Here is a 72,089-nt window from a genome sequence, read left to right as displayed (position 1 = left end):
ACCTTGCGCCTTGCTGTGTGTACACTCTTCTTTTCAAGATTGTTCTTTTTATTCATTGTCCCTTTATTTATTGTTTTACTTATATTAGCCTGCTGCCTTTCTTTTTTCTTCTTTTTTTACTGTATGCGTGCTGTATACATTTACATGTGTGGCAACGCTGTTTTTACGTCTATGTATTAAACGCCGTATTTCCATTTGTGAATACATACGTTTGTGGAAACGCCAGAAGCGCTGACTGATAAGTTGACGGCTTGGTTAGCGTGATGTTTTTTTTTTTTTTTTTTAAACGGGAGTGATAGGGTGTCGCTCAAGGTCAGGTACGTGAGCAGAAGAAAACAAAGAAGAAAGAATTTGTCGCAGTTTCACCCGAAAGGCGAAGCACCAATTGCGATGGCAAATTAGCAGAGAGCTATACGGAGTAAGGATAGTAGTTTTATCAGCTGTACAAACTTGGACATGCAGCAGCACCGGCAACGCGCAAGACTGTTCGCAAAACACGGCTCAGCGCCGACTTTTCTTTCCATCTCAATTGCTCTAGGCCTCAGCTATGTGGGAGAGAGAAACAGAAAGTTAGCAACATTTATCAAAAAATAAAAATAAATTAAATGCAATCGCTGGGGTGCCCGGAGGGTCATTTCACCTCGTTTACCCTCATTACCATCGAGTGGCTAATTGCAATCGGCTTTGGTTGCTGGCGTGGTGCGCACGTCAGTTTTGCACACCGTGACGAAGTGCTGTTGCGGAGAAAGGAGCACAAAAGCACAGTCTAAACGAAATTGCTTTGGCTGGCTTCTTCGCTCCGGCAACTTGGCTTATACCGTGTTTCGCGGCAGTGCAACTGGTGTCGTTGCTTTATGCAGGATGAGCTACGGTGCAAAACAACCAACATACCTAATCCCTACAATGCACATCCAAACACGATAACTATTGCGCAGAACTTGAGGTCATTGAATTGCTTTAAAGGGGTTATGAAAACGTATTCGCTTTCTTTTTCCGATTAAAATTATTACGCCGAGAAGTTCTGCCTTAGTATAATTATTTCTTGTCAAATCAGATTCATTTATTGCTTGCCGATATTTGTACATATTTCTTACATAACTCACTATGCTGGACTTCTACTGTCTTGTTGTCGCTCAGGAAATGTACAATGATGTACATATTTAAGCACGTGTATTTCGAAAAATTGAAGGACACTTTGTAAATTCCAAAGTGTGTTCGGCGAAAGCCTGTGCCCATTCAACTGACTACCGCCGCATGCACATTCTCTCATTCTTCTTCTGGCGTTTGGTATCGGGGGAATCCACATTCTTGGGGCGCTTCTCTGAACCGCTTGCCGTGGAATCATCACCGGGCCGCTTGGGAGCCATCCGACTAACTCGACTGCTGCAACGATCGAGACGTCTGACGAAGGAGCGTTGCCGCGCGCGCCGCTGTGCCATCACGTGATTGCTGAGAGAGCGTAAGGGGAAAGGCCCCAGCTGTGGCGGCGCAACTGTTGCTATGCGCCGCTGTGCGATTACGTGATTGCTGAGAGAATGTGAGGGAGAGAGGCCCCAGTTGGCACCGTTCCAGGGCACGGACGGACGGACGGTTGGACGCCTCGAGTATGAGCCATAAAAGGGTTTCGCCTTAATATATGCGAGGATGTGTGTAGCGAGTACCTCTCGCTCGGGGGAAACGGCAGAAGCAGCATGCAGGTGGAAGTTCCCCAACGGTCCCTCGGGCGAACGTTTTCTTCGTTTTGTTATGTAACGGTGATATTACATCTTAGCTGAGAACCTAGGTTGTTGATGTTAACTACGATGCGTCCGCCTCCAAACCGCAAAAGCTGCGATGCTAAGCGATGCAATAATGCTTACATGTACGAAGCTTTTTGGGGCATTGAACTGGCAGAAGCAACGGCTCAATCGATAATCATGCTGATTTTGGTATTTGGTATTTTGGTTGAATTGGCTCGGATGAAAAACGGACGTATTGTAGTGTTACCTTTAATACATTTCCACTAGAATACGCTTGTTTGGTTCCGAAGAGCAGGCATAATACGGACGCAGTTTATTAAAGTAAATTCGAATGCTAACTGCTGCATTCGGCCGTTAAAACCACAATACTTCGCTACATTGCCAGTAGTGTCATTGACGGGCGGTAACTGTTTTAAACCATATCATAACAAGCAAACACACGCATGCAGTGTTGTGCTGACAGCGCTACGGCGACGTCTTACAGGCTGCCACCCCGTTGTGCACATTCCTCAGCATTCCCATTGCAAAGGTGGTTTTGCCAGGCAGTTACTTGGACACAATGCGAACTACTGCGTTTTGCAAAGCATATTGCGCATATGCGTCAGTATACTTCACCTTAATACACACTTTTAGTAAGGTGAAGCATATTGCTACACGCGTGTGGTATCTGGTTGTTTGAACGAGGCGCGCGGGCGCCTAGACGAAGAAGACGAACTGCTCTGGGCTCTCGAGCTATAGGCTGATCTGGTCAGCGCTGCAGCTATCATTTGTAAATATACTTGTAAATAGTCTCCTGTACTTAATCCTTCGTTCGCGTAACATTTTGGTGGAGGTGCTGGGTACCTTCAACCAATTGACATTCCCGCGGAACCATTCTTTCGGGTTGGTTTGGATTTACTTGGTCCTTTTCCTCTTTCTACCTCTGGGAACAGGTGGATCGCTGTGGCCACAGATTACGCCACGCGCTACGCCATCACCCGAGCGCTCCCTACAAGCTGCGGCACAGATGTTGCCGATTTTCTTCTACGCGACGTGATTTTATTACATGGAGCTCCGCGACAACTTCTCACAGACCGTGGCCGGACATTCCTGTCGAAAGTTATCGCGGACATCCTGCAGTCCTGTGCCACGAGGCACAAGCTATCCACGTCATACCATCCGCAAACGAATGGCCTCACGGAGCGTCTTAATCGCACTCTCACAGACATGCTCGCGAAGTATGTGTCTTCCGACCACACTGACTGGGACCTCGCTCTACCGTTTGTCACCTTTGCGTATAATTCCTCGCGCCACGACACAGCCGGTTATTCGCCATTTTTCCTTCTGTTCGGCCGAGAACCAGCACTGCCCCTCGACACAAGCCTCCCTGTTCACGCAGCACCCACCAGTGAATATGCACTTGACGCCGTCGCCCGCGCTGCCCACGCAAGGGAAATTGCCCGTGGCCGCCTTCTGCACTCCCAAGAGAGTCAACGGCGTTTGTACAACCAGCGACACCGCGACCTGCACTTCCCACCCGGTTCTTTGGTGCTCCTATGGTCTCCGTCGCGTCAGGTCGGCCTGTCAGAAAAACTGCTGTCTCGTTACACAGGCCCCTACCGAGTGATTCGTGCCGTGACTCCCGTCACCTACGAGATCGCCCCTGACGCCCCATCTGCTTCCCAGTCCAGTGATATCGTGCACGTTACACGACTGAAGCAGTATCACCCTCCCAGTGATGACATTTAGACGCTCCGGGACGTCGCTTCTGCCGCCGGGGGATTATGCTACACGCGTGTGGTATCTGGTTGTTTGAACGAGGCGCGCGGGCGCCTAGACGAAGAAGACGAACTGCTCTGGGCTCTCGAGCTATAGGCTGATCTGGTCAGCGCTGCAGCTATCATTTGTAAATATACTTGTAAATAGTCTCCTGTACTTAATCCTTCGTTCGCGTAACAATATTCATGCGACAAAGACGAACTTCGCACGTAGAAATCCAGCCAACATGGCTGTCAAAACATCAACCCAGCCAGAGAATCAATCCAACCAGAAAAAGTGCTTCGCTGCGGACAAGTATCTTCGGATCGTTGTCAGTCCTGCTTCTTGGACAATAATATAGTGGAATTGCGTTTTGTCTTTTTCCCATTCGAAAAGCAGGCCTGTCTCATAGTTAGCAGGAGCAGGTGATGTGAGTTGGTTTGAAAGGTCGATATTTTCGACAAGAGCCATATCGATTGACGGGCACCCCCCCCCCCCCCTCTCTCTCTCTCCTAAATTTAGCATATTAGAGTCATGGGTGCTTTCAATGTGCACGGTCAAGCCTAAAAAGATTTAAAAAATGCACCAGAAAATTGCGGGGTGTATTTATGTATACACAGATAAAGAGAGAGAATTAACGTTTCCTTTATTCCCACAAACCTAATGTATCTGACACCGCAGTGAACGCAGTTTCCTTACAAAGCGTGGCTAGACACCAAAAAGTTCTAGCTGTGCTTATTTCAGTTTTCGGCTCATGAATATTCGAAAGCAGGGGATATGCTTTCGACGAAGAAGGAACCCCTTGCGCACGACTCCGACTTTACACTTTTCTGCTGTTGCCAACCTGGAAACAAGAACCCGATGTGCATACCCGGACACATAAGTTATTTAGTGCTTGCACTCTATGTGCTCTCTCTCTCTCTCTCCTCCTCATCTTTCATTCCCCCTCATCCCGCTCCCATGTGTAGGGTAGCAAACCGGTTGTGCTGAACTGGTTAACCTCCCTGCCTTCGTGGAAGAAACGAGGGAAGGATTGTAAAGGAAGAGTATGAAGCACGGCGTGTATGCATGAGGACCAAGCGTAGCCCGATTCAAGCTTCCAACCCAGACCTCACTGTCACTGTTCGAGAAAAAAAAAAAAAAAAAAAACACCCAGCTCCTATGGTTTCTGGAACTTACTTCCCCGGTGATCCTGAAACCGGCTGCAACCGGGAATTTCTTGGCTTCCTAGACTTGGCCTGCAGCAGCTTTTCCTTTTTTGGGGGTGAGCGCCACGAGAAACACGAAGGAAAAAAAACCGTGCCGAAGTCTGGAAGTTCGAGGAATTCTGTCTTAAATATCACACGCGCGCTCTTTGTGGCCATAACAATCCAACCGGGCGCAGTGGTATTTAAGTTTCATTCATAGTTGACCTCTCCAACGAAGGTCAAAATGACTACGTGGTGGCATTTTCTGATAGCCGACGGCAAGGTGCCTCGATACAATGCTTGGGAGGCGACGCTAGAGTTTCTAAAAAGGTAGAATTTTTTTTTTTTGGTAGCATGTATTCTAGGGACGCTGACATCTAGGCAACTTAGCCGATGCTGTTGTCATGATGTCATGTAAAACCGCAGAGTTTAATTTCACTTTTTTTGCATTCTTTATTGCGTAGTACACAACCCAGTACACTTAAACAGAGTAAATTCGACGCAATGCCATGTAGAAGTGAGCTGCAAGCTCTACAAGCACGAACACGCAGACATGGCACACGTCTTATGGAAATGCACAGAGATCAGACCAATATACAGATAGGACAACATAGAACCGGATTTACTCGAGGAGCGATGGCTAAGCGCTCTTACTAGCTCGGATGTACACGACCAACTACGGGCAATCCAGCGGGCCCGGGCAGCGGCAGAAAAGCTGTGCCTCACCGCACAGAATGCCCGGGTGACCCGAGTCCGGGCCGACAACCTCGCAGGTGTTTTTATCAATTAAGTTTTTTTTTTTCCGTCCGTCCGTCCCACTATGTGCAGCGCCACATTCAAATTAGGTACCTCGACGGTACCCACGATGACGTGAGCATTATTTTCCCCAATCACAGCCCATCACATAGTCTACGGCCTCCCCGCGACCGCTGACTCGTGGTGTTTTATGGCCTGTTAGACAGCGATTTTCGTATTCAAGAAGTCAATAATATAATAGCTTGCTGAGGGGAGGCGGGGGGGTGGGGGGGGGGGGGGGGGCAAGTTCCCATTTCGGGAAAGAACTTCAGCGCTAAAGCCCCTAGTTAAGCGCTGGTTCGCAGCGACATCTTTTTTTTTTTTTTTTTTTTTTTTTTGCTACTGCTGCTGCTGATGCTGCTGCTGCTTGCTGCTTGCTACTGCGGCCGCTGAGGTCGCTGCCGCCGCTGCCGCCACCGCCGCCGTCGTCGCCATGGTCGTCAACGTTGTTGTCCTCTCGTTGAAGGAAAATAAGACCACTCATGATGATGTCGTTGCCGGCGTGTTTACAACCAGCAATCGAATGGCACACCACCACTCGCCATTGCAGTAATATATTTCTACATTCAACGCAACGTTACCTGATTGCGTCATCAGCGTTGATGCTAGCGTCTAATCGTCCAGTAATCAAACATTATATAAACGGCAATTCGTACACCGACAATCCAAAACTCTTTATTGACAGGCGTGCGTCGCCTTACCTTTTACTCGAGATCGCTGTGATTTTTGTTGCATTCTTGTTGTTACCACGTTGATGACACGCTTGCTGCATCGGAAGCATCTCGAATGTGGTCAAATTTACCAGTTAACACCATTGTCTCCCTGGACCCCTCTCTTAATTGTTTCAAGTTTATATCAATTTGGAATGTATATGATGTTCTAATGAACACTATCCGAGACCCAACAGTATTGTTTAAGGGTAATTGTTATTTAAACAATAATATTGTTTAAGGGGTTTAAGTGTTGTTAAAGTCTTAGTCTTTCTGTATTTCATCATGCGCTAACCTAAACCTAACCGACTACCTTTCTCAATTTTACTTTACATTTGCTGATATTTTCGGTGTGTGCATGCATTATTGGTAACGATGTTGCTTCGCTCTTCCCTACTGCCCAACTCGGGATCCAGGTAAGCTCTAGCTGCAAAGCTTTTTTTCCTGATGCCCTCCCCTCTCATGAGAAGCAATAAACTTAAGTTCGAGTACTAAGCTCCATTGGGTCTGCCACATTTGGTAATCTCGTGCAGAGAGTGGTGGAAGCCCTAAAGAGTAGTTTTTCGCTAACGGTTTTGTTAAGGCTCGAGTCATTGGCAATTTGGAACTCAGTAATATACATAGTTATTTCCTACTTGAATTTTGGTATAAAACGCTATGCTATCAACCTTTGGCTTCGCCGTATGGATGAAAGCAGGATGCTGCGTGTTAGGAGTTAAACTTCGTCAGCAAGGTTTCTCAAGCACGTACACCTTGCGCAAGCGTCGAGTGATCGAGAGTGCGCACGTTCGTGCAAAACGCAAATTAAATTAAATTGAATTAAATTATGGGGTTTTACGTGCCAAAACCAGTTCTGATTATGAGGCACGCCGTAGTGGGGGACTCCGGAAATTTATATCACCTGGGGTTCTTTAACACGCACCTAAATCTAAGTACACGGGTGTTTTGTACACAGGAGAGAAAAGAACTATTTGCACATATACAACAGAGCGAATAGATAAATGTTATCCACAGTTCTCTTGCGGGGTAGCTTCCTCGAGAGAGCTTGTCAACCGGCCCCGCACACCGGCATTGTTAAGGTCGTAGGGCAGCCGGGTGGCGAGGACCGACTGCTCGCCACAGTGTTTTGCGAGTTGCCTCCTGCGCGCGGGGAGGACTGCGTGCTCAATGGCGCCTCTGCACCGTCTGCTGGCAGTCCGTGCGCGTGATAACAGCTCACGAGTTCCTCCCGCGATCCATCGAAAGCACCGACCCGCGAACATTTTGCTCCTGCGGTGTAAGATAAGGTGAATTAGTACACAACGGACATACACTTGTGGTACATACACAGACAAATGTCAGACAAGAATGGGAGAAACAGACGCACCAACTTTCAACTAACCCGCGGCGTTGGAAGTTTGTGCTTCCACTCACCATAACTGGGGTTATGCCTCTCGGGGAACGCCGTAAATGGGCGGGTCACCTCGGCTGTTGGTGAAGACGAACTTCAGAGTACAGTGAAGCAGGAAAGTTATGATTTAAAATGATCTTTAGAAAGAATGTGTTGCTTTGCGGGTAGCGCGACTGAAACGCTGAGAGCCAATTTCGTTCCCACCGAAGGGCCGTCGGACACGTCAGGCGCGCCGAAATTGGGTTTCGTGGATTCGTCGTCCGCGTACCGAACCTGTGAGAATTGAGTATACATGCATGCGTGCATTAATTATCCTAATTTCATAGTTTTACGTAATAAAATCACGATCTGATTATGAGGCATGCCGTCGTGAGGGACCCCGGATTAATTCTGACTACCTGCATTCTAAGAAAAAGAAAAAAAAAAGAATGAAAGAAAAGTGTAAGGAAGAGATAAGAGGCCGCTTTAGGCTTCGGGATAGCATCACGGCATAACATTACACCCGCGAAACTCCGGTTAAGAGAGAATTGTTCGTCGGCAAATAGTCATACCTTTCCTTGTTCGCGCCGAAAGAATAGGAAAGGATGTGTCAGGGAAATGCTCAGAACGTTTTCAAAGAAGCGGGCACCCGGGTGCGGCCTTCTCTGGGTTCCCGATGAGACGGGTTGTGCGAGCGGAGAAGCTTTTGCAGAAGCACTCGTATAGTGTAACAGTGTAACAGCCATTTACTAACTTAAAAACCAATATCGGAAACTAGTAGCAACAGTTACTAAATGTTGGGAGCTACATCCCCACGACTGCAGAAGGAACACATCCATACATCCAAACACTAGCCATACAAACTTGCTTGCTTGGGCACAAAAGACATGACAAGAGGAACAAGAAACGCTTTATAACTGTATAGACGGGACCAAATGCCACGTTACGTCCATCACTTGCGCAGGCTCATGATTACGAAAACTTTGTGAGCAGCTCGCTCGCTTGTCGTTGTTTGACTGTTGTCAAACACAGCGGACCACATCTGCAAAAATTAAACAGAGAAATGCGCTACAGGTAACGATTTATATAGCGTGCACTCATCCTTTATTTAGTTTTTAAGCAACGTTGATATAATTTTCAAGATTATGAAGGGCTACTGATGACTTGAATTTTATCGAAGAAATTACCTTTCAAAGTGAGCGTCTTTATGTCAGCATGAAAGAGAAACAACGGAAACATCTAAGTAACTTAAAAGCATAAAAAATATGACAACTCCCAAAATGCTCGATGACAGTATGTGGTTCGCGAAAAAAGTAAATGAAAAAGAAAACACAGTACAAGAGAGTCCTTTGTGACAATGGCCGAAAAATAAATAAATGCAAACGCTGACAGTTTTCTTGCAGAATTACTTTCTCGACCTGATTGCGAGTTTGTGTCTGTTAATTTGTCCAGGGATCGGACAAAAAAGAATTGATTTAACAAGTCTGTTTGTCAGTTTTCTGCACGTTGAATCTGATTCATACTCCTCTGAAGCATCTGCTAGTTTAAAGTTAGCTTCCTTCTTTCATGTAGTTTTGGGGAATACTGGGCGCGGGGTTGTTCGGTTGCGTCGATTTTCCATATTGGCCAGGCATATTGCATATTGGCCAATTTGCCGCATTTTGCTTGTTTCTTCTGAGCAGTAAGAGTACGTCCCCTTGTTTACGTATGCACATCCGATAGTTTAGCGCACTCACACTGATGTGCCGAAGATTGCTGTGGACTTAATGTGTGCGCGCTTCGATGTTTCTATTAGAAAATTCTGTGAAATGCATCTATACCACGAACCTGTTGTATGAGAAGCTCGTAAGTGCAACAGTTTACCCGATTTCATCGTCTCCTAGAGATTAAACTGTGGGTAAGCAGCATCTTACAGAGGGCTATGCGTAATTTTTATCAAAGTTTTCCTTTCTTATCTTTCGAGTTTTATGCTTGACAGCTAGCAATATTTCTCACCTTAATCAATTACCTCATTGAAGCGAAAGATATGCAACGCTGTATTGTTTGCCCAGATTAACAAAGTAACTTACGGCAGCCATTTCACCTCATCCAAAAGGGCAGAGACACGGAGTGCACTTCGTAGAAGGCATTTCGAAAACTTGCATATTTAAAACACACGTTACTATATTTCACGAAGAAGTGTAAATTACCGGCGCACAAAGCGCTAATCGGGTCAATACAATAAGTCTCTGTTGTCTAATTTCTGCGCACTTCCTGCGATGCCGGAAAGCTTGAGTTATTTCAAAACAAAGCAATTAGATTTCAAAGTCACGGCTGACCCATTTTTACAGCGAAGCTGTATGTGGCTAGCCGATTCGTCCGTCTGTCGCCTGTACGCCGAAAACTATCATCATCAGCAATGGCTCGAGCGTCGTCGTATTCTTCAACAGCGGTCTCTCTGGCGCCACCGCGCGAACGCGCTCGTGCCACTGCTCCCGCGTTAGTCGTCGTCTTTTTCCACAGCTGACTCCGTTGTCGCTCATCATTCCAGCGTAGAATTTCACTTCTGTCGTCGTAATTGGGAGGCCGCGTTTACGAGTGTATGAGCCATTGCTTAAGGGAGTATTACGTGACGGACAGATTTAATTTGAATAATCGCAAGCGACAAATAGCGGGCGAATGCTGCTAACCACGCCGCCGAGCAAACTCTAGACGTCGAACGTAAGCGACAACGGTGGTCTGCAGGCATACCGTCAGTTACGTAGTTCTCTCCGTCACAGCAGAACGTGTGTGTAACCTCATTAAGAAAGGCAAAGACGAAACCAATAATTTACAATACTTTAATGAACCGTCGCGATTAACACAGTGATCAACACTGGGGCCGCACGTGTCAGCTTCGCTGGTTAACCATCTTTACGGAGTGCTTGGGGAGTGATTTGTTTTCTTAAGTACATGCCTATGACATCTCCGCCGACACTGCCACACAATATCATGTGCAAGCGCCTAGCACAGCAGATTCCATTGGTTGATAGCCATGTTGGCAGAATCAGTCACGCTCACTACCTTAACTTTGCTCCACTCAGACTATGCTTGGACTGTTCTAAATTTTCAATGATTTCATCGGCCGTTGTACTCCAGAATAATCTGGGCACAATACAGATTTGAAGAAACCCCATATTACGCAGCCCAATAGCTCTTACTTCGTACATGCTGTGCTATTACGTGTAATTTTTATTCGTTGTGTTGTGATTTCTTGTCCATCAAGTAGCCACCTTATATGTACGCCAATGCAAAGTCTCGCAAGAAGCGAGGGAGAAAAGTTAAATGAGAGCAATATCGTAAACGCAGCCATTCGACAAAATAAAATAAATGAAATACAGAAAGCAACTAACAGTGAATTTTCTACGCGTGATAAGCTGAATGGCAGCGTATGCTTCTGAACACGTTGTAACTTTCTGCTGTCTTGGAAAATCTCAAGCAACATCCGCCATATTTGTCGTCAGGCCTCCTGTCCGCTCGCCGTTGGGAGTGGGAACGCGAGTGCATTATGAAATACCAGAAAACAGACGCGAGAGCAGCGGGTGGCGCGTTTGGGGTCTCGAGGTTAGAGTAGCAGACTGGCTCTCCTTCAAAACCGAACCACGGCGCCCGCTGGTAAGTCTCACACCATTATTCCTAACGCGGACTTTCTTGGCCCTTCTTTTCCCGTGATATTAGACTCCATATTTGCGCAGAATTTTTAAAGCGAAGCTTTCTTTTCCACTTCTGGCTGCTGCTATCTCGCACGCCGCGTGGTTCAGAGCGGGCATATACATTACAGGCGCGTGGCAGACAAGAAAAGTGACTCGAAAAACTCGTTTGGACCTTGCCATCGCGTCGCGTGTGCAACTTGACAGTTGTAAGTATCCGGGACCGCGCAAAAGCACTGCAGAAAGTGCAGCGCGTACGTTTCTACGAATATGCAGCATTCCAGAGGGGAGGTAGATAGAATGGTAGAGAGGAGGTAGGCAGAGGACGCAGAGAATAGGGTGGAACCGACACGGTCACTTTGGCTTGCTTCGCTTACTACTAAGTGGTTTGTTTGAGAAAGGAAAGGTCGGCGCTATCTTCTGCAGCCCCTGAGGGAGCAGGGCTCAGCGCCAACTGTTTCCCTTGCATATCCCATACGTGGGGGGAGGGCGGGAGAGGGAAAAGGTGACGTGAGAAGGCGAGGAAACGCTACTACTAAACACGGCGGTGGTTGCGGGCAAACTGGATAAATTTAGGTTCGAAGTATGGTACGCGGGTTCGATCCCAACCGTGGCAGCCGCATTTCGATAGACGCGAATTACAAAAACTCTCGTGTACGTAGTTTTAGGTGCACGTTAAAGGGCAACTCCGGCGATTTTTTGACCATGTCGAGCTAATAAAATATTTAGGTTCCCGAGACCCTCCTGTGACGCACCTGATAAGAGAATTGTTCCGCAAAGTCGAAAATAATTTTAAATAAGCAAAAAAGCGCAAAAACGAAACCGAAACCCGAGCAAGCAGCCGAGCGAACCTCTGCGTGTGACGTCACGAATGTATCCCCGGCGAGGAAGGCGCGCAACGCATGCCGGTCTCGCCCGCGGGGTGAACGAAACCGGCGAAGAGCAGCCGCTCAGCTTATTCGTGACCGCGCCGGACCTTCGGGTGACATTGTATGTAAGCTGCACCACCTATTCGGATCTGTCAAACAGTGACAGTTATGATTTAGAAGAATTCAATAGCCACGAATCGCCGTCCTCCACCACTAGAGCCAGCACCCATGCGCAACATATCGCGCTGCGACATGAAGACCAAGGGTAGCCCTAACCTGCTTGCTATTTCAGGTGTTTTACCCCTCTCAGGGAACCGCTTCGCATGCTCACTATAAGATGTGGAGCACGACTTTCCGCATTTGTATCCCAGAAGAACGCCGCTGACAGTCCAAAGCACCGACCGGTGCATTTGTTTACATCGGCAGGTACAGCGACCACTCGTACGTCGTTCGCTTGAGATAGCCGCTCATCGGTGACATCAATAATTGTCAGAACATATCAAAACACGTAGATTTTGACCATGTAAGCACCGTTACATCACTCTGTGTCGCGCTGATACGTGCTACCACACACCTTCGGAAACAGCGATCGGGAGACCGTAGTAGGGAAGCGTTGTGCAGCCTGCTTATCATTCTTCGTATTCTCTTCATGCACACAATTAGTGCTCCGTAAAGTAGACATAGATTGGGACATTGCGCGTATGAACGCTCATTTATAGAATGTATAGTTTTCTCGCGGAAACGCAGATGCCATGAAGTATGACATCGTTGGCAGCTGAACGAGACGGTCGTTTACACATTCGCTGTATCGAAGGGGCCTCCGCTTGCTGCCCATTTGGGATACGAGGCAAACAGTGCACCTCGTAAGCTAAATAATGAGTCAGCATAACAATAGGTAATAATACACCCATGGATCTGCGTAGTCACATTTCATTTAGGGAAGCGCCGGCGAGTGCGACCGGCCGCATGTTGATTGCGCGTCGTGTTGTCGCTTCTAGCTTTTTGCGTGTGCGCTGTACGAAATGAGGAATGGTTTATTTCAAATCCGTGTGGTCAAAACTGAACTACAGAAGCAGCTTTCCTCGCCCTAATAGCTTAATTAGCTTCATATCAGTGGGTCTGGTCTGCCAGCAGCAGACGCACGAACTCGGCCCCTGTGATAGGCTTAACCTCGGCTGAACGCGATAGGGATCGGCTCAAACTGTGTTTGCGGATGGCGAGGGCTGAAGTTCGTGCAGCCAACAACGCAACACCGCTTCCTACCCCGCATCACTTGCCCGTCCACAGGGAATGCAACTTCTCGCGACAGCAACATCTCACGCCAAGCGCTATAGCTCACGATCGTCGACTCCTGCACACTCTCGTCGCTGTCGTCTGCATGATCCCGGCATGCTCTGCGTGGACCATTCCTGACGTCATACACAATGTGGCCTATAACTGAGGAGGGGGTAAGGTAGGGTGCTCGAGGCAATAGATTAAATTCATTTGTAAAAAATGTGTGCAACTCTCAAGCCTGCTTTTTTTAGGACATGACGGAGGTATTCAGAGGAACAGACCCAGCGAATTTCATCGACATCCGTTGTCATCGAAAAATCGCCGGAGTTGCCCTTTAAAGAACCCCAGCGCTTCTAAATTATTCCGCTATATGGCGTGCTTCATATTCCGATTATGTTCTTGGCACGTACATGAAAGCTTGTGAACAATGGCGCACAACAACGCCTCAAGCCAACCTGTCTCGCTGTGTGTTCATTGGACAACGTGGAAAAACAGCAGCGATGCACGCAAAGTAATGTTTAACATCAACTCAACACTCTCATATTGTGCTAAATGCTGAAGAAATTAAACATTTGTAGTCAACATCACCGCTAATTATCGTCAATCAAAGTAAACAATACGGAAAGCTTCGCTTACAGCGCGTGGGTTCCGCATAATTTCTTTTTCCTTTCGATTTCGTCCTGGAGTGAAAACGATCGTATTGTTCTAGTTATGTTCCGGTTCGAGCAAAAATAACGTTTTTTCACGGTTTTCGGTTCAATTCGAGTTCGATACCCTGATTGTGACTTATTGTATAACATTTGCTTTGATTTCATACCACTAAATTTAACGATTTGATTTCAGCTCCTTATCAATATAACTTCTCCTAACACCCTCACGCAATACTCCACCTCGTAACCTGTGAGGACCCTGAATAATATAAATAAATAAAAGGGTAAACGTTCAAAAGCGCAACTGGCACAACAAGCGGTCGTTACAGAGAATGTCGGGGGGAAACAAGCGACTTCCATACAGATGATAATGCTTTATGGCATTGCCTTTGAAACGGGGCGGACGCAAATAGTCGCTTATCCTGCTTCAGTTACTCTCAAAGATTATCCGCACAGTTTCTCCGTATTTTATTTTATTTTTATTTATTTTTATTTACTTTTATTTATTTATTTACCAAATACTGCAGGCGCTTTAGCGGGCCCGAGCAGGAGGGGCATAAGAATACAATACTGCACAATGTGAATTTCATCGCAATGACAGCAAAAAACCAAAAAAAAAAAAAACATTAGCACTTATTTACAGTGGGGCATGTCAGAGTAGTAACAGGAGAAAACTTATACAAATGCAAAACATGAGTATGGATAAGAAACAATCAATTTTTCAATAGAGTCGATGGACATAATTGCATCAGAAGGCAGCCTGTGCCATTCTTCAATTGTGCGTGGATAGAAAGAATACTTAAAGGCGTTTATTTTGGCGTGGTATGGAGTTAGGGACTGATCATGATGATACCTTGTATGACGGGTAGTAAGGGGCATAAGATACGGATGAGGACTCATAGAAAGTTTATTGTTCTTTAGTAAAAATAGAAATTTTAGTCTTTGGATTTTCCTTCGTGCTTGAAGTGGTGGAATGGCATGTTCTTTCATTAAAGCGGAGGGAGAGTCGGTGGAAAAAATGAAGCGTACGGCTTTCCGTTGGATTGATTCCAGTGCATCAATATTCTGTTTAGTGTAGGGTTCCCAAACTGGAACAAGCATACTCTAGTTTTGGTCTGATGAGGCTATAGTATGCTAAATGTTTTACCCTGGAAGGAGTATTTCTTAGTTTATGGCGGAGAAGCCCAAGTTTTCGGTAGGAGGACGAGCAAACATTCGCAATATGTTTGTTCCAGCTTAAGTGGTTTGTTATGGTAACACCAAGGTATTTATATTCATTAACCTCTGTTAGGGGATGTGATGGAAGGGTGTACGCAAAGGAATGCACAAGTTTTTTATTAGTAATCTTCATAAAAACAGTTTTTTCGGCGTTAAGTTGCATATCCCAATTACTGCACCACGTGTTAATTTTCTGGAGGCTAGAGTTAAGCAGAACTTGGTCACGAGGACAGTTTATTTCGTTGAACAGAATGCAATCATCAGCAAACACTTTAATCTGAACCGGTTCGGTTATAATACTGACAATATCATTTCTATATATCAGGAATAACAATGGGCCCAGTACACTTCCTTGAGAGACACCTGAAGTAACTGGTAAATCATTTGTATGATGACCATCAATATTAACGAACTGAGTGCAGCTGGTGAGATATGACGAAAAGCACGTGACTACAAATTTAAGAAGTCCAATTAGTTCAAGTTTGTATATTACTTTTGCATGGGATACAACATTGAACGCTTTTCGGAAGTCTAAGAAAATGGCATCGATCTGCCTTGAGTGGTTAAGCACTGATGCAAAGTTGTGTATAACAGAAGTAAGTTGGGTCACAGTGGACAATCCTTTCCTAAATCGGTGTTGAACAGGTGAGAGTAGACCATTGTCATTAAGAAATTTAGTTATATAGGAGGCTAAAATATGCTCTGCCAACTTACAAGAAGAGGTAGTGAGTGAGATGGGACGATAATAAGAAACCAACGTCCTGTCACCCTTTTTAGGCACAGGCACAACGCAAGCTGTCCTCCAATCAGAAGGCAGCTTTCCTGTGGCAAATGAGGTGCGAAAATTATAGCGAGAAATTTGGATATTATTTCGGCATAACGGCGCAAAAAGATGTTTGGAATTCCATCTGGACCAGGAGACGATTTCGTTTTAAGATTTAACAACATTGAAGTTAAACCGGGCAGTGACACAATCCCTGGGTCAGGAAAACAAATTGCATCACTGCGAAATCTGCATGGATTTGGAACCGAAAAAACACTATGAAAATGTATATTAAACTGTTCAGCAGTGGTAGTCTTGTCCACAAGTAATGCGCCTTCGTGCATAATTTGGTTAATAGGCTTTTTTCTTTTCCGCTAAGTAATTCCAAAATTTTGGGGCGGGAGTTTTGAATAAACTCTGGCAGTGTGTGCTCAAACTAATACCTTTTCGCAGTTTTTATTGTTTCAGTAAGATTCAATTTGTGGGTTTGAATTATGCATCGATCGGCTCTACGACGTTTCATCCGTTTAATTTTTCTGGTGAGATGTATGATTTCTCGATTAATCCAAGGATTTTTTTTACATGTTCTTGTTATTTTTGTCGGCACGAAGTTTTCTATGCAATGGAAGCAAATGTTCTTGAATTTTTCCCATAGTTCAACAACGTCAGAACCATCAAAACTGTCAAGGCAGTACTGCAAGTAATCTAACACACTTTCATCATTTGCATGTGAAAAGTATTTGAATGAAACTGTTTTAGTGGTGGGCTCTTTGTTCATATCACGCACAGGAAACGAGACGTAGGTCATGCTGTGATCTGACAAACCACGTTCAACTGATACTGATAAATTTTCAATGGAACGACTCAAGAATACAATGTCAAGCACTGAATAAGAATCACCTTGCACACGTGTTGGTTTACAGACAATTTGTTGAAGGTCGTGACAGAGCATTCTCTCATTCTTCTTCTGGCGTTTGGTATCGGGGGAATCCACATTCTTGGGGCGCTTCTCTGAACCGCTTGCCGTGGAATCATCACCGGGCCGCTTGGGAGCCATCCGACTGCTGCAACGAGACGTCTGACGAAGGAGCGTTGCCGCGCGCGCCGCTGTGCCATCACGTGATTGCTGAGAGAGTGTAAGGGGAAAGGCCCCAGCTGTGGCGGCGCAACTGTTGCTATGCGCCGCTGTGCTATCACGTGATTGCTGAGAGAGTGTAAGGGGGAGAGGCCACAGCTGTGGCGGCGCAACTGTTGCTATGCGCCGCTGTGCTATCACGTGATTGCTGAGAGAGTGTAAGGGGGAGAGGCCACAGCTGTGGCGGCGCAACGGTTGCTATGCGCCGCTGTACGATTACGTGATTGCTGAGAGAGTGTGAGGGGGAGAGGCCCCAGTTGGCACCGTTCCAGGGCACGGACGGACGGACGGTTGGACGCCTCGAGTATGAGCCATAAAAGGCTTTCGCCTTAATATATGCGAGGATGTGTGTAGCGAGTACCTCTCGCTCGCGGGAAACGGCAGAAGCAGCATGCAGGTGGAAGTTCCCCAACGGTTCCTCGGGCGAACGTTTTCTTCGTTTTGTTATGTAACGGTGATATTACATCTTAGCTGAGAACATAGGTTGTTGATGTTAACTACGATGTGTCCGCCTCCAAACCGCAAAAGTTGCGATGCTAAGCGATGCAATAATGCTTACATGTACGAAGCTTTTTTGGCATTGAAATGGCAGAAGCAACGGCTCAATCGATAATCATGCTGATTCGTCGAAGCAAGTCAGCTACACGTTCAGTATTTTGGTTGAATTGGTTCGGATGACAAACGGACGTATTGTAGTGTTACCTTTAATACATTTCCACTAGAATACGCTTGTTTGGTTCCGAAGAGCGGGCATAATACGGACGCAGTTAATTAAAGTAAATTCGAATGCTAACTGCTGCATTCGGCCGTTAAAACCACAATACTTCCGCTACATTGCCAGTAGTGTCATTGACGGGCGGTAACTGTTTTAAACCATATCAGAACAAGCAAACACACGCATGCAGTGTTGTGCTGACAGCGCTACTGCGACGTCTTACAGGCTGACATCCCGTTGTTGCAAAGGTGGTTCTGACAGGCAGTTACTTGGACACATTGTGAACTACTGCGTTTTGCAAAGCATATTGCGCATATGCGTCAGTATACTTCACCTTAATACACACTTTTAGTAAGGTGAAGCATATTCATGCGACAAAGACGAACTTGGCACGTAGAAATCCAGCCAACATGGCTGTCAAAACATCGACTCAGCCAGAGAATCAATCCAACCAGAAAAAGTGCTTCGCTGCGGACAAGTATCTACGGATCGTTGTCAGTCCTGCTTCTTGGACAATAAAATAGTGGAATTGCGTTTTGTCTTTTTCCCATTCGAAAAGCAGGCCTGTCTCATAGTTAGCACGAGCAGGTGATGTGAGTTGGTTTGAAAGGTCGATATTTTCGACAAGAGCCATATCGATTGACAGGCACCTCCCCCCCCCTCTCTCCTAAATTTAGCATATTAGAGTCATGGGTGCTTTCAATGCGCACGGTCAAGCCTAAAAAGATTTAAAAAATGCACAAGAAAATTGCGGGGTGTATTTATGTATACACAGATAAAGAGAGAGAATTAACGTTTCCTTTCTTCCCACAAACCTAATGTATCTGACACCGCAGTGAAAGCAGTTTCCTTACAAAGCGTGGCTAGACACCAAGAAGTTCTAGCTATGCTTATTTCAGTTTTCGGCTCATGAATCTTCGAAAGCAGGGGATATGCTTTCGACGACGAAGGAACCCCTTGCGCACGACTCCAACTTTACACTTTTCTGCTGTTGCCAACCTGGAAACAATAACCCGATGTGCATACCCGAAGTGCTTGCACTCTGTGTGCTCTCTCTCTCTCTCTCCTCCTTATCTTTCATTCCCCCTCATCCCGCTCCCATGTGTAGGGTAGCAAACCGGTTGTGCTGAACTGGTTAACCTCCCTGCCTTCGTGGAAGAAACGAGGGAAGGATTGTAAAGGAAGAGTATGAAGCACGGCGTGTATGCATGAGGACCAAGCGTAGCCCGATTCAAGCTTCCAACCCAGACCTCACTGTCACTGTTCGAGAAAAAAAAAAAAAAAAAAAAAACACCCAGCTTCACGAGCCTTATGGTTTCTGGAACTTCCCGGTGATCCTGAAACCGGCTGCAACCGGGAATTTCTTGGCTTCCTAGACTTGGCCTGCAGCAGCTTTTCCTTTTTTGGGGTGAGCGCCACGAAAAACACGAAGGAAAAAAAAACCGTGTCGAAGTCTGGAAGTTCGAGGAATTCTGTCTTAAATATCACACGCGCGCTCTTTGTGGCCATAACAATCCAACCGGGCGCAGCGGTATTTAAATTTCATAGTTGACCTCTCCAATGAAGGTCAAAATGACTACGTGGTGGCATTTTCTGATAGCCGACGGCAAGGTGCCTCGGTACCATGCTTGGGAGGCGACGCTAGAGTTTCTAAAAAGGTAGCATTTTTTTTTTTGGTAGCATGTATTCTAGGGACGCTGACATCTAGGCACCTTAGCCGATGCTGTTGTCATGATGTCATGTAAAACCGCAGAGTTTCATTTCACTTTTTTTGCATTCTTTATTGCGTAGTACACAACCCAGTACACTTAAACAGAGTAAATTCGACGCAATATCATGTAGAAGTGAGCTGCAAGCTCTACAAGCACGAACACGCAGACATGGCACACGTCTTATGGAAATGCACAGAGATCAGACCAATATACAGATAGGACAACATAGAACCGGATTTACTCGAGGAGCGATGGCTAAGCGCTCTGACTAGCTCGGATGTACACGAACAACTACGGGCAATCCAGCGGCGGAAAGGCTGTGCCTCACCGCACAGAATGCCCGGGTGATCCGAGTCCGGGCCGGCAACCCCGCAGGTGTTTTTATCAATTAAGTTTTTTTTTTTCGTCCGTCCGTCCCACTATGTGCAGCGCCACATTCAAATTAGGTACCTCGACGGTACCCACGATGACGTGAGCATTATTTTCCCCAATCACAGCCCATCACATAGTCTACGGCGTCCCCCGCGACCGCTGCTGCTCGTTCTTCCTCAATTACAGTGACTCGTGGTGTTTTATGGCCTGTTAGACAGCGATTTTCGTATTCAAGAAGTCAATAATATAATAGCTTGCTGAAGGGGGGTGGGGGGGCAAGCTCCCATTTTGGAAAAGAACTTCAGCGCTAAAGCCCCTAGTTATTGCGCGCGACAGCGACAAGCGACGCGATGGAGATGGCTGTCGCGGTCGCTCGTCGCCTACAAGTCGCACCGCATGCGAGCGACGACTTTGAGCGACGTCTCCCCGGTGTTGCCGGTATGAGGGCAGCAAATACTCGCCGAAACTGGCGTGACGCTTGCTTTATTAATTTAAGTTGATGTGTTTTAGAGTAAAGAGCAGCATAAATATTTCTAAAGGTCTTGCACTACGTTATTATCCTTGCACGTATCAAAATCTAGTCGTTTGCTCATTCTGTGCGACAATCGGTAGTACTTGACTGATGTATATCCAGTTCCGGCTTCGCGCTATTGGCTAGTCGCTCATAGCACTTCCGGGCGACGAGCGACGAATTCTAGATTTCTAGAACCGAGCGACTGAGCGAAAAGACCAAGCGATCTGTTCGCGCGACGGCCCGTTTCGTCGCTCGAAGCCGTCGCTCGTCGCCGTCGCGCACAAAATCGCGCGAATGCGGTTTGGGCTTTAAGCGCTGGTTCGCAGCGAGATCTTTTTTTTTTTTTTTTTCTGCTTGCTTCTTGCTACTGCCGCTGATGCTGCCGCCACCGCCGCCGTCGTCGCCATGGTCGTCAACGTTGTTGTTGCCCTCTCGTTGAAGGAAAATAAGACCACTCATGATGATGTCGTTGCCGGCGGGTTTACAACCAGCAATCGAATGGCACACCACCACTCGCCATTGCAGTAATATATTTCTACATTCAACGCAACGTTACCTGATTGCGTCATCAGCGTTGATGCTAACGTCTAATCGTCCAGTAATCAAACATTATATAAACGGCAATTCGTACACCGACAATCCAAAACTCTTTATTGACAACGCGTGCGTCGCCTTACCTTTTACTCGAGATCGCTGTGATATTTCTTGCATTCTTGTTGTTACCACGTTGATGACACGCTTGCTGCATCGGAAGCATCTCAACTGTGGTCAAATTTACCAGTTAACACCATTGTCTCCCTGGACCCCTCTCTTAATTGTTTCAAGTTTATATCAATTTGGAATGTATATAATATTCTAATGAACACTATCCGAGACCCAATAGTATTGTTTAAGGGTAATTGTTACTTAAACAATAATATTGTATAAGGGGTTTAAGTGTTGTTAAAATCTTTGTCTGTATTTCATCATGCGCTAACCTAAACCTAACCGACTACCTTTCTCAATTTTACTTTACATTTGCTCGCTATTTTCCGTGTATGCATGTATGCATGTATGCATGCATTATTGGTAACGATGTCGCTTCGCTCTTGCCTACTGTACGACTCGGGATCCAGGTAAGCTCTAGCTGCAAAGCTTTTTTGCCTGATGTCCTCCCCTTTCATGAGCAGCAATAAACTTAAGTTCGAGTACTAAGCTCCATTGGGTCTGCTACCTTTGGTAATTTCCTACTTGAATTTTGGTATAAAACGCTATGCTATCAACTTTTGGCTTCGCCATATGGATGAAAGTAGGATACTGCGTGTTAGGAGTTAAACTTCGTCAGCAAGGTTGCTCAAGCACGCACACCTTGCGCAAGCGTCGAGTGATCGAGAGTGCGCACGTTCGTGCAAAACGCAGCGCAGTGCAAGTATCCTCGGCGGAATGTCCCCCTGCGCTTTCTGCTGCGTTACTTGTTACTGTTTGTTCTTTTCTTTTAAGGATGCCTCACACAGATCATCGCTTAAAGCCACGTGGTGTGTTTGTACACATGGAAGTTGAGACATGCCCACAGAACCAGCTGGTTTAATTTAGTTTTTGCTTTAACATTTATCTAATTAGTTTTTTTTAATGTTTACGTGGTGAATAAAAATATGGAAGTACTCGGCGCTGGAGTTGATCTGCAGACTTTAATATTTTTTTTTATTCTCATGCTTGCAGTCGCGATGTCGTATTGATGAAGCTACAACTTTATTTTGCATTGTGCTATTGTGTCGGCGGTGTGGGCGGCTCGGCGTTATAGCTATCGGCGTGGGACCCTGCACAGGATGGATCACAGGCTGCAGGCTTGTTGTGACCTGTTCCGGCTAGCTGTGCGCGTCGTCTTGTTCAAATGTCTCGTAGTCGACGCCTGAATGGTGACGAATTTATCTGAAACGAGGCGCTCTCAGTGAAGCAAATGCTGGCATGTCTCGCAAGGCTAGATCCGCCATACGCAGTGACCCAATTTGTCTACTTGCTTGGCCCACTGCATGGGTGTGGGCTGGTTGTTGCCTTGCCGAGCAAGCACCATGGGCCACCGGGTATGCGGTGGCCCATGGTGCTTGTTTTTAGGTGAGGTTAGGTTAGGTTAGGAAAAATGTACAAACGTTGGCCGAAATAGACAATTTGCAGACTTTGGTCCCTGGGTATGTGCCTAAACAGACGTCAGAAAAAGGACAGGGAGAGGCGGTAGTAGAGAGGATAGAGGAGAGAAAAGAACTATTTGCACATATACAACAGAACGAATAGATAAATGTTATCCACAGTTCGCTTGTGGGGTGGCTTCCTCGAGAGAGTTTGTTAACCGGCCCCGCACACCGGCACTGTTAGGTCGTAGAGCAGCCGGGTGGCGAGGACCGACTGCTCGCCACAGTGTTTTGCGAGTTGCCTCCTGCGCGCGGGGAGGCAGTCCGTGCGCGTGATAACAGCTCACGAGTTCCTCCCGCGATCCATCGAAAGCACCGACCCGCGAACATTTTGCTCCTGCGGTGCAAGATAAGGTGAATTAGTACACAACGGACATACACTTGTGGTACATACACAGACAAATGTCAGACAAGAATGGGAGAAACACACGCACCAACTTTCAACTAACCCGCGGCGTTGGAAGTTTGTGCTTCCACTCACCATAACTGGGGTTATGCCTCTCGGGGAACGCCGTAAATGGGCGGGTCACCTCGGCTGTTGGTGACGACGAACTTCAGAGTACAGTGAAGCAGGAAAGTTATGATTTAAAATGATATTTAGAAAGAATGTGTTGCTTTGCGGGTAGCGCGACTGAAACGCTGAGAGCCAATTTCGTTCCCACCGAAATAAGTAAGGAACCCCTCTAGTGGCCGCCACTTCAACTAAATTTGACGGGCAAAACACACGCTCCCGCCGCTTCTCGCCTCTACGCAGAGCAACGTAGCGCTTGACCAAGCAGTATCTCGCGACGGCCATCCCTGCTTTTCTTTTTCTGTTTTCCTTTTGTCGCTTGTGTTGTTGAAGTAGCTTCTCACCGTGCTGCTCTAGCGCGCGCGTATTTGCTCACGTGTAATAATAACACATTTTACATTTACCGACGCGACGGCAACATGCTAATGCGACTTGCAGGCCACTTGTAACCAAGATTTGAGAGATGCGCCGGCCTTTATTCTCCAGCAGCTTGGTCAGTACTTTGAATCAAGTGGCGAAGGCATGTGTGAGCGTCAAACACGCCATGGCAGGACTTTCTTCAGGATAAACTCGACCGTCGTTTGGAGAGGCTCGACTTGGAGGAGGCGGTCAACATACGCATGAAACTACGTGCTTGCCCTCAAGAGTGGGCATGCAAGCAGCTCACCATGATGAACAAACAACGTGCAAAACTTCTGCACACGTACTGCGAGTGTACTGCAGGGCAAGTGTTGTTTTATCTCGAGATATGTATCGTATAAGGCATGGTAGTGGGGACTAAGTAGACTCAACACGGTACGGGGGGTTAAGCAGAAGGGAAGTGCACGCAACACGTTGTTTTGTCAGGCGCGTAAAGCTTCATTTGCCTGCAAAAAGTAAGACTCGCGAGTTTTGTATAATGCCACACCGCGAGTGTGTCGTTTTGGCCTCGCACGATGCATTCTGATCGGCTGTGTGGCGAGGTTCTCTTTTTCATTTGGCCCCACGTAACCGTACAGCTATTTCCGTCTGCATGCGGTAACACGTTCTTAAGCCAATGGTAATATCCGTGCGGTATACATACCCATACATTAAAACATCGCCGTGACTTCCGAGTCAGTCGTAGGGCGAGAAGTGCAATAATCACAGCGCTAGCTGTCATGCTGTTACCAGAACGCAGGCTCAATTTTTGCCTCACTCAGGAAAAATCGCGTGATAACTCACTGATAACATGAGGATTTTTTTTTAATTTGACCGTGCGCTCCACTCCAGTCACCATTCCACGCCGGTTTGTGCAATCGACAGTACAGCAAGTGCCCGGCATGAGATTCGTCGCAAACGCTGCACCTATCGCTCCGAGCGTTCGTTCACGGAGTCGTTTTCACGACAAAAGTGCTTGCAGTCTTTCCCACTAACTGCTAAGTGTTTCCTTTAACCAATATCGTCGCCCAGAACACGAGGAAAATTATTGTTCAGCCCCTCAAGCTCAGAAAATTGCCGCGGATCATGCAAGGGTTCACGCACTCACTTCGCACACCTGCCCTGCGATAATGGCGGCGCGGCGTGGAATGCAGCTGGGGCGAGGGTACGCGCATGCGCATAGCTGAATTGGAAAAAGTCCATTCACAAAGCTTTTCGTTCGTAAATGCTGGCTTTCCATTGGCCATCCGCCTTGGCTAATGATATGTCCAACACCACGATTAGCTCACACCGGCTTTTACGAACAGTCTTAGTGTAAGAACGTTTTTGTCAATCCGGGCCCTGTTTCGACCGTTGTGGCGTGCGACAACGCACCGTACACACTCCGCCGGCCGAAACAAACACCGCTGATGATGATGATGATGATGATGATTTAATGGCATCTCCTTTGAAACGGGGTGGTGACAAGTAGTCACCTAGTCTGCTTGATTTAATCAGGTATACTATACATGTTCTTTATCTAGCATTTTTGTATACCTCTCATTAGCCTTTTACTTTTTTTTTTTTTCAAAATCTACCTTGTACCGCTACCTATGATTTTAAGAGATCAGGTCGTATCAATCTCTTCCCTGCTTTTTTTCCAACAGTACTCTAATCGTATCTTGCTTATCTCTACGGCTGATCGGTTGATGTTTCCTTGCACTTTCAACCCAAGCGCTTCTGGAAGTTGTACGTTACCTACGGTTCTCGCTGGGTAGCGCTGTTGAGGTGCCCTCCCGCGAGAGGCAGTTACGGCGCTGTACTTTTCTCTTCTCTTCCTTTTAAGAACCACCACCACCACTGAATCCCTTCGCATTCCATTAGGATGTGCTGACTGGTCTCCGGATCTTAACTCCAGCATACACATGCCTCATCTAGTTTCAAATATTTGCTCCAGTATGTTTTTGTCCTTAGGCAACCGGCTCGAGCCTCAAATAGCAAGGCACTGCCCTTTGTATTATCGTACAGATTTCCCCTTCTCCACGGTTCGTCGGAAGGGTAACAATCACCGCAACACCCGCGATTTATTGATAAACAAAGCCAACCAGGAAACGCGCGCCGAACGGCCCTCCTAGCAGGGGCCGTTCTGTTTCCGCGTAAGGTAATTACCGCCTATTCCGCGCGCAGCCGCATGTGAGCGGGCTTCGGCGTTTCGTCCCGATTTGTACCGTGACTCCGATCCGAAACAGATGGGTTTATATATTCTCGGGCTGCACGCAGCATGTCACCGTAGCGCCTCACAGACCGACCGAAAAGCTTCCGAAACATGTCTCTAATTTCGTTCTTCTCAGTCTTGTAAATATCCATGGTCCTTTTTGTTTCCATTTGGGAAAGGCGATGCGGCGCCGTTTACATGTAGCGACGGTGTCGTTAGAGGCCCCCCTCGGCTCTCGCTTGCTTCTCGGTAGCGTCTTCGCGGTTGTCATCGAAGGTATTGGTAGACGTCCCCGCCTCCGTTGTCCCCTCTCAGTAGCTTCACGGTTGTCATCGAAGGTCTTGTTAGGCGCCCCCGCTCTGACGATCCTGCGTTTACATGCTCCGCGAGAGTCGACTAGCGTCCGTAAATCTACCCTCACCTGGCGCATTAATGCGATGCGCCTTCCTAGCGCATTACCACTGTTTACATGAATGCGATGCGCTAGAAATGCGATGCGATGCGACACTGTCGCATTCATGTAAACGGCAGAAAGGACGAAGAGGTGCCTTGAACGTTGGAGGGCGGCAGTAGTCCCTAGATTGACGGGGGCGCAGTGAAAGCTAGTGTTTAACTCAACCCCCACCCGCCTGTGCGCCTCTCTCGCTTGAACCAAGTGTTCATGTGTGTTGTTGCGGCTTTCGGTGGGGCGTTTGGGCCAAGGAATCCACCAAGCCCATTGAGGAGTACATCCGGTAGTAGAAATAAGGAAACTGATTTAATTTACACTATGTACACTGGCTCCGAGTACCGAAGCCCACTCCATCAGGAGCACATTCAACGTCTCAGTTCGTATCAGGTCACGTCAACCCCAACTCCTCCTTTACTGTTATACCCTCGCGCTCGTCTTTTGATGCCACTGCGTGGTCTTCCGGGAAACCGAGATCATTGTCGCTCCCACGGTAGCAATTCCTGGAAGTTGGCCTCTCGTCTTAATCCCGTTAACTCGTCATGGCCGATGTCGGGCGCGGTCGCCGTTTGGGCGACGCTGATGAAGGCGCTGCCTCGTGGCAACATCCAGGTGCGCACTCCCGATTCGGGACGCTTGTCAGCTTTCACCGTCGGTGTCGACCACTGTCGCCGTCTGGGCGACGCTGATGAAAGGGGCTGCCGCGTGGTAAACGTCCAAGGTATTCGCAATGCACACGGACTACAGGTGGCGCGCGAGGCATACCGGCCTTTTTCTCATCATTCTCGTCGCACACCGAGTGTATTCTTATTTCTCAGATTTTATTCTCATCGGCTGCGGAATGCCGCTGCATAACCAAAAGCGTGCATAACGAGAAGTGCGTGCGTGCTTGTTATTTTACGGCGAATGACGCCCTTAACCTTTCTGAATGATGCATGCGACGCGAAGCGTATGCAGCGTTTTCGGTTTAAGTAAGAAAACGTACACCGATCATGGAACGACAGAGAGCTGAGCTAGTTGGTAAAGATTCAGAATGCAAAATAGGTAAGGCGTGCAGACACGGACACAAGAGAAGTTGACAACGCAAACGGCGTTTGCGTTGTCCATTTCTCTTGTGTCCGTGTCTGCACGCCGATCTGCTTTTTTTTCACCGATCTTGCTTTCCAATCAATCAAAAAAAAAGATCAGTGCAAGCAAATATACCACAGAGCTAGCGATCGGCACGAAGCTCCGAACCTAGTTACGCTCCAGTCAATTACGCTCGAAAACAAGTCACCAGTTGCCTAAATGGCTCTACAAATAATCAACTGTTGTGGGAGCGTTTGGGTAGCCTTATTTACAAATATTCAGCTGTAGCAGTAGCGTTCGGACGTAGTAAGGCATAGGCGCGAACTTGTTAGCTTGTCTTTTCGTGCCGCATTGAACGTGCCGTTCATATAAGCTACAACTACCACATCGTAAAAGCGTAATCTTTATGCTTTCGTGAACAATGTCAACGATTAGCATTCTGCTAACCCATGTTGCTCCAGAAGAAGTCTTCGGCGACGAAGTGTGCGCTACAAACTTTCATTGGCGGAGTCACAGGCTTGCCGATCCACAGCTTCACCACCGACTTCGTTTTAAGATGCGCGTCCAGCGGAAACAAATCAAGGCTTATCTCATCCTTCACCGCTCGGTTGGTGCACTGAGGTACGCAACACTTTTTTTTTTCGTGGCGTATGCAGAAGTTGTCAAGAAAACAGAACGCGCCCGCGCATAGAGAGTCACACGGTAACACTGTGCCATTGACTGTGCGGATACTCTTTGAAATATTTCTCTCGCTGGCCATTACGCGGCGCGACCGTCTGTGTGCATTGCGAATAGACCAGGTTGAGACGTAACAGTGTGTATCTGTTTTTTCTTTTTCATTTGTGAACTGTGATCCACTTTTCTTAAAACTTTCTATGTGCTATGGTGTTCGTGCACCCGCCCATTACAAAGGGCGGAGCAACAAGCCTTCATCATCAACATCGAAGTGCAGTAGAAGAGTCCCTCTGCAGTAGACGCCTCATACATAACTGGTTTCGACGGTGGCGATACGTTGCGTCGCTGTATTGATTCATCGCTAAAACAATGCCATATACAAGCATCGCGAAATGCGTACTGATCCCCCCCCCCCCCACCCCCTCCTTCTCCTGTTTACCAAAGCATAGCGGCTGCGCTACTGGATCGGTGTGTGTCGGAAGGCTCGCTATACACTTACCAACTACCACTACGCTTGTTCTTCTGTCTTTTGATGTTGAAACCGGCGACATTACGTAAGTGAATAACGGATACAGCAGTGAAAATAGAAAGTGTCGTGCATAAAAGCAAGTGCCAACACCGTGTTGTATAAGATTATTCTTGTACATCTGCGACTTTTCCCCCTCTATTTAAATTGCATTCCGTGCCAATTTATGACAAACGGCCATCTTCGCATGTCTCTGCTCGTAGCCCGATGAAGGATTGCGGGGTCTGGCCCTCGGTTTAGTTCGCAGCGAGTTCGTTTCCCTATTTGGTGCGCCTTTCGTAAGATGTCAACCACGGGAATGTCATTTTCGCAGGTAGCTTTCGCTTCCATGTTAATAACAGCAGATTTATGAGCTGCAGTAATGCTGGGCAGGCGTCGCACTCATTCTTGACGAGCTAAGACGCCCCCCCCCCCCCCCCCCCCCCCTTTTCTTGGAGTTCTCGCTGCCCGCGTGTGAGCGTGCGGGTTAAAATATTGTTTGTACGTGTCGTCGGGGTTGGTCGGGCCAGTACAGCGGCACCGCTCGAAGCCATTGAAAACCTGTCGTACGTTCTCCAAGGAAATACACTTCTGCAAAAAAATAGCAACGGGGAACTGTGTTCCCCGAACATGTAAAGTAAACTTGGCCTCCCCCTTGGGTTTTTTTCTTTTTCTTTTTGTTTAATTTATATTTTCAAATCGACAGCCTTCTTTTTTTTTTTTTCCTTCTACTGCTCATCAGTTTCAACAAAGCAATTTCGCTGCCGTGCAAAACTTCTTTCTCTCTCTCTCTCTCCCCCGTCTATTTTTTTTTTATTCACAACTTTTTCCACCCCTGTCCGTCCCGTCCCTTAACCTGTTCAGCGTGCATCGGCATGCGTTCCTTCGCGGTTATAACGTCGGCTATCTTTCTTTTTCGAGTGTCATTCCATAGCTACCGTACCATAGCAAATCGGCTTTACCAAGGAAGCATGTTTGCTAAGGAGGCTCGATACGCACGCGCGCATCGGGCGACACTTCTGAGCTCTAACCTTGGGAAAGAAGTCTCGGCTTGTGTAGGTCACGCGACACGCCGCTGTCGTTCGTTCAGGTTGATCGGCGCACGTATTGGGGGCGAGGACTTACGGAGTCGCCATCTGTCGGAAGCGCCTCGCTTGCTTGGAATGAGCGATAACGCGGCGCGCTCCTCGTAGGTTTGGCTGTCGGTGCTCAATAAAAACACCACGCGGGAGCGCTCCTCGACATTTCTGTAAGTACTCTCGAAACGAGGGAAGTTTTTTTTTTTACTGTTAAAATAATAATCTCCGGCAAACAGAAAGCGCAGAATGGTTCACAGACGCTATCTCTTTACCGAATAGTGAACGCCCACTGCGCGCGGTCGCCGCGATGGAGTCCCCCGAACTGGGCTCTTGCGTGAAAGGTAGGCAATCGCTGAGAGCAAATTATGTGAAATGTGTTCTTATAGTGGGCTGTCTGCATTGTCAAATCGAGCATAACAGAATAAAACCTCAATGCAGTGATCGCACGGGTTCGCAGCGACCGACTGAGCGTCTGCACGCATGTCCGCGGACAATGTTTCTCTTTCGCTGCGAGCGCGTTTTTGCAGCGTGCTGTGAGTTTTATCTTGACAGTACACAAGCAACCATTGTTGCGTGGACTATCAGATAGAGCTATTCAAAAATAATTTTGTTATAACTAGGAACTTCAACGCCTACGACGACTTGTGATGTGCCGTGGCGACGGTTCAATCTTTCTTTTTTTTTCTTCTTCTTCTAATTTCTTGGACGTTTCAGTATCATTATTTCTCAACTTGCGTCGCACTGTACGTTTGTCGGTCTTCTCAGCGAGCAATTGCCCGCTGCTTCTTTTTCCTAATCGAGTACATTCATTGTTTGGTGCTAACACAAACTGAAGGCCCTCCATACACGTGACGTTTTCACCGACCAGAGGCGCTGGCGTGTGGATGGAGCATTGGGGTTTAGGGACAGTGAAGGCAAAAGAAACCTTAAGCGGGTAGAAATAACCAAACGGAGGTTATCTGATTGGTGGATAAAATCAAAGCAGGGGTGAAATTTCACCCACCGCAAAGTACAAAATATGTTAATAGTCATGGCTAGGTGGCGTATGCCACCGCCCGATTTAAAGGGTTCAGCCTCATCCATCCATCCATCCATCCATCCATCCATCCATCCATCCATCCATCCATCCATCCATCCATCCATCCATCCATCCATCCATCCATCCATCCATCCATCCATCCATCCATCCATCCATCCAGGGGCTTTAACACAAACATGAGCATATGGCATGCCTTCTTTTAATTTGCTTCTTACCGTTCCCTTTCCATTCCAGTGAATTTGCCAGTATCTAGCATCAACAAGTTCATAGACCAAAGCTACATGACATTAGGGTTTAGCTTGTCCGGTAATCGGGTAAACGCGGGCGGACCGGGCGTTGGGGCGTTTTGCCGGAACCGTAAACATGAGTGGCCTGTATGGTGCTACCACCTGGTGTCACAGAAATCAAACAGACAAAAAACAGCTAATATTGCAGTAACCATGTGTATTCTACTTCGCTGCTGGTGTAAATGTTCGACAGTGGCGTAATCGTGTTGCAGCCGAAAATTTACGCCAGCAGAGAAGTAGAATACACATGGTTACTGCAATATTAGCTGTTTTTTTTTGTCTGTTTGATTTCTGCGCCACCAGGTGGTAGCACCATACAGGCCACTCACGTTTACGGTTCCGGCAAAACGCCCCAACGCCCGGTCCGCTCGCGTTTACCCGATTACCGGACAAGCTAAACCTCTCTATTAGCCGGGCAGCGCTCGCGCGCCGAGTGTCTCAGTGCGTGCTCATCGCGAACATCGGAGCCCCAACGCCGTATAGCAGAAATCTTCCTAGCGGAAGATTCCTGCTACGTCACGCCGCCGGTGGCGCCAGCTTTTCCAGTGGTGGAGCTCGCCCCCAATACACTTTTAGTTGAAAAGAAGCTTACCGTCGCATTATTCGACTGTCGCTTCAGTGGCCAACTGACATCGCATCAATACCTGCACTGTACCCGCGCCTCGGTTTCCTATTAACATAAGTAACCGAGAAAACAAAAAGAAGCTCTTATTCCTCGACCTCTTGTTTGCGCACCCTTTCACAAAAAGTTCAATGCACGCTTTCATGTTCGAGAGGGAACTGTGGCAGGTACCTGCAGTTTGTGATTGAATAAACCGCAGAAAGCACGACTGCCACAGTAGAAAAATTATGCTGAAACTTCACTGGAGTTTTCTAAGCATGCGCAATTATTTCTAAGTATCCACAAATTTCAAGTTGGCCCACACCCAAATTTCAGTTGGCCCACCCCCAAATTTCAGGCGGGCCACCCCCAAATTTCAGATGACCGCCCATATTTCAAGTTGGCTCACCCTCCAAATTTCAATTGGCACACCCCTCAATTTCTAGTTGGCCTACTCCGAAATTTCAGTTGCCCCACCCCTACTATAAGCTTCCCCCATGCACTTTTAGGCGTGACGGGCCTGGGGTTACTCGCTAATAAATGCTTACGCATTAAAAGCACGCTTCTGCAGCATCCTCGTGTGCGTGTTGGCTGCGTTGTAAAGAAAGAACGCATTAGTTATGCTCTGTATCGCCGTCAATGGCGCGATCTATGTTGATAACGAGCTTGCTTAGTATAGGTGCAGTAGTGGCGTGTGCCGCAGACGAATGAAGATAGCCGACCCCCACTGACGCAAAACCCACTTTATTGGGACACACAAGCTTAATATACACAGGACGACACTGGCGCCCCTACAGGCGGTGATCGAAAAGAGAAACCAAAACCGAATATACATCAGCTCTGCAATACGAATTTCCGCAGTGTCCTGTGGTTGCTTATTAATAAACAAAACGCGTGCATTGCTGGAAATTAACGCTGCGTTTGTTTCATTTCATTTATTGTTCCTTAGGGGACCTCTAGGGCATTACAAAAGCGGGGCGAACAAGTTTACAAGCATTTCAGAAGCAAAAAAGAAAAAAAAAGCACTAGAGTTAAATCGTCCTGACTCTGCACAGTGTGTTATGAGGCACGCCGTAGCGGATGTGTCCGGATTAATTTTGACCACCTGTGGTTTCTTTAACGTGCACTCAATGCGCGCCGTTATAGACGACGTGTTTTAGTACACTATAGTTTTTGCATTCCTGCCCCCATAAGGGAATCCGGCGCCGCCTGCGGCCGAACACGTGACCTCAAGCTCATCAGCGCAACGCAGTTACCAACCGAGCCGAGTGCGGCGTGTAAAAAAAAAAAAAAAAAAAAAAAGAGAAAAGGAGAACAAGAGAACAGATACATAAATTCAATGAACACAGCATGAAGTGTAACAGCAGAGTTTTGGAACGAAGTCTTCATTTTATATATGATTAATACGCAAAATGTAATAATACGGAGAAGAGAGAGATTGAAAAAAAAAAAACTGCGATCAGTTCAAACATGTGATGGAAATCAAAATGCAATACACACACAAAAAAAGAAAATAGCACAAGTAACCGTAGGTACAATACCCGGTGAATTTCAGAGGTTTGTAGTGAAATATTGTGTTCAGTTTATCACGAAATGTACGGTCTGTGCGTGTGACTAGGTTTTCTGGTAATGAATTGCGATCTGCCGCGTGTCCTTAAACTCGAAATTGCATTCAGAGATGCAGTATAGACAGTTTCACACATCATTTCATAATTAACGCAAAGCTATCAGCAAGGCGTCATGTGGTTTGTTCGTGAATTAGCGGCCGAGCCTCTGCCGAATGGACTATAACATTCAGGCACAAAAATAAGTGCGGGCAACTTGTCTGTGAATGCCACCTCGAAGTTTATATTTTGAAATATAAAGACAAAAAAGCACCTTCTAATCTCACACTACTAGCCTATTTCCGAATTATTCAGCCAAAATTAGAGTATGCCTGCGTGGTCTGGGAACCTTACACTCAATTTATTATTTATAGTCTTCAACGAAACGCCCACCAATCGTGGTGTGGTGGCTGAGTGGTTGAGGCGTCGCGCTGCTATTTCTCACAAATAATAATCATACGAGATTTACTATAAACATCTTTTTACTGCAGAGAGCTCACATTAATTATGAACTTCAGCATACAGCATACAGGGTAATCAAACAATCGAATATCTTACCTAACTCTTTCATTCAAAATCTTCACCACCCGCATCTTTTAAATCATCACTTAGAGCATTTCTTTTGCAAGAAATTCAGCGATATTTATTTATATTCAGTTGTATAATGTATTATCTGTAGTAATTGTACTGTTATATGTGAACTTTTGTTACTTGCGTTTTTTACCTACTAGAACACTGTATATCTTTCAGAATTCTTATTACTTTCTGGATTGATTTTGGTGTTCATTTATATTCATTAATACCTGATACGCTGCTTCTAATCTATTAATTCTTTGTATTTCGTTTTGAGGGTCCTGATGCAATCTTTGTTTTTGGGACCCTCTTCTGTATAATATACTATATATATACTTGTATCTTCCGTTTTTCTAACGACTAAATAATTATTGAATCAATTAAATAAGCCCGGGGGCTCGGGACCAAATCTCTCCGTAGCGGCCGCATTTCGATGGGTATTTTGGTGCGAGGACTGCCGACCACTTGAAGGAGAACTTCTTACAAAAAATGCAGAAAAAATTTCAGTGTTGCAACAACAATTCCAGTCCGATATTGGCAACCGCCCGTTATTTAACGCGCACTTAACTTGAAGTATCGAATGGGCCATGTGGTGCCTGCTGAGGTCTGCATAGAGTAACTGCGACAATTGAGTTAGCTAGTTTTCTTCTACTCATTTTTTTTTTTTTTGTGCCTATAAGGCGTTGCGCTGCTAAGCACGAGGCAGTGGGATCGAATCCCGGCCGCGACGGCTGCATTTTCGATGGGGTATGGTCGTGGTCGTGTTGACTTCGCTGTCTTAAAGAAAAAAAAAAATACCAGCGTGTTTGCTTAGTGGCTATGGTGTTGGGCTGCTAAGCACGAGGTCGCGGGATCGAATCCAGGCCACGGCGGCCGCATTTCGATGGGGGCGAAATGCGAGAACACCCGTGTACTTAGGTTTAGGTGCACGTTAAGAAACCCCAGGTGCTCCAAATTATTCCGGAGTCCCCCCCACTATGACGTGCCTCATAATCAGATCGTGGTTTCGGCGCGTAAAACTCCATAATTAAATTATTGTCTTAAAAATTAGCCGGTCTATGTGGTTAATCACCAGTTACTGCGTATTCTGCGCCTCTGTATAGACTGGCTTTTTCAGTGGGTCAAGCGTATTTAGAAAGGGGAGAAGCACAACTTCGCGGTTATCTTCGGTTTATTTGCCCAAGAGTTGCGGTCAGTGGAACGACCTTTTTCTTGAAAAAGGTTGGTCACACACACACACTGCTGAGCTGCGCGTCAGCAGCGTGTACTACTTTGACATCCTCACGGATAAGATTGCGATTAAGTGAGAATGCTGTAGTCTGAGCTGTAAGCTCTCTCTACTTAACAGCAGCATTAGAATGTATGTTTTGATATGACATGAACGGCGACATGACGCATTCAGTGAACCTAGCTGGCACTACAATGATTTTCGTTCCCCCGAACAGCCTATTAGGCAAAGCTCGTGGAGGAATAATTGTCAGAATTAGTGACGGATTGAAAGCATCGGTCACGGTGGCAAGAACATTTATTGGTCCTGAGAAGCTGGCCAGGGGGAGCCGTAGGCTCCCTCAGGTCAAGTCGGTGGCTCCGCCCATCGGTGCTTTTTTTTTTCGGTATCACATACAAGAACTTTCATCTGCCATCATTGCTATGACATAAATAAAACCCCGTTGACAGGTCTGCTGCGTTTATGGGCGCGCACTTTCGCGTGCGTGTGGGCTAAGCCACTGGTTTTCAATTAATGCGAAACAGCTGCTTGCAGCATGCAGCAGCTGCATGCTGCATGCTTGCTCGATCAAATGAGCAAGCATCTGGTAGCTGCATTATGCTGCATCACTTGCTCGATCAAACGAGTAAGCTGCTGGTAGGGAGCATCTAAAAAACTCACGCACTCGTTTTTCGTGGCTGCGCAGCGCATTCGTGGGCAACACAGTCCTTTGCGAGTTCAACAATGGACCCTCTACTGCATTGTTGAACGGCTAAAGTTAGCTCCTCGAAGCCGCATGCTTTGAGATAGGGATAGAAATTACTTAGGTAATTGAGAAGGGTCGGCCCGATGCGCTAAGCTCTGACTTGCTGTCCGGCACAGGTGGAAGCGGGAAGAGGGCATTAAACGGCAAGATGGAAATCTGGGTTGTTGCTTGTTTGCCGGCTTGCTTGCTTGGGCTTCGCCAGGTCATCGTTATCACCGCCTTCACGAACTCGACCTGGAGATGAAAATACGGGTACCACCCATCATGAAAAGGTGCAATGCAAGCTTGCTGAACAGATTACGATTAGGCGTGGCCTTCACCCGGCGCTACCTGCATCTCATCGGCCGGGTGGACATAGAATATGGTGGGGCTAAAAAGAAATGAAAAGTAAACCAAATTACCCGGCCAGCCCGTGCCAGTAGGTATAACGGTCTAGCGGACAGTCCGAATTGTGAGGAATGCGGTATTCCTGAGACGACAGGACACCTCTTGTGCATCTGCCGACGATTTGATGTACAGAGAAAATCGCTGACAGACATCTTATCCAAGTTTGTCGTTGCACCACGGAGTGCAAAGGTTCTATTGGGACCTTCGCCTGATCCTCGTCATCAGCCTGATAGTCTGAAGGCTCTCAACAAATTTTACAGCGAAGTTGTTAAGGGCTAGGTTCTAGGAGATCGCGTCCGTGCACACGGGATGTAGACAACAATTTTGTGGCGTCTCGTTTTGTGGCGTCTCGTTCACTTGGTATATACCAAAAATTGGCATGGAAGGGTACGAATGTAGGAATAGCATGATTTTTCCTAGGTGAACTTGTCTGTGGCGCGAAATGCATTTTGTGAAAAGGGGACAGAAGAGAAGAGACAGTGAAGCGCCAAACTACCAACTGTTTAATGACAGCGTCAGAGCATACAGAAAGAAAGTTAACTTCCGCGCGTGCGCAGAGAGCCAAGGTATGACATGGAACTACATGGTCATGATAACATTTTTTCAAGAAAGCTCATTTCTGCAGAATACAATGTGATGGAAGTGTCACTAACACAATCAGACCCTTTCTTTTTAATAAAGTAAGCTTTCTACAACTCCCTCGAAGTTTTGTCGCCACTTTTGCCCAGAATCGACACTTGCTTAAAGCGTGGCTCACAATGACAGGCCTTACAGTGCGCAGGAAGATGCGCATTGTCACACTTACCAATACTATTAGCATGCTCCCTCAGTCTGTCATTAATGCAACGTCCCTTTTGTCCAATGTAGGACCTACCGCAGTCTATAGGGGTATCTCATAGACCACCCCTTCAATACAGCCTCTGACAGGGTTGGTGTGCTGCTTCTGGCAGCCCCGCGGCCCATCGCGTGTGATACGAGGGCATAATTGAGCCAACTTGTTGGGAGCTGAAAAAACAACGGGAATGCCCTATCTGGTAGCCACCTTCTTGAGGTTATGGCTCAAACGGTGAACATATGGGACTACCTCACAAAATGCATTTCGCGCCACAGACAAGTTCACCTAGGAAATATCAGCACCAACTTGCCCAAGAAGAAGTTCTTTTGGAATAGCATGATTGATAGGTCAATACATCAATAACATCACCTGCTCATCAGTTACGTCACAACTGACGATAATTAAATCGCGTGTGGCGCCTACCCGCATTGGATATGCGGGTATGAGCTAGGGACAAGAAAGAAGGAAGGAAGGAAGGAAGGAAGGAAGGAAGGAAGGAAGGAAGGAAGGAAGGAAGGAAGGAAGGAATTAAATAAAGAAAGAGAGAGAGAAATAAAGAATGACGGAAGGTAAGAAAGAAATCACGTGTGGCTCATACCCGCGTTGGATATGTGGGTATGAGCCGCAGCAAGCGCACTACTTGGCCATCACGCCGGGCGAAAACAAGAGGCTGGTGTTCTTGCTCTTTGACGTACATGCCGAAGATGCTCAATATAGTCAATAATGATAATATATAAATTCACTATAGCAATATTCATTACTGCAGACCCACCATAGTCACAGCTTCGCTGGCTTCCATATTCACAGTATTTGAAGGGCTCTGAATTTTTTTGGCATGAGAGCGGACAGGACAAGAGACTTTGAAGAATCTTGGATCGTGCAAGTTTGAAATGCGAAGCATTTCTTGGCGAACATTTGCTACTTTGACAGTATCTATCTATCTATCTATCTATCTATCTATCTATCTATCTATCTATCTATCTATCTATCTATCTATCTATCTATCTATCTATCTATCTATCTATCTATCTATCTATCTATCTATCTATCTATCTATCTAGCCGCCTACGTCTTTGTGCTCTCATGGTCGTTTCGTTAACTTGATATGTACCAAAATTGGCATACTATGACAAGAGTATATGACGAGCATAAATAATATGTCATCACATGAATATCATGACATGCGTGTCATGTAGGTCATGAAACAGCCACCTACGTTTTGGTGCTCTCATGGTCGTTTCGTTAACTTGGTAGGTACCAAAATTGCCATAGTATGACAGGAGTGTATAACGAACATAAGTCAAAGGTCATGACACATGTCATGACATGCGTGTCATGTAGGTGATGACAATGACCCAGCGAAAAAGATTAACACTCAAAAACCACTGAAATAGGTTAGGACGTGGGTACTAAGTGAAGGAAACACTAAATGATGCTGGTAGAAGTCAGTCATGAGCATGAATCAGCAAAAATGACAATGACTCAGCCAAAAAGCATTAACACTCAAAAAACACTGGAATGGATTCGGACGTGGGCACCGAGTGAAGGAAACACTAAAGGATTATGGTAGAAGTCACAGTCATGACCATGACTGAGCAAAAATGACAATGACTCAGCGAAAAAAGATTAATACTCAGAAACCACTGAAATGGTTTCGGACGTGGGTACTAAGTGAAGGAAACTCCAAAGGATGGTGGTAGAAGTCATAATCATGAGCATGACTCAGCAAAAATGACAATGACTCAGCAACATTAATACTCAAAAACCACTAAAATTGGTTGCGACGTGGATACTAAGAGCCGCCTACGTCTTGGTGCTCTCATGCTCGTTTCGTTGACTTGGTAGGCTCCCCACACACTGCTTCGTACAACATCCGATTCCCACAGGGCGTGGGATCTGCCGGCTTTTTTTTACCACTTTTTTGAACCGCTTTGCGAGTTATTACTTGATTTAAAGAAGCCAAATATATTACTCATATCAAAGGATTTTTATACCATCTTCATCCTCATAATCAACGTCTCCTCTATTCTTTCTTTCAACACCCATCCCCTTCCCCCAACGTATAGCAGGTCAGAACACTGATTCAGGCCGACCTCTCAGCTTCTCTCCTATAATAAATCTCTCTCCTGTATTATGGCACGTACCCACTACGGGGTATTGTCCAAGAAACAGGCGGTCAAACGAGTGGAACGGGGGGAGAAAACTTGAGGGAAAAATTATATGAGAGCTAGGGAAAAGTTGAAATTGTACAATGAATTAAATAGACAAACTAATGTTAGAGACATTTTTTTTTCTTAGAGAAAAACGTGTGCTTTTTGATATGAGAGCAACCTAGAAGGTAATGAATTTATTTTCAATTTAAATCATTTACCTGTTATTGTGCAGGCGCTACGCAAGGAAACCTACCAGTCATGTCTTTTTTTCCCGGAATTTCATCATAAAATAATTCGTCGACCCTTCCACTCCGTGGAGATGGTTAACCAGCGAAGCTGAAACGTGAGGCCCCGGTGTTTATCAATGGGTTAATTAATCCCGAGGGTTCATTAAAGTATTTCTCGATTATGAGGTTTCACACACTTTCGGCTGCGACGGAGAGAACGACGTCACTGACGGTACGCCCGCAGTCCGCCGTTGCCGCTCGCGTTCGATGTCTCGAGTTTGCTCGGCGGCGTGGTTAGCAGCATCCGCCCGCCTTTGGAGCTTGCGATTCTTCAAAATGAAATTGCTTCAAAATTAAATACGTCCGTCACGTAAGACAATGAATAGCTCATACCCCCTTAAGCAATGGCTCATACCCCCGTAAACGCGAGTTCCCCATTACGGCGACAGAGGAGAAGTGAAATTCTGCGCTGGAATGATGAGCGGCAATGCAGCCAGCTGTGGAAGAAGGCGATGACGATGAACGCAGGAGCAGTGGCACCAGCGCGTGCCGAGCACGAGCACGAGCCAACGAGCCAGCTGCGGAAGAACACGATGACGCTCGAGCCAATGCTGATGATGATAGTTTTATGTGGACAGGCGATTTCGCCTAGCCATATGAAGCTTCGCTTTAAAAGAATTGATGATCTGTTATCAACATATTAAAGAAAAAAATGTTAGACTGAAGGCATTTTATGAAAAGTTAGCCACTATAGTGCTCATCGAGGATGCGGAAATAAATATACAGTGAAATAGAGCATACAGTTCTGGCACGTTTACTTTTTCTATGCATTCCACGTGAAATCGATGTGAAAGACGTGCCTCTGGCACGTTCCACGCGCCAGACGTGACGTAGTAGAAGAAGAATCTGGCCTTCACCGATTCGGCGGCCGCCGATAGTAAAATTCCTATCCGGTGAGTATGCTACGCTAATCCTGTCATTACATCGTGCCTTCAGTCGGACAAAAGAAGCGGCTAGTGGCGAGATCTGTGCTTGCGAAATTGTGGTTGTAGTGCTGATCTAATCCTGTCGCGCAGAAACCATCGCGCCGTACTCCTCAGCGCTGCTGCCTGGAACATCGTATTACGGCGTCGGTCCGACTTCTTGCCTACTCAAAGAACACCTCTCCATAAACACCTTGAACGCCCAAAGTTCTAGGAATTTCCCTAAGGGGATCCTTTAGTGTATCCATGGGGTTTAAATGCCGAAGATATAAAGTGGGCTATGAGGGACGTTGTACTAAGGAACAAGTGTTTAATTTTGACGAGCTGAAGTTCTTTAAGGTACGCCCAAATCAAAATCCACGAGATTTTTAGCACGCTGCCGCCCATCGGATTGCCACCGCCTCAGCGGCAATGTATAGTCATCGACTGCGAGCTCAGAAACAACTGAACGCTGTAATCACTGAGTCACCGCGGCTGGTAGTAGCGCAGGGATGACCTTTGACTAGCTGGGACATGTTCGTCGCTGATGGTAATCGCCGCATAACGACATTGCCATCCTCAAGGGAAGCGACAGTTAACAGTTAGGACGTTCTGTGTCTCCGGGCTATAAAACGCTGAAGGGCAATCACGTTCGTAAAGTGCATGTACATGGTCCCGTGCAGGTCCTCCTCGGCGCTAAAGCGGTACCACTGGAGAGATGAGCTACCCTGGTAGCAACCCGCCAGAGGATGGCTACCCCCCACCGCGGCCTGGGGGCGGCTATGCCAGCGGCTCCAGTGGTTACCCCCCGCCATCTAGAGTAAGAGCTCCAGGTTACCCCTCAGCCCCAGGACCCGGATACGCTTCACTAGGAGGTATGTATTGAGCGTTTGATTGCAATAATATCAGCGACAGCGTTCGGTTCTGTCGCACAACAGAGAAACACGTTTATATAGCAGAAAAGAAGTAAATGCAGCGACCCGCCTTGTGAGTTTGTAGACATTCAAGTACATATTGTACTTGCCACTTATTCGTTATTACTCTGTTTTGACTGGTCAACATCAACACGACGGTTAAAAGAGTAAATAAGATTTATTGGCCAAACTTGGCTGGAGCTCCATGTAACTGAACACACATGCATGGTGCGAACACGAGCAGATACTGGACTGTGGTACACTGCGGCTACGCTGAGGCTACGCGAACCACAGGGTTGCCAGAGTACCATGGTGAGTCTGTCAGTCTTATATCCCGCCCCATTTCGTCAATGTCCACGATGAGGCTGTTAGTCTTGCGCCATACTCCTCTTTGTCAACAGCCATAACCTTGCAGCCGTCGGGTGTGCCAAGTGAGACGCCGAGGCTGGTCACGTAGCTCGATCGTTGTTGACGTGGTCGTTTCAAGTAGGTTCTGGTAGTTTCACAGTGAGTCTCTTGTAGTTTCCGCTCTCAGAAGATTTCTCGCTGGATGGTTCAGCTTGCAGATGTTCGGAAAAAGCGGTGGGCGTTCGGGTAGTTGATCTTGCGGAGGCACTCGTATATTCCAATAGACAAGTTTCAAGTCAAAGCACGCGAACAGTGAGCTACCAGCAATATCGTCTATTGTACCATAAGTACGCGGAAGGGGTTGCGCGACACTGATCTTGTGCTTATTAAGTGGTATATGTAGTTCACACTGAATTGTTTCTTTCTGCACGACAACTAGTACTCGGAAAGACCAAGGGCTGGAGGACTTGGGACTAGGGCACATGAATGCAAGATGGCCAATTTTGCGACAGAAATAGCATATGGCGTTTCCCAGGGTTCGCATAGTGTAAAACCATTCCCATACTGATTTTATTTCAATCTACTGACGCCAAATTTATGTAACCGCCAATGCAACCATCGGGCAGTGACCAGCAGCGCTGTTTGAACAGCCCAAGCAAATACTCTCCTCGTTTATAGGAGGTAACCTTTGTTTGCTTTGAAAGCAAATAGCATTGCCTACCTTGACATGTTTTTCTTGTCTAATTGACTGACAAGATCATGATCCCGCAGAAGCTGAGAGGGCTTCGGTGGGTTCAAGCTGGCACAGTGATAACCGGATGAGAAGGGCGATGCCAGTGCCTACGATAGGTCTGCTTCCCCTTGCTTAGCTTGGCTGCCTTGCAGTAGCTTTGTGGTGTGCAACAGTAGGTTAAAAATGCCGCTAAAGCGCATTCTCAGCGAAAAAAGAGCTGGTAGATCGATGTTGTAAATCGACAATGGTATACTGCCACGCGCAATGTTTTCTAACATACGCAGCGAAAGCCATTCTCTCTGGCAGCTCTGAATAGCCAGTGTCACAGCGATTTGCGGGCCGCCATCTTTTATTCCTTTCGGAACACGGCAATCAGTTTTGTTTTCGGTATGTTAATGCATCTCTAGTGCGTAGACATCAATTTGACGTGGTGAGTTCTCGCGGTTTCGTGACGACCCGTGACAGACAAGTGAAGTAGGCGCAGCCCGAATAATTTTCAGCAATAGCAGATGGCTAACGTTGAAAAAGGTGTGCATGATCGGAAATAATTTTTTTTCTTTATTTCGGCCTAATATTCCAGTGGAGCATTTCGGTGTGTACACGTCATATCAGATTAGGAGCTTTCGCGGTTTTCGCGACGTCGCGTGACAGGCAAGCGAAGCCGGGCTCGAAAATTGTTGACCAATCGGGGAGGGCTAGTGGCAGAAATGAAGCAGAAACATATTGTAATACCTTTACCTTATGGCTTCGCTCCTTGATTCCAGCTAATTCGTCTTCATCCCGTTCGCATCTCCTCCTTGCCACTGGACCAGCAAACGCGCGCTCGCTAGCTTGCAATCGACTCAAGACATGACACACCTGCCTATGCCCCGGTCAAGATCTGGGGTGCTATAGCCGGCCGAATTTAGCTTTTTGTTCTCAAGAGTTGTTTGCTATTGGTCGGCCACAATCGCTAATATGTCAAACATCACTATTACCAATTCTAGCGTGAGAGCGTTTTTCTGAAAAAGAGCCGCTATTTCGTACCGATGCTTTCCGCGCACTTCTGTGCCACTCCTATCATACTCCTTTCACACCCAGTTGGTCCCATTGATAACGCGGGCGGAGCGTCGCTCTGGCTTCTGACGAAGCGAGAAAAGTGCGAGAAGGAATTAGCATCGGAAAAGGCATCGCTACAATATAGCGGCCGATCAAATAGGTCAAGCATGACCAGCTGAAGTTGTAGTAACGTGCACATTATATATATATATATATATATATATATATATATATATATATATATATATATATATATATATATATATATATATATATATATATAGTACTTGATGAAAACTACGTTTCGCCCTCATATGAATTCCGTGACCGTGGGATGAGCAGCAGAATGCCATAGCCACATTCGCGGTGCGTGCAAGGGCCGCCCTATTCTAGCGGTGATGTTTACGATGCTATTCCTTTTCTCGCTTTTCTCGCAGCGTCAGTGGTCAGAAAGACATTCCGCCCTTGTTGTCATATGATCAGCCGGCCGCGATCAAAGGATGAATGATAAGAGAGGCATATAATCGTGCGGAAGGCATGACGACAATATCGCGGCCGAAGTCTGCATTGAAACGCTTATGCTTTCAAGCTGATTCCAGAAACATAGTCGCGTCAGTTATGAAAATCTGCTTAATTAAACTCTTCAGCATTGTGAACGCTAGAGTGAGCACTGGTCTGTAAATAACCGAACACAGGGGGCGGCTTATGATTAGCTGTCGCCTATACTGTCTTATCGCATCGCTTTGTGGTGGGCCGGCCACCTGCTGTAGCCCATGCTTAGGTACATGGGACCGGCCCCGCGAGTTCTCAAGGCTGGTTATCCTAAGTTCAGCGACTCCTTTTTATGCTTCCCAGGCTATGGACAAAGTTCGGGCGTCGATATGCCACAACCCGGCCTGATGCCGCAACCCAGAGGTATGCCGGAGCAGGGCGGCGTCTATCCGTCCTACGGGCAACCGCCGAGTGACCGTTCGCCGTACGGGCAACGTCCGGGCGGCGGTATGCCGCAACCCGGATTCATACCGGAGCCCGACGGCGACTATCCACCCTACGGACAACCGCTGAGTGACCGTTCCCCGTACGGGCAACGTTCGGGCGGCGGTATGCCGCAACCCGCAGGCATGCCGGAGCCGGACGGCGGCTATCCACCGTACGGGCAACCACCGAGTTACCCTTCATCGTACGGGCAACTGTCACCGCCATCGCCGCCACCGTACGGAGCACCGCCGAGTCGGCGTTCGTCTGGCGCATGCGGCCCGTTGCCGTACAGCTTAACGCCAGCATCCAGGGCATCTTCTCCAGTTCCCCAAGGCGGCTACAGTGGACGAGGGGGCAGTTACGCCACTGACAGAGGCCCCGGTTACGGTGGTGGGCGGGAAAGGGACTACGCCAACGATCGGGGTGGTGGATACGCCAGCGATCGAGGCGGCAGTTACGGCGGCAGCCAGGGTTACAGCTATGGTGGAGCCAGCACCAGTTACGACGCAGGACGGGTGAGTACGCAGCTTCTCATATAAAATCTCTCTGCACAGCAGTGGCAGAGCCAGTGCTATTAGGCAGCAAAGGTATAACTTTGTCGCCAGAAGGCTAACAGCACTCGTGCCCATATTGTGATGGAGCGACAAACGAGTGAAATGTAACAGAAGATTCATATACGAAGGCAATTACCGAGTAGGTAAGCCAAGATGGCGGAAGGGATGCACGACCAAAGTTCGGTTCATCTTCGTTCATCTTCGTCTTCCTTCACGTCATGGAAGCGACTCGTGAGTTTGCTCAATTGCAGAGTGATTTCCTTTGGTACGTTTGGTACGTTCTGTCTATATATGGGCCAATACAATCTATCCCTCTACTTATGCGACTACAATGAGCTTGACGTCAAGCCCTGTGTTTCAGCTGCTGGTAAGCTTCGGTGCTGTAGAAAATATATTACCCTTAGAAGCCTCGATAGCAGTCTATACCATAGGGGAGCATGGGCCGCGTTTCCGAGCCCGAGCCCGATGCTGAACAACGATCCCGCCCATCCCGGAACGGTACAAAAATTGACGGCGCATTCATGTTTAGATATGATTCGCGACTTTAATTCCATCGGCAACCTATTTTATGGTTCGTGGGTATTCGTGATGATCTTTTTTATATAATGATATTACTATGAAAAACGGCAGCAAATACCCATAGACACATACAGTGATCCAAGTTTCCATCGAAGATGTTGACTGAAGATGCTGCAAATACCAAGTGGCAAATACTCTGTAGCCTAATTTGGCATCAAAGCCTCGTTCATTGAAGGGAAGCACATAAACAGTGAGACGTACCTTGTGCCCCAAGTTTCCGTGAAGAAGGGTCATTGAAGAACAATACATACCAAGTGGCACATATATATAGCCAGCGACCAAAGTTGGCGTCAAAGAAGGTCATTGAAGGGCACCACATACGCCGACCCGGAGTTACATATACCCAGCGACCCAAGCTTGCGTGAAATAGGTTAAAAACTGGGGTAAGCTCCCAAAGATACTAACATGCATTAAAGCTTTAGAGCCAACGCCCAGCACGGTACGACAGTGCCATGTCTTTGTTACGGTGACCAAACAATAATGTGATTAGCATTCTTTGGGAAGTCACCCAGTTTGCTCTATGTCTATATGGATGTATGTCTGCGCTTAACCTCTGTCCTACCAATATGGCTCACTAAGTAGTCTACGGCTAAATGGGTACAGCACCGGGCGGCAGTGCTGAGGGAACCGGGTTCAAAAACAAACAACGGACCAACTTGGGTCATTGGGTATGTAAGACATGGGTATGTGTTGTTCTTTGAACCTCTTTGAAGCTAAATTGGATCACTGCGTACGTGCAGCTTTTCAATGAACATCTTTCACACCAACGGGGTCACAGGTATGTTACACAAGGCATGTGCTGCCCTTCAATGAACCTCTGTGGCGCCAACTTGGGTCACATGGCATGGGCCAAAGGGTAAGTGCCGAACTTCAATAAACATTTTTGAGGCCAACATGATTCACTGTGCATGTGTCACTGGGCATGTGCCACTTAATAATCATGTAAAACATGTCATCTACAATTGAAGGCACCAGTCATAAAATAGAGCGCTAATTGCATTAATGTCTCCAATCATCTCTAAAAGTTGGATGCATTGTCAACTTTTCTTAGATTATATAGCATATTGTTTAACCATGTTTAATAAAAAGCTAATTAAACATACAAAACCTACTGTATTCGGAAAGCACACACAACCACATCATAATTAGTCATCACGCTAAAACAAAAAAGTAGTCCAGTGACTGTTGTCTCAAACAAGTACTTCAAAATTTCAAACAAATTCTGCATATCGCGCTCGAGCATCACTCCACAATATCGCGTCGGGCTCTGTACGTGGCCCGGTGCGCTCCCCCCAAAAAATATTGTGGCCCGAGCCCGGCCCGGGCCAAAGACAAGATGACGTTGGGTTGCCCAAGCCCGGCCTTCGAGCCATGTCGGGTACGGACTTTGTAGTCACCCGAAGAAATACACCCCTCTAGACTACGCTATCAAGCTAGGACTGCGCCGGGAACCGCAACGCCGCCTCAAGGCCTCACGACGACTCCGGTCACGCCGATACTGAACAACACTTTTCTTGAACAGATGGTATACAGATGATGTGATGACGCGTGACAGTTAGTGCCTTAAAGATTTCTCGCGTGAAGCTCCTGAAGTAATTACTTTGTCTTATTATTCCGTTAAATATTTAAAATACGGTTTGTTCACAGTCTTCCAGCTACAACGCAAGATCCGGCTTGACGGGAGGCGCCTACAAATACTACTGCGTAAGCATATTAGGAAACCTTTATTCTTGGTTTCCTTCGTTTTCAGTGATCGCAACTTTAATAGGGCGCACGTTTGCTTGCACATCTTCAATGTGCTATATTAGGTTACCGAAGATGTCTTCTTATGGGGCACAATCCCCCATAATTGCGTCACGTCGGGTAACTATTCTGTTGCCTCATGAAAGATAATTTTTACTGGTTGGATGCATTTCTTGAACACACGAATACGAGTAGAGCCCGTTCAAGTACACATCTGCGTGAACGAGAAAGAAAGAAGAGGTGAAGAATGGTAGCCGAGAATTGGGGGGTAAATGCATTCTGGGGTAAATAAGTTGCAAATGCTGTAGCAGGCTCAAATGATGCAGTGATCAGAGTACTTGAAATCATGACTGAAAAGCAGCACAAACACAGAAAGCGTAGTTTGGATAAGAGAAGGCTTAAGCTTTTTTCTTTGCTCCGAGGCGGAGTCGCCCAGTTCAGTCGGCAATACGGCCGCCTCATGTTGTTTCAACAACCTTTTTTTGTAGTTTATAAAGTTGGGAAACGTTACTAACAACGTTTTCATTCGATTTTGTTTGTCCTGCGCCAGCAAGGAACGCTGAGGCCGTACCCAAACTTCGATGCAAGGCAGGACGCCCAAGCACTGAGGAAGGCGATGAAAGGATGGGGTAAGTTTACATCTACATTTGTCAGCAACTCCTGCAGTGTGCCCGAAGCAGGTGTGATAGAGTTATGCGAGACTCCTAACGAACAGACCAACCTCCTAGGCTACCTGGATACGTTCCCTCGCCCCCACTCTGGAAGAGGAACGTATTATGGCACCCTAGATCGAGCCGACAACTAGCGCCATCTGCAGTCAAGGATGGGTAGCAACTGAGGCTCGGTTGGCGGCCGTTCCCGGGACGACGGGGAAAACCAATAAGTATTTAACCATAGAGGAATGAAATGAGCTTATTTCTTCCTCCATGTATATAACCTTCTTGCGGAGAAGCAGCAAAGCGCATTGATACTTAACGGTGTCGACGGGTGTCGACGAGCGAATTTGCATGATGCGCTGCTTGAAGTGCGCGTAAAGTTTGCGCTGACGGCATGCATTCCGGCGTAGGCGGGCAAGGGTGAGGGGCCTTAATCGAAGGTGGGGTTGCAGGTGATCGCGCGGCACCCTCTCTGAGCCCGCGGCCGTGGCTGTGCCGGGCGCGATTTTTCTGGGTGGCTTCGTGTGCGCTGTAAACGTTGGTTGCGCTGTAAACGTTGGTTGCGCTGCACACACGTCCGCGGTGGAGGGGCCGTTTGCTGCCGCATCTACAGAGTGGCAGCCGCGTCGCGTTCTCGCTCGCGACGAAACACAGCATGCCGTTTAAGGGGTCAGCATTTCTGGCACTGTGCCAGAAATGATGTAGAGGCGCGCGAAATCTCTCGAAGATGATGCGTCACCGGATGTGATCGCTCGACAATATCCCCGCAGAATACTACTTACTTTGCGCTTTGCACTTGGCTGATGACCGCGAGCGCGATACGGGACGCGTTCGTCGCCTAGGCAAAACGATAAAATAGCAAAACGACAAAGCGAATCTCGGGCTGCTTAACCCCACAAGCTCGGCGCGAGTCGGCGTCGCGTGCTGCAACGATTTACGCCATTCTTCACATTACGTAGACGTCAAGTACCGTTGAGTCCGCCAATTATTTTAATGTGCTAGCATTAGGAGTGTCAAAGTGAAAAAAAAAAGAACGTGCATGCGTGTGAAGTGTGAGAAGCCGGTCACGTGGTAGAGTTACAGAGGCGACATCATTCGATGTCGAATATATATTGTGAGACAACGGTTAGGTCACAAGTCTCTTCTTTATTGTCCCGAGTGAAAGCCCCACAACGATTGTCTCAGGTCGTGATGATGAGTGTGTACGGATGAGGAGATGGAGCGCAAGTATAATGCTCACACTGATTCCCCCCGCGTGTGAGCGGCGGGGCCGGCCATGACTGAGACTGGACACGAACGGCGAACGAAGGGTTTGAGACGAGAAACGTGAACTTTCTCAGAACCACGGCAACGCCTGTCGGGAGATACCTCGACTGGAGTGATAAGCTAGTTCACTGGGGAGGTTTGGGCAGTAATAATGTAGGGTCCACGGAAATGCGATTGGAACTTGTCGCGCAATCCACCAGGAGTACGAATAAGTATCCAGAGGAGCACTTCATCACCAGGGCAAAAGGTGACGTCGCGGTGAGAGCTGTCGTAACGCTGCTGGCAGGTCTTGCTGGCTGGCTTCTGTATTGAGCTGAGCACGTCGTCGACATTCGTCAAGTCGAGTCACGAACTGGTCAGGTAGAGTTGCTGACGTGTTAGCTGCAGCCTTGAAGAAGCATGTGTCGATGGTGAACGTTGGCGAACGACCATAAACGAGTTAGAAAGGGGAGTACCCAGTAGTTCGTTGAACCGCTGTGTTATGAGCAAGCGTCACGAATGGTAAAATGGTGTCCCAGTTGTTGTGGCTTGGTTCGATGTACATCGATATCATGTCTGTCAGTGTGCGATGGAATCGCTCCGTTAACCCATTTGTTTGGTGATGGTAGGCAGATGTCTTATGAACCGTGGCAGAAGCTCGCAATACGTCCTCGAGTATAGACAGGAAAGCCTTGCCGCGATCACTCAGCAGGACGTTAAGGTGCACCATGACGCAACACATATAACATATAACGCAACACGCAACACATAAGATGATCGACAGCTGTCACGATCCATGCATCGATGACCTGCTGGGGTTATGTGAAGAGGTCCGACCAGGTCTATCCCAACGACGTCAAAAGGTGTCTCGGGACATGGTAGTGGCTGTGAAAGGCCAGCAGGGAGTGAAGTGGATCGTTTCCGGCGTATATACATATAGAAGGGGCAGTGTGTGGAAGAGGCAGGGCATGTGTCGAGTGAGCTCCTGAACAACACTTTGCAATGCGATGAACGCGGTTTAAGTGAGGGATATCTCTCACATTTGCCACTAAATCGCCACTGATTTCTTTTTTTTTTCTTTAGGCACCGACGAAGACACCATTATCAATATCCTCTGCTCACGGTCGTCCACCCAGAGGCTTGAGATTGTCAGCACATTCAAGCAGATGTTAGGCCGAGTAAGTGCACCTGCATATATTGTTTGCTAGCATTTAATTTACGTCGTGTTCAGAGACACTTAGTTGCTTCAGCTTCAATCGCACATACAAACGCACCCACCGAAGCGTCAGCCTGCACAAGCACAACTGCGGTTGTGCGCGCTGGCTCACGCTCCTCGGATGCGATTGAAATTACCCTGACGCAGCATATACCTTTGAGAGCTGGTCGTAAGCCTCTAATCGGTGTGCAGGAGTCTTTTTGCTGACTATTCTTGAATTTGTGGCGCGCTGTACTCCGCAGGACCTGATCAAGGACATCAAATCTGAGCTTTCGGGAAATTTCAAGTCCGTCATGGTTGGCCTGCTGTACCCGATGCACGAGTACCTGGCGCGCGAGCTGCGCAGCGCCATGAAGGGTCTCGGCACCGACGAGGACTGTCTCGTGGAGATCCTGTGCACGCGCAGCAACGACGACATCAGGAGGATCAAGGATGCCTTCCACGAGGGTGAGATTGAAATTCCCAAACACTAAAATGTTGGAGGACCTCTTTATGTACATGCCCATGCATATTAACAAAAATTTTCAATTGTATAATGCATGCACCCAACTGCATTTACAACGGCAAAGCTTTCCCGTGTCACTGTTTGCTTCGCATTGCAAATAGCGACGACCGATTTTACGGCCCAGGAAAGCGCCGAAAATGCCGATGAAGCGGTATACCGCCAAAATAGTTGCTGACAACTGCCGAGTTCTCCGAGGAAAATAAATGCCGATAAACGCCTGCCGAACTTCAAGAATAGATGCCGAAAAATTTAATTTCTAGTTATAGCGAGCACGACTTTGTATGACCTAGCAGCGATCAATCGCAGATGCGTTGTCACGTGAATTGCACGTTTTGAGGACGCGGTCTTCCTCTGCAGTTTTTGGGCGAGATCTCGAGGCGGACATCAGAAGCGAAACGTCGGGCCACTTCCGAAAACTCCTGGTCTCCATGTGCAACGTGAGTTACATGCTTCGTCAGTAGGATGATTAAAAAGATCAGCAATGAAGTAGAAATGGCTGAAGACTTCTTGTTTACTACGCATTGTATACCAATCGTTTCACGCTATTATTGGACATTCGAATGCGTCTAACAAAGTCGTCTCCTTTGCTTTATATAGGCGAACCGCGAGGAAGGCATCGCTCCGGACCCCGGCCGAGCGAGGAACGACGCTCACGTGAGTGCGCCAGTGTTTGGTATCTCACGTTATTTTCACTACATTTGGCACCAGATTTCTTGTCTTCGATATCCAAAAGGACGAGGACACATCCACGAGGAAGGTATATTAAACGCATGCCGCCACTTTTGAACCTTGATCTTGAACTGAGATTGCAGCATCATCCCGCATCGAAGTGAGGTAACATAACGCGTCAACCCGGAGTCCGACTCTTTGTTACTAGCTGCGAGTCGCTTACTTGACCCACGTTCTGGCGCACTTTGCAAGCGGGTCTGACTCTGTGCTGTTGAGCTGGCTCAGCACCACTCTATACGCTCACTCAGCGGGAACGGCGTTAGTTTTAACGAAAGCGTGGCAAGTAACTCCCAGCCCAAGAAGACAACTTGTTCCGCTTTAGACGACGGGTTCGTCCACGTAAACGCCGTGCCTGTGAGCCTTGTTTCGTCAAATATAAACTGGCTCCTTCACGGCCGCTGCGTATAATTGGTATTTGCGAAAAGATGAGCCAGAGGGAGTTGTTGTACAAGTCTTCTTATTGAGTGCACGAAGCAGACGCCACTAACAGGAGACATCATGCTTAACTACACACAATTTACAAATACACAGTGGCCACCCTGCTTTCTCTAGGAAAATAAACGTGAGCGTTACAGTTGATAATGATGCAACGTTAATGCATCCGTCGTATTTCAGTTACCTTCACATTGCGCTGCTCAAGAAAGTACAGGCGTCGCTTCTTCACACGCACTATCTGCTTTTCGAAATGGACGCGCTTATCGATTCCCGGTCTCGTATTTCGCACAGCTCTTGCAGCAAGCGGGCATCCAGCGCTGGGGCACCGACGAGTCGGTGTTCAACCAGATCCTGGCTAGCCAGAGCTACGAACAGCTGCTACTCGTATTTCGCGAGTACAACGCCCTGACGAACCAGACCATCGTCGAGTCCATCTCGAGGGAGATGAGCGGAGATCTGCGCAGGGGCTTCCTCGCCATAGGTGGGTGGCCATCGATGCCCTGCCCTGTGCTATACCTGTGTAGACACTTTTGTGAAGGCGTTTGAAGTTTCAGTTTTGCTGTGTCAGACGCCCCACGAGAGAATAAACACAAACTGTCGATTATTTAGAGTCCGCTTGAACGATACGTCAACGTTGTCGACGCAGCTCATGGATTGCTTTCGCTGTTAACACATTCGCAGTTAACAACGGTCGTCGATAGTTTTTAGTTTTGATAAGAAAGTAAATAAAAAGAAAGGGTCGATCAACCTAGTGTCGACGCTAAAGAAGACAAGGTCGGCGTGCATGGTGGTTCAAATGACTCTATGATTAAATGCTGATTACCTCTCTCTATTCTGCCTCCTCCTGTTTCTTCTTCATGTTCATTATTCGCTCATTTCGTATCTCATTTCTATCTTATTTCACGCGCAATTGTGTCAACCTTGTCTACCTTAGCGCTAGCACTTGATAGACCCTCACACTTTTCGGATCAACACGTCCAATCGGCCGATCCCGTATATTGGCGCTAATTACACCCGTAGCGGTAATTTCCCTTGCTCAGCGACTAATTTTCACTTCTTCCAGCCGCCTTTCTGACACCACTGCTTCGCGCAAGCCCTGCTTAGTACAAGCGAATTTACTCCATTTCCCAAAAGTGCGCCGTGCGCCGGCTTTGCCTCAACATGTCTATACCTACGGCTGTGAATACTTTACAGAAGTATAGTGCAATATGGGTAACTTTCCGACTATATTGGCGCTAATTACGCCTGTGTCGGTAATTTAAGCCACTCCGTGGCCAATTCTCGCTTCATGTCTCGTTCAGGCCTACATTTTGATACTTCTGGGACTCGCTACGGCACTCTGGAGGCCAGACTTGGCCGTTTTTTTTTTCTGAAAGAGGTTACAAGATACCCATATCTCAGACATGCAAAACACGTGCTAATGCAGCTAAGAAGACCTCGTCTGCGAGACCACCGGTGAGAAAAGCCTTGCCCTCTTTAAGATATTTTTTTCTATTTATTCAAGTAAAATGAATTCAAGAGTGTATTCAAGATCTCACAGAGGCTTATAGTTAACATTGGTTCATTTTTTTTCTAACGTTACAGGTAAAAAAGAGCAGGGAAAGAGATACACAAAATTAACCAGAGATCGCCAAATACATTAGTACTTATGTCTTTTTTCTTGGTATATGCGTCTTTAAATCTGACAAAGAATACCGTAAACGACAGTACCCTCGCGAGCTTTATTTCTTGCGATTTTCTTACATGTCAAAATTTCGGAATAATTGGCGGATAATAAATTTTGCAATATGATCTTCCGCTATGGGCCGCCTGAAGTGGTAAATTGATAACCACGAGCGTTTCGCGGGAGTGGGTTTTCATAATTGCAGGCTACTGACGGACACCGCCCATAACTGCAGGTACTCGCGAAAATAAAGTCGATTGTAGTAAACCGTGGAAGCTACTGCGACTCACCGACCACCCAAGGCGTTGCACCTGTATAGCTCACAACGATTTTTCGCCGATCAGTGCTGAGGCAAAGCTCTGGAGACGAAGGAATTGTCGCTTTAACGAAATGTGTTTAAGAGACCCCTTAAAAGTCATAAGCGACGTCGCACCATCGTACTCATTCGAACGCTGTGGATCATAAATATGGTAGAAATGCTGGAAAAGGGGTTTGTGTTTCAGTTTCCTCGTAACAGAATTATGTTTTGTCGTACATTAAAATTACAATCCGACGCTATCAGGTCTGTAGGTTGTGGTTAGGTCGTACTTTACAATTTTTCTGACGGATTTTTACTTTCAGAAATTCAATTAGTTCACTAACGCTAACGCCTCTGCACCACGCGGAGGGCTTGCGAGGTCGGGGTTGTTCGGGATAATTTTCTGAGCTGCGGACGCCGACACCGACATTAACGCCGGATTTTCTGCGACGCGGGGCCCTTAATTCTGTCGCGTTAAAACGTGTTGTGAGCGCGCATTAATACCGGCAGCGCCGTGAGGCGAAGGTGGCCTTCACCGCATAAAAGTACATTCTCTGCTAATATGAAAACAAAACAGGATTTGTGCTGAAAACGGGTAATTTCTCTGGTCTCTGCTTGTAATGAGGACACTACATGTTACATGCAATGTTGTGAAAAATTATTCATAAGAGAGAGAAATAGGAGGCTACGCCTTTGGTGTGCTTAGGTCACCTTCTATGACCCTATAGTTCTGATAGATATTGTGGACGCCAGAAAGCTATAACTTATTAGGCTTCAGAAAAAAAAAACAATGTCCAGCGACGTCTACAATATTTTGGGCTCAGCGGAAGTCTTGTGTCGAAGTAGCATTTTTTATTGTCGGTCGAAGTCTACTACAAGACAGATGTCTCCATTATTCTTGTCCTGCTTGAACCGAATCGACCCTCTTTACAGAACATTTTTCATCTAAGCACCCTATCAGAGTCATTTAATACATTTTAGAAAAGTGTTAAAAGGACTCTGACCTTATCTTAACCCTCACTTTCTTTATTTTACTTACTTTTTTAAAAGGTGTGATTCAATGTGGAGCTTCTTGCTGGTGGCTGTCTCAAATGCAAGGTGTTACTTTGAAACCACATATTTTGCTAAGTTCCAGAGAGAATATAATAAAATAAACCAAGAAACGTCCATTTTAAGCTTTTATTGGCGGTTTCTTTTTATAAATGTGATAAAAAGTGCCGTTATTCGTTGAAGAACATTCTTCAAGCACATTTTGTGCTCCCCTTCTCTTGCCGCGCAGCCAAATGCGTCAACAACATCCCGTTTTACTTCGCCGAGAAGCTGTACAAGAGTATGAAGGTGAGTCATTTCTCGCTTTCCGTCCTGAAGCGTTGGGGGAAGCTGTCTTCAAAGAATCGCAACTTCACAACGTTGCCATTCTATAGGTTAAGATTGACAGACGTTACCGTTACTCCCCATGCACTATGTTGTTTTCGTGCGTGTCGTGGTGTGATGCGGCGAAAACGCTATTGTCTATAAATCGTGAATAGTTCGAAGTTCGTGCACTGTCTATTGAATATGCAAAGCAGCACTTTACCTCTTCATGGGAAAATTGCGTGAAAGTTAAAATATGGAAGGCGAAGAGCCATGAAATTCGTGTACACATATTAAAGGAGTACCGACACAAAAATTCTCGAACTTGTTTTTTTCTGCTGTAATAAGTAGCTAATGACCCAGTAATCACGGCGCGAAACCTCATTTGCTTCAGAGGGCTACAGGTAATTATTTGGAGTCTTCTTTGCAGCGACCAGTCCAAATTTCGGTTTCAGAGAGCAACGAGATGGGAGAAGAGGGATTATAAACACAGTGAGCACGTGATCGCACAAAACTGTGACGTTTTCGTGTTCAAGCTTCAAGCCAGCGCGCTCGCAGACGAGCGAGCTTCGTTACGCTTCGTGTTGCTAGTTCGTCTGCTACGCCTGCACGAGCTTTGCGATGTCGTCGCCGTCCTCGTTTTCGTCATCCAGCGGCGACTATTTCCTCCAGGCGGGAGTCGCCACCGTATTAGAAGCGGCCAACCACTTTTGATTCGATCCACCACAGGCGAGCTGGCGATCGCTGGGAAATGGTATAGGCCTAGCTCTGTGGCCGTCTGATCCGGGGCCGACGGCCCTTGCAGCTCGTAACAAAGCACCTATATTCGTCAACACAATCAACGTCTGCACATTTATGACGCTCATAACTGACAGTATAATTATTTTTGCCGACGGCGTTGGTAGCGATGAGAAAACACGTTAGCAAGACGAGCCGCTTCGTAGAGACGATTACTGCGGCGGCTGCGCTGACCACTTGCGAGCCAAAATCACGCCAACAATTAATCATATCGCACAACGTTTCATAACATGCACACTTTCGAGGTTACTTTACTCTAAGAGTTATCTCGTGTCAGAAACAATTGAGCCGATTTTTGTGCCACCGTCAGCGGCGAACGAGGCCAGCGTCTCGATCAGGGAGAAAAAAAAAAAGCACCGGGACGATCGGAGCGGCGAGAAACTTAAGACTTAGAGATTGACTCCAACCAAATAAGGAAATTTACTAGCCCGACATTTCGGAACCAATTCGGCTCCTTCTTCAGGACCTCCCTGAAGAAGGAGCCGAATTGGTTCCGAAACGTCGGGCTAGTAAATTTCCTTATTTGGTTAGAGTCAATCTCTAAGTCTCAATCAATTTTCCCAACCAGACAGCTAATTCTGTCGAAATGTTTAGCTTCAAGGCGAGAAACTTGCTCGCCGGCCCCGCCCCGATGGCAGCGCAAACTCGTGACGTAGTTACGGTGACGTAGCATTTTCTTGGTTATTTACAATCCTTCCTTGATGTCAATGTCGCGAGGTGCTGTGCTTTGCGGGTGGCTGCGCGCACGTACTTTTAAAATTTATTTTAAATATGTTCTAAGCTATATTCGCCGCTGATATGTTGTAGACGATGTGTGTGTGTCCACCTAAATCGATCTCATGAGTTATCTCGACTTCAAATTTTTGTGTCAGTACGCCTTTAAGTGAACGATAAACATTAAACGCGCAAGTCATTGATGGACTGCCAGATTTCATCGGCCAATAGTACCTAAGTTCCTTTCGTTCCAAGGAGATTACAATCTTAACTGAATTCAGGGCGCGCTAAGCGACAGAGAAGTTGATCTTCTATGTAGTCTTGCGTGCCCCGTTTACGCTCGCTACACGTACATCACGTAATGTATCACTTTGAATCATCCTAAGTATAATCGGGCAGCTTTATTTTTGGCAGTCGCTAATAAATGCATGTACGCGCAACGTTAGACTCTCCCCGCATAGCATACATAAAATGCTGAGTCTCGTGTATATTGCCGCACTTGCGTTCACGTGCTTAACCTTATCTCAGTATCCTGTCTAATCAACTGGGCCGCCGTGGTTAAGTGGTTAGTGTAGCTGACTTGTGAGCGTGAGGACGGCAGTTCAAATCCTACTTGCGGCCACTTATTCTTCACCTCGGTCATTTTTTTTATTACCGTATAAATGGCTAATTTCCTTAATTCCATCTTTGCGGAGCGTCGGAATGAATGACCGTTACTCCCTTGAGGAGCATCAGAAAGCAGAAACTATTAGTCTTTGAAGGAGTAACCGCATGGGGAGTAACAGTTCATCCCCTCTCACTTACTACCTAAAGGGAGGAAGTGGTTGTGGCAAATCAGTTCCTCCCCTAAAGTAGTAACCCCAATACCCCATTTCCTCATTTTCTTCTTAGAGTGTATCTTATTCTTATCGTAGATTACGTCGACCTTGTCTTATTTAGCATCGACATTTGGTTGAACTTTTCTTTTTTGACCAAGAGGCAGCTAGGTAGGTCGACCTCAGAGATACGGCAATCATTGGTGCAATGTTGTTAACTTTCGACTGTATTGGCGCTAATAACGCCCGTGCCGTTAATTTTACCTACTCTGCGACTGATTCTCGCGTCTTGTGGGCACCGACGAAGCCACCGTCCAAGCACTTTTGTCTCGCGCGAGCCCTACTTAGTACGAACGAACTCGCTCCATTTCCCAAAGTGCGCCGTACGGCGGCTTTGCCTTCACATGTCTAACATACGGCGGTGCACCCTTTACAGGGGTATATGCCTATTTTAATCAATTTTTACAAGATTGGAAAGGGGGGGGGGGGGGGGGGGGCTATGGCGTTCGTACCGTTAAATTTACTTATTCTAATTCTCACTTCTTGTCCAGCCAAGACCGAAATTTTATTACCTATTGCAAATTGTGACTCGCTATGACACTCTGGAGGCGCGAAAGGAACTTTTCTTTTTCTTTCTTTTCATTCTTTTTTTTTTTTTTTGAAAGTGGTTACAATATACCCAGATGCCAGATACGCCAAACCCGTGCGAAGTCAGCGAAAGAGACTTGGTCTTCGAAACAAGAGGTTTGAGAACAAGGATATCACTCCAAGTATTGCTCCACTGCACATCTCGCTTGACTTTTGGTCTTTCGCATCAGTCAATTCTCGCGCTTCGAATCGGCAATGCACTATACAGCTTGCGCAAGCCTAATTCTGCTGTGAGGATCGTACGTGGTACCTTCCGGCACCTCATCCGAATGCTCGCGCGTGGGGACGGCCATTTGCCAAGCTCGATCTCTGGGAACCACCGGCCATGGTGGGCATGGCTAGCGCGCCGCCACTGCTTTACCGCGCAAGCCGTGCGCACGAGCACACGTCACCGCGCACGAGCAGCCGGGGCCGTGGCTGGGTGCCCTCTCCACCCGAGCTTTCTTCCGCTGAGTCATGCTCCCTCAAGAGCTGCAGAAACTGACGGCGGATGCTCATAGGACCTCAACGAGTTGGTTCCATGGAGCCTCCGCTCCCGCGACTTCTCGTTCTCGGGCTTGGTGGACCGCTACAAGGTTAGCCTAGCGCAGCGGGAGCGCGTACTCGATCGGCCTCGCGGTGAGCATTTGTCCGCGAGACGTGATTGTCGCACTGCGCTGTATCTTGGGTTAATTAATAAACCCGTGTTTGTTGGCGATCTGACTGCGGAGATTTCTCTGCGCCGTGTCGCAGAGTCGACAAACTCTGCCGTGGTGCCCTTTGTGTGCTGCGGAGTTGAGGAGCGGCGTGCCCTTTCCTGACCGTCGCTCTTAGGGCAAGCCTCGTGCAAAATTACAATTGTAGTGTGGGGCCTTCCATTCCGTTCACACTCCATTCCGGAGGGGGAAATTTGCACTCCTTTTAACACCTCAGTGTGATGAGGGTTGGACCACTCCCACTCCTGGATTGGCTGAGCTGAACCATTCCACTCCTCCAATTCCAATAAACGAAATGTTTTCTCTATAATTGTTTACTGCTTGCGCCCTCACGTGCCTGTAATAAAAGCGCGTTTTCTAATCCCTAACAACGCCACGAGTAACGTTAAGTACGTATACGATGTTTCTGCCTACGTGCTATTATTTTGTCATTTTGAAAATTGATACGCATAGTTATGTTTCGTATTTACTGCCGTATTCTAATGGGCATGGTTTGTTTCAAGGAAACCTCCGTGACTGCCTGTTATCGCGGTTCTGAGTAGTAGACAGTGTGCGAAAAAACATGGCTCGTGTTCCATATCCCCATAACCTGGCGCTGGGTACAACCGTTTACTACATCGTTTTTCGTATCCATCCTTGTGTCGTGAACCAAGTATGATATTGCTAAATCTAAATTCTTGGCAACTAAAGGTTGCTGTTCTTAAATGCACTTCAACCTTGTAACGCAGAAACGTTACGGGTCTTCAGAAGTGTAGAATGTGCAGAATACCGTTGTGTTTGTAATTACCGTGGCAGAGGTAGTCACCTATATGCAGATACTGAAAGAGCCGGTATTCAGTAAAAGCTGATGTATGTAGTTTAGGGTAATTTGCAAATATAGCGGTTTTGTAATCGCGTTTTAAATGAATGGTTAGTGCTTCAGGGCTATGTGCCCATTACAATTCATTCCAACTTGATTTCGGAATCTCAGGCTATCATTCAATTCCCATGCCATCTGATCGACTGGTGCGACTCTTCCATTCCCATTCCATTCTGCGGGTGTAAAATGTGGAATAATTGCGGAATCATTCAAAATCTAGAGTTGCCACCTCGAAGCTCTGGTGCGAACCCACCTCCCCACTACAAATGCGAAGTGTTGTCAAAAATAGTGCAAATGACTAAAAAATAGGTCAAAATGGCTTGGGCCCACTCCATATGGGCCGGTCCTAATCCAGTTTGACCTATCATGGAGGGCTAATGGCAGATTTGAAATGGAAACAGATTGAAGTAGTCTTACGTTGTCCCGACCCATATCTATATTTTAAGGGCACTTTGCTTATCATCACGCATGTGCTAACATTTGCGGCGATATGCGATATTTTTTATTTTTTTTATTTACTGTAAAGGAAAACGGGGTTGCCGCTATACCGCAACCCTCATTGATGAATAGTTCTGCACCAACCACGTTAGACCTTGAAAACAGTTGAACAAGCATGACAAGCGATATTTCAATATATGTTAAGGAAGCCTATAGCATATCCGAATCCAGCAGATGGTTATGAGAGTTGAAGTGTCTTATTTAGCGGTAATTATTCTAATGTTGTTTCTGATATGTGCGGCAAAGTAAACGCGATGAAAGTGGAACGCAGCCAACCGCCAAATGAATCCGAACTCACCACCTTTACCTGATGTGTGCGCTGCTTTATACTGATCCACCAACGACAACAGCGTCTGTCTCTCCCTCTACGTTTATTTGAAGGTGTCTGTAGTTGATTTTCCATCTCAGCCAGGAGAGCATTCGCCACGGTGCGACAAACAGCGAATGCATCGCAATAATTACATGCTATCATTGCTGAGATGCACCTTTCAAAAAGTGAAAGTATACGCGCCTCTCTTCGGCCTGGCAGGGTCTCGGGACCAGCGACAAGGCACTCATCAGAATAGTCGTGTCCCGGTGCGAAGTGGACATGGTCCAAATCAAGGAGGAGTTCGTCAGGAACTACAAGACGTCGCTGGATAGCTTTATAAAGGTACGAGGGTTGTACAGGGAAGCGCTACTAACTATAGCACGTCATCCGGGCAGTGCAATCGTGGAAAGATCAGTGCATTCGCTGGAAAAATCGCATTGCATCATGCCATGGAAGTTACTTTGTTTAGAGCGCGTCTTATGTTCCAACGTCTGAAACTGCTCAACTTTTTTACGTGCCAAGAATATGGCTCTCAGAAACTTCCACAACACGCTTTTTTTTTCTCCTCTACACTTTGTCGTGTTACAAAATGTCTGTGTTGCCAAGTGTGTATGTGGTCGAACTAAAAGATATATAATTACAGTTTTGTAAAAATGAAGCACAAATGCATGAAAACACCGCGTCCCACTTCTGCGACTGCCTTTTAGAAACGTTCTCACTCGTTGCATATCAACTAACACTCTTACGCGCCCTTATTTATGTTTTTCTCGGAACATAAAGGAAAAAAAAAAAGGGGGGGGGGGGGGCGGCTTTATGAGAAAGAGCAATGAATTAGAAGTGTTACACAAGAGAACTTCTCGGATCTGCAAATCGTAATATCTACAGGATATTTTCCTTCGTTTTTAACAACATTTGTTTCTGTATTTCTTTGATTTTTATTTTTATTTTATTTTTTAATGCGACGCATTCTTTGCCTGATTCTTTGCGCTTTGCGGTAAAGTATCTAGGACGGTGGGTTCCTGTCTCGCCTCGCTTTCATAAAAAGAAAGTAATGCGCGACCGACGGTGGAAACAAACCTCCGCCCTGAAGCACAGCAGCCCGGTGTTCTAACCACTATAGGCCACGAGCGCTTTTCTGCCTTTATTGCCAGCAAAGCTCAGCGCACGTAATACCCTCAAACGAAAATGTCAAAGGTATTGCAACATACTTCGGAGGCCAGCCCAACATGAGCTGAACTTATTGATGTTAGGAATGTTTCATGTGCAGCACAGTTTCTACACGCGGTCCGGAATACAACTAACTGCACTTCGAGAAAAATTATTACAGCCTGATGAAAATACTCGCGGACAGGTTTTGCATGAACATCATTGTCGCGGAAAGCCAACCAAGATGTCCATATACTGTGCAGGTCCAGTAACATTAATCCATCAACAAGTGCACGGCCATCATTTTTCCCGGCTAAAAACCTTATTCCATGCGCATATAATCGCAGGTCTTTCTATTAAGTTGAGTATGTCCCAGAAGAAAAGCGCGTCCACAAAAACGTGCTCAATCGTCTGCGGTTTTTGACATAATAAACAGTTTATACCCCAAGGAACAAACAGGTGTTTCTGTTTTTACATCCTTCTTTTTACAAGTAGCTGACTAGTATGCCATTTAAAGAAAAACGTCTTCACGCCAGATGGTACAAACATTCTTTTAACACGTTTTAGGACGTTTTGTCCAGGGCCTACAGAGTACATAGAGCTATACAAAGGTATAGCAAAAACAGTACTTACAACGTCCTTGTATAATGTCTTATGCGATACCCCACTTAGATAATCGTAAGAAAAACGTGCAGTTAGAAACTGACATGAAAGAATCTGTAATAGAAGAAACAATGAATTCAGGTGAAGCGTTACATAAGCGCATTTGACATACAGTCCACAGAAAGGGTTATCCCGCAAGAACAAAAAGCGATTGACCAACTCTTTCACGAACAAGTGGGCCAAACGAAGCCCACCATCAAGAGGTTCATCCGGCTTGTCCTCTACTCCCATGTTGACCCCCAAACGAATATGGCAGAAACACGATGAAGCTTTTGAACGTTCAGACGCGAACAGTGTAATACTTGTAGCACGTACCAAAGCTTGCTTACAAGAAACAGTTTGCAAGCCGTGGTATTGACCGGTACCAGTCTTTCCACTTTTCCACTTGACCTCGTAGTTCTGCAGTTTGTGCTCGCCAGTACGGGTCAGTGTCGCCACAGTAGTGAAAAGGGACTCCCAGGTACTTCACTGGTGTTGTTTCCCAATAATTCGCAAAAGCACTCGGAGTTACCCCTCACTGCCATGCCAAAAACCTCTTTGAAAGCCAGCTCTTTGAAACACTCGCCGCGTACGTCACGTGTCACTATCTCGTCTTCTTTTCCTGTGACAGCTTGCGTTTTAAGGTGCCGTGTTATACTGCACTATCTCCGGAACCGGACAACTTTTCCCAGCACTTTCCTCGTAGAAGTTAACGCTACGCAGAAACTATGGGCCGTTGTACCGACTTCGTGATTGCCCAAGTTAATAATCTTTTAACTTTTCTTAGCCGGAGTACAAATGCTATCGTCGTTTTAACACACACCACAAGGCGCAGTCGTGGGCACGTGCGATTGTGTAACACGTGGTTGCTGATCCGTGTTTCTCTCTCTCGCGCGCGCGTCCGCTACCCATGTAGAACCCAGCAATCGTCATGTCTTAAGCGCCTGTCGAGCCGGCTAGCTTAGAAATCATGCCTTTGCTACGATACGATCGTCTTCGACGTGGTCGTCGTCGTGTTGCTGACGTCATACAAACGTACGCTCCCGACCTCACACACACAACTACTGAATCAGCACAAACACGTTGCTTCACCTGGTAATGGTTTGCGGAACCTCAAATAATGCTAGAGATAGCCAGGTACCTCCAATATGCTTAGCATGTGTTTTCTTGTCCAGTTTATGTGCGTTATGTTCACCCATGTTCTTGTATTTCCCTCACCTGGTAAACCTTAACATTTACCTTTACATCACCGTATAAAATTAGTTGTCACAGAAGCACTTTCGTCTGCCCGTCTCGTTCCTTGTAGAAAAAGTTTCATCTTGTCAGCGCTTGCAAGTACGAATATCAATTATGATTCAACAAACCCATATTGAGTCCCCATTGCTATTTTGACCGCAGAGTGACACCTCGGGTGACTACAGGAAAGCGCTTCTTGCCCTCGTCGTTGGAAACTGATTGTGAGTAAGTAATAGTGTCGTATCCGCTGATATGGCGTCGTAGTGGGACTTGGTCCACTAGCACTGGCCTTAATTGTGCAGCGACTGGTACGTTGTTACAGAATGCGACGTCGCAAAGTATCTGCTAGAAAACGCACTGGCGTTGCCGTAAACGCACGCTTTTGGTAAACTGTTAACTTTAACGTCAATGCAGCTCGCGGCATGCTTTAAGGCGGGATATGCCGAAAGGGGTGCAAGTTTGTTGATTTCTGCTAAGCACACAAGACTTAAAGCATGTTCCCTAAAGTGAAAAATTAATAAGCTATTTAGTGAACATTTTTTCTTAATTAACCACCTAGACATTGTGATTGGTCGCGCCTGGTAAGCTAATCCGCCTGGTAAGCTAATTCACATGAGTAGGCGAAATTTCGTTATATGCATCACGCAATTAAAGAACGTTATTCGAATTCAAAAAAGACCCGGTAACCACTTCTGGCGTGAGAACGTTTCCGAGATGAAAACTAGTAGCTAGTCTTTTTATTTTCAAGCACGCAAGGAGCTTACAAGTCAAACTGCCAAATTGTGCATGCAGTAAAGGTAGTACGACTCATCGCGCAGACATTCCGGTGCATAACAAGAACTTCCTTTAACTTAAAAATTACCTAGCCCCCACAGAATGCAAATTGTCGTGCCAGCGCCGCTACGGCCTACCGATGCATGTGTGTTGCTACATGCACGCATGTAGCATGCGTGCATGTTTCTGTGCGAGCTACATGAGCGCACAAAAACGAGTCGCCTACTCCGAATGACAACATGGTACATAGATATAGAAAAGCTGTCACACTGCCAAAAACCATTCCATAATTGGCTTGCGTTTTCTTCATGTTGTGACGTCTAGCTCTCTTTATCCGAGCTCTCGTTTCAGCAGAACTCGTTCGGAGGTCTATTCCGAGTACGATAAAATGAATGGCCATTGAATGAACTGGAAACCATATGACATAAAATCTTCCCTTCGCCCTCGTACAAAGGAGCAAGGTTGTTCTTAATTGTTCTTAAGCGCGAATGCCAGCCAATCGTGATGTTGGACATATTATTAGTGAAAGCAGGTGGCCAATTGCAAATAGCACTTACAAATAAAAAATATTTCAGCCCATAATCTGTTTTCTCGCTCCAGTGTAACCTTGTGCCGATATGATGCGAGTTGCGAAGCTGCAGACGATGGACATAATGCTTTCGCGGTGCTGAAATCAGCATTGCTTGCGAAAAAAAAACTGGCTTAACTGTTCCTTATGGAGCGAGGTTGAGGAATAAAGCGATTCCAGAGCGCACGTCCATGGAAATTTGTTTTCTATAGACTTTCGCTTGGTGGAGACCTAAATATGGACACTTAGGTGCACGCGGCTCACGTGCGCGTTAGACATAAACAAAGGATGTTTTAAACATTGTTCTACACAATCACTGTTTATGTCCTTTCTTTCCTTTACGTATTTATTATTTATTGCTTCATTAATTCATTCATTTATCGTTTGCAGGTTTGGTTTAGCGTTCGTACCAGGAACCTGCGGAGAAACCGGCGCCTTCCTGTGGCAACAATGACAGCACCGGCGCATATTAGCGTTACGAACGCGAAAATATAAATTTTGAAGAACATAATTGCACGATGCAGTTGTGCAAAAAAGCATCCCTTGAAAGAAATTTGCGGTCGACCCTAATTAAATTCACATGTATATGTATTTAAGAAGTCGAGTGTTTAGTACATTACGTCACGAGTCGAGTACATTATGTCACGAGTCGAGTGTTTAGTACATACGTCACGTTAATACGTGTATGTCGACGTCATCGTCCAGCTGAAGGCATCTTGAGTCACCTGCACGTACAAAGTGACGACTGTGGTATCCACGACCGACGCCTTGGCCATGAGCGGCGCTGGCTAACAACACTCCCAGGGCTAATCTTGTACACAAACAGCAGAGAAAGTTGCCTGAGAGATGGCGTCCCCGTAGCTTGATTGTTAAAGCACCGCACTAGATACCTTTTCGTCTAGTATGATTTTCATTTACCTAAGGATTTCTACGTTTCAATTAAACATAACAATGAACTTCCCCTGTGCTTCCTCAATTTCTTGTCCGGCCTAATGCTGCACAGCTAACAAGAAATCGAGGCTCTCGGATCTCCTTGTTCGCCTCACAAACTGCCTTGAGTGACGACTGAGCTGAGTGCAAAGTGTTTATCGTGAGCGTAGCTGAGAGAGTTGCGGTTGATTTGCGGTTTCTTTCAGAGTCCCTTAGTAGTCGCTGGTCCAATTTCAAAGTTGAGGTGACCGTCAAAACTGTTGAGCGGGTAATGCAGATGCACATTGGCTGGCACACGACCGATATAACCCCTATAGTTTCCTAGAAAAGCTACTAGAGGGAACTATGGCGCTACCGTCGACGTGGGCTGCCCGTAGGGTGGGGAAAAACGTTGGCAAGTCACCACGTGCGTGCAGCCTCTGCATGCGTCATGTATACCTTTACCAGCGGTCCGACCCCGACGGCGCTCAAGCGCGCTTGAACGGCGTCACGCTAAGTATACAACGGAAACTTGGCAGAGTTTGGCGGACAGCGTCGGCTGCCTCCACTGCAGCGACGAAAATCGTAATGCACGAAGCGTGGAGGCTGTGTGGAGGAGTCTTTTTTTTCATGCACGCAAGAAGATTACAAGTCAAACTGCCGAATTGTGCATACAGTAAAGGTAGTACAGTATGTGTGCTGAGGTGTGACCTTAGAACCAGGTGACAGCTAGGATGCCTTCAGCTTGATGACGTCGATTCGCACTATATATGCCGGTGCAGTTGCGAATATACGCCAAAAAATTAAGACTTAATCCCGCGGACGTAAACAGATCTCTGCCCCATAACTATCGCTTCTCCCCCTTTATCGGTACGGTACTATATGGAGCGCAAGAGAGCAGACTACAGCGAAACTCCGTTCCTTCTGTGAGAATTACGATTTACGTGTAGCCAAATGTGTAGGTACGTAGATGCATAGTCGATGAAGCTAAGTGAATCGGTCTCCAACGAACTGGTCGGCATGGTTTCACAGTAAACGACTTCAAGCATTGCGGGCGTACTAAGTCGACTGCACTGCAGACGTTTCAGTACGGGAGTCCACACCGTACTAAGTCGACTGCACTGCAGACGTTTCAGTACGGGAGTCCACACTTATGACGCTATATCACCGGTAAGTACACAAAGTGTGCAAGCACTACACGTGGCTAAATGTTCAAGGACTCAAGATTACACAGTCTCTTGTAGTAGCGTTACGTCACTACATGTCTCGTTCGAGTGAAATTACTTAACGCTTGCCAAAGTAAGTTTAGAGTCTGGGAAACAGGCGAAATATCTTGAGCATGGTTCAGAGTCTCAAGCAAGTTCGCGAACACAGAGCTTTAGGACAAGCGCACACGAAGTGTTTGATGTCCCGAAATGAGTGGAATAATAATTCAAAATCATGCGCAGTACAATCCAAACTGTAGAATATGTTAGTCACTGACTGTATGCTTGCAATTGGCTTTCTCTGTAAGGCCCTTGTTAAAGGCTTGTATGGTCAAGAACATCACACTTATTGCAGAGACAAAAGGAAATCAAGCACAAAAATTGAAGGTATCGCAAATATTCGCAAATTCGATCAAAACGGCTATTGGTGAAACGTTGAGAAACAGTCTAGCCGAAGAAGCGGCACTTGTTGGTTGGGTTCATCTTCGAGCCTGGCGCACAGCGGAAGGCGTCGGCGAACGGCTGGAAGTTCCTGACGACCCGGTTGCAGTCGGCGCCATACAGGTTGTCGGGGTGGCCACAGGCGCAAGTCAGGTGGCATAGGGTGAGAAAGAACACCTGGGGCTCACTGAAGCGGCGTGAGAGGCGCAAGCCGGTAGAGGCACCATCCAGGAAGGCCGCGAAGGCTACCTCGACCGCGGGCACGTCGGGAAACAGGTCCACCTGTTCGGAAAACGAATGGTATACGTAACACACTCACCAATCGCAATGTTTGAAAAGACGACTGCGTTTCCTGATTGTATGCCTGACAGGCTTCGCGTACACGCACGTGGTTCATTTCCACTGTCGGCATCTGTTCAGGTAACTATAAGGTGCGGAAGAGTTCAGTTAAGTGGGCGCGTACTACATTGCTGCTAATGTATAGATGGCTGACTAAACGTAGCTGGAAGCTGTACACGCATAACTATACTGTTGCATAAAAACGTATATTTGGAGATATTTACAAGACAAAGCACAGGCGTAGCCGCAGCCAAGATTTGCGAGGAGCAACCTCTACTTCGTCAGTACCGGCCTAATGCTGCAGTCCTATGTCGCGGCAATATAGACGAAAACGAAATGAACCTGACTCATGGGCCAATGCTGTGAGAAGATTTGTCCTCGTCAGTGGCAGCTAAAGAGAACATGTCGCTGGGCTAGTTGGTTTATACTTGCAGGTTTAACAAGCAATTAAACACCATAGACGGTACAGAAAAAAAAAGGTAGACACAAGACAAGCGCTAACTTGCAACCAGTTTTTTTTTTTTTTTCGGAGCAGACAGAATGTATTTAAAGAAGCAAGGAACGCACGCAGACCGCGCAGCGCAAGGAACATCGCACTCATCTTGCAACGCATAATAACTACCAAATCGCAGCATTTTCTTTTTGTGAAAGAAATGTTTGCTAATGTATCTATCTACTCCCTAGTATTCGATTCCTGAGTAAAAGTGGAGACACGCTTTCGGGTGATTTAATGGAGATTTGTACATCCGACAGAATGAGAAGGCGTGTATATAAGTGACACGTCTGTAATGTTTAGCAGCAATGAACAAAAGTTTTTAGAATGCTGTGACTTGGTTGCTATATGCATTTCATGATGACCATGATATTCATTGCCACTTATGCGCGTTGCGGTCTGCGTACCTTGCTATAGCTACTTATATGCATATTGTTTGCTCCAAATGAACTTGGACTGCGAGTTAGCGCTATTCCTGTGTCTACCTTTTAAGGCGAAATCCTTAGGTTTCTATGTTGGCGGTAACCCTGGCGAAAGAGGGCCGCGACGAAAAATGGCCGACGCCGCCAAAAATGCTCGGATTGACGTCACAATTCTCAGGGAGGTTCCTGTAAACAAAGTGAATTAGTGGCTTTGAAAATAAGATCTGTTACATTTCGGTCTGGGTGGGAATCGAACCCGGACTTCCGGGTTCCGGGTGCGCGCCGTGTATACAGAAGGTCACCTGAGTGCAGCTGTGACTAGGTGCCAGGCAAACGATGAAGTTCGGTGGACCGAGGCTCTTATCAATTGTTCCCTTATACAGGGCTCACAAAACACGTATCGCGTTCATTTCTAATAAAATGTTTTGATGCCATTAAGAGGAGTACCTCGCAGCGCAGGCGTCTCTCAAAATTGACCCGAGCAGTGGAGTCGCCGATCCACGAGCCGGCCACGGGCTTGCCCGTGGCGTCCACACCAATGCCGCTGCCGTCCACGGCACCCACTAGCTGGCGAGCGAAGAGGAATCCCAGGCCTCCGAAGAGCATTGCTCGCGTGCCCTCGCGGTGGTAGGCCGGCTGCGCCAGCAGCCCCAACGACAGCCGCACCGCGTTCAGGAGATACCAGTAGCGGGCGTACGGCTGCGTGTAACTGCCGGGCAGCCGGTAGTCCTCATCTGCCTCGGGCATGTCCCGCAGCGCGTGCCAGACGAGGCGCGTCTCTTCCCATAGCTGCGGGAGCGACACCGTGCCGTTTCGCGGGAACGATTCGAAGGCCCGTTCCAGCGCGTCCTCGGTCAGGTACTCGTCTCGGGGCCACAATGCGATCCTCACCTTGGAGAACTTCTCGATGGCGATGGCCTTGCTGTGATCGTCCAGCCACAACGATCCCCGAGTCTTCTTGATAGCAGCCTGCTGATTTTGGACAAATTGAGAAAGAGTCAAATATTGACTGACTTTTTTTTTAAAACAGCGAGAACTGTATACGCCGAGGTATAAAACTGAGCAGTGTGCCCTATAAGGTCATCCGTGTTGTTACCATTGCAACGTGGAAGCAAGAAGGAACGCGAGCGAGCTCCTCAGCACCTTCAAGAAAGGCTGAAATGGCATAAGTTCAGCAAATGACCTAAGCCATGAAGCTGCTAAGTATCGTACATTCTTCTTTGCACTATCAATAGAGGCTACTGAGCATGTACACTTGTAAAAACTTGTAATTCTTTTAAAAAAGGTATGAAAGAAAAAAGGAGCCTCAGGCTGCTGCCGTAAACATGCGACATCGCAGCTCTTCATTCAACACTCTAAACATGCCCAAAAACGCCTGTTTATTTACACAGATATATGTTCTCCTTAAAGCACGCCAAAAAGTAGATGCATCAACATTTGCGTGTCTTCCACAGCGGGCAGTTTAAGCTTGCTTGAGCGTCGCAACGACTAAAATCGTACCGCCACTACTACATATGTATGTTTAAGCGTTCAACGAAAATTGCGCAGCGAGGCGCGCTAAATCGATTTTCTGGTTGCAGTCGCAGCTTGTGAGAAGCAGCCAGTAGGCAGGCGCATGCAGGGGGCAATGGATCGTGAGAACCGAGGTAAAGAGATCGAAGAAACAGCGATAGAGTTTGATTGTCACATAACGCGATGAGACTAAATATTTCATCGGAAACAACAATAAAAACGTGAATACGGGTATATGCATCACTGTTTATCTGACGGACCAACGCCTCCTATAAAGACTTTATAGGAGGCGTTGGACGGACTGAGTAAGACTGTATATACTCCTATAGGGAGGGCCCCCTGTGGGGAAAATACACAAACACTAGACAGGTTAACCCGGACTTGCGACAGATCGGCGTTAACATGCAAGGAAAGGTGTGTGGCCGTGTTACGTTAATTACTTCAACGTTTTCTGTTTCGATACTGCCAAGGTACCATCGTTTTGCGCAGGACTGTACGCGCCAAACCGGCCGTCTTTGTTGTCCTAGCGCACAAGCGCAGTGCCCAACGTGCCTTGACGACATCCGCGAACCGGTCGCTAATGGCGCTGCGTTCCTTGGCCGTGAAGCGCGCAACGGTGTCCGCCGCGGCGACCAAGAGTTCGTAGCTGGCCTCCACCTGGGCTGCGCAGAACCGCGGTCGCTCCTGGCGAGCGCGCGACTTCTCCCCGAACAGCGCGAACAGCAGGCGGCCGGGGTCGGCCACCACCCCGTGAGTCTGCACAAACAGCCAGGCCAGATGGCGCTTCAGCTCCGAGACCGACAGCCGGCGAAAGATCTCCCGCACGGCGTCCAGGAACACCTGGTCGCTGACCAGCAGCAGCGCTTCGTCGAAGGACTCCTGTCCAAGGCCTAGCTTGCGGTTTATCGCGTCCTCGACGAAGCCGGCGCTCGACAGCTCCGGGTAATCGGCAAGCGCCTTCAACGGCAGCACGGCGGGCCTCTTGTTCCGATTGGTGGCGGCCCGGAGCAGGACGTCGAAGACGAATCGCTGCACGTGGAAGGACTCGTTGATGGCCGCGTTGGTCGGAGGCGTCGCGTTGTCAGAGGCCAGCTGGCGGTAGAAGAGGTTCCAATAGCGGACGTACAGCTGCTCGTCGATGTCGTTGAAGAATGGCGCCCATTGAGAGATCAGGTCGTTGGGCGCGAGCAGCAACCGACGCTGGCGCGGGTACTCTTGCGACTTCGGGAGCATCTGTATGCTGAACCACAGCGGCGCTTTCCAGTTGAACGCGAGGTCGAAGAGCACCTCGGCGGGCGAAGACGTCCCGTCCGGATCATCGTCGGGCCACTCGAGTCCCCGGTCTCTCATGAAGCGCAACGCGACGTCGGCCGTGGACTCGGCTTGGTTCATGCAGACGTCGAACATGGCGGTAGCCTTGGTCACCGTGGGAAGCAGAGAGGCACTGTGGCGAAGCCATTTCGGCAGGTCGCTGAGCCACTCGAACACCATGTCAGACAGGACAGACCTGGCTGACCGGTGCCTCGGCCGCCACTTGGCGCACACGTAGGCGCTAAAATTGTCGCATGGGTCCACGCTCGGGTCCATGCCCGACTCCAGCGTGTAGCGGTGCAGGCGGCAGTCAGAGGTGTCGCACACAGGGTCCTTGTCGGCCGTTCGACTTGTGCCAGCGAATACGAAGAAGACCACGAGGATGAGCACCACGGAGCAGAAGACGATGAGAATGGCCGGCGTGTTCAGGGGACGCGTACTTGGCTCCGGCGCCGAGCTGTCGCCACCTCGGGACGATTCCTGCGTATGAACAACAGGTACAATTCGTGAACTCAGTGGTAACGCGTTCATATTTTCTAGGGTCGGGGATAAATGTAATGATCCTATTCCAGTGCTATTTCTTTTCCCGCTTCGCTAATGGTCCGAGATTATACGTTATCAGCGGAATCGACCGATCGTGAAATGGATAGAGCT

General features: G+C 47.2%; 1 protein-coding gene across 1 annotated transcript; it reads left to right on the top strand.

Moving 5' to 3' along the window:
- Positions 1 to 40,011: 40,011 nt before the first annotated feature.
- Positions 40,012 to 65,369, top strand: LOC119448118 (annexin A4-like). The gene is made up of 14 exons (XM_037711589.2): positions 40,012 to 40,104; positions 40,797 to 40,988; positions 44,002 to 44,639; positions 46,905 to 46,961; positions 47,551 to 47,629; positions 49,985 to 50,079; positions 50,360 to 50,564; positions 50,980 to 51,059; positions 51,220 to 51,276; positions 52,078 to 52,267; positions 55,027 to 55,085; positions 60,657 to 60,779; positions 63,624 to 63,686; positions 65,194 to 65,369. The coding sequence occupies exons 2-13, from the start codon at positions 40,832 to 40,834 to the stop codon at positions 63,678 to 63,680; spliced, it is 1,797 nt and encodes a 598-aa protein (XP_037567517.2). The 5' UTR covers positions 40,012 to 40,104; positions 40,797 to 40,831; the 3' UTR covers positions 63,681 to 63,686; positions 65,194 to 65,369.
- Positions 65,370 to 72,089: the final 6,720 nt, after the last annotated feature.

Source organism: Dermacentor silvarum, chromosome 4 (assembly GCF_013339745.2).
Source record: "Dermacentor silvarum isolate Dsil-2018 chromosome 4, BIME_Dsil_1.4, whole genome shotgun sequence".
In the NCBI taxonomy this organism is placed as follows: Eukaryota; Metazoa; Arthropoda; class Arachnida; order Ixodida; family Ixodidae; genus Dermacentor; species Dermacentor silvarum.
The sequence above is the reverse complement of the archived record's forward strand: the minus strand, read 5'-3'. Positions and strand labels throughout refer to the sequence as shown.

Coding starts and splice junctions, on each gene's coding strand:
- LOC119448118 (XM_037711589.2), top strand. CDS start 40,832: ATGAGCTACCCTGGTAGCAACCCGCCAGAGGATGGCTACCCCCCACCG. Junction 52,268..55,026: donor CAGGGGCTTCCTCGCCATAG/GTGGGTGGCCAT, acceptor CTTGCCGCGCAG/CCAAATGCGTCAACAACATC. Junction 55,086..60,656: donor AGCTGTACAAGAGTATGAAG/GTGAGTCATTTC, acceptor TCGGCCTGGCAG/GGTCTCGGGACCAGCGACAA.